General features: G+C 35.8%; 1 protein-coding gene across 1 annotated transcript; it reads left to right on the plus strand.

The window, feature by feature from the left end:
* Positions 1 to 6,985: 6,985 nt before the first annotated feature.
* Positions 6,986 to 35,601, plus strand: LOC129742859 (protein embryonic gonad-like). Its single transcript, XM_055734803.1, has 2 exons — positions 6,986 to 7,117; positions 33,909 to 35,601. Exons 1-2 carry the CDS (start codon positions 6,986 to 6,988, stop codon positions 34,896 to 34,898), a joined length of 1,122 nt encoding a protein of 373 aa, XP_055590778.1. The 3' UTR covers positions 34,899 to 35,601.
* Positions 35,602 to 72,089: the final 36,488 nt, after the last annotated feature.

The following is a 72,089-nucleotide window of genomic DNA, read 5'->3' on the forward strand; positions in this document are numbered from 1 at the left end:
GATTTTTGTAAATGGGCACCTGGAATTACAAAACTTCCGCAGCAATTTCGAACGTGTTTGTTTCAAACGCTTCAGGTGAGCATTAGTTCAAGGAGGTCGTACCAGGGGTAAGGATTGGTAAAAAAACATCATCCAAAATTGCGCAAAAAGTACTTATAGCCATATCAACGTCAGTAAAACTATGGAAGTTAGACCAATCATACTCAGAGAGAACACGGTTGATTGTATCGAAATCTGCACGACTAAAGTCACGACCAGATGTATCCAATTCCTCTACAAACGCAATGGGATTCGGGAACGAAATTTCGAATTGTAAAGGAGGATGATACATGTCTATTGGGACGACGACATCGCTGGCTTCGATTATGGAGCATCATTTCAAGGTTCTCTGAGACTAGGCGAAAATCTATCAATAACCAAAGATAAAAGGTCTGTTGACTATTTTTTGCCATATTTGTTCTCATTTCACAGTTTGAGAGTATCAGACGAAGAGAATTCTATAAGTTTGTCTACCAGCCTATAGTTGTTGCATACTTTAAGCCGCAATTTTTAATTCAAGTCATTTCTCCGCCTGGCTGGTGTCAATTCAATTTCTCAGTTTTCCAAGGCTACACACTATTAATTTTTTGGTGTAAATTTATGTCAAATTGGATGCACAAAACTGAAGCATGACATTTGACATAAAATTACATTACGAAAGACAGAAACGCTTGAAGCCATAAACTCTCAGCCTTTAATTATATGACTCATTCAACATAATATTATGTCACTAATGATGTAAATTTCTGTCCAATAGGACGCACAAATGAGAAGCATCTTTTTTGACGTAAATTTGCATCGCTACGGAAATCATATTGCGTTGTTTAATATTTTGGTAACAAAAGCATTCGGAAACATAAATTTTAAGAGAAATAAATGCTATAGCTATTATTTCTTATCAATTTATGTCTCCAAAGCTTACGCTACCAAAACATTACACAACGCAATACAATTTCTGAGCTATAAATTCAAACTAAGCCAACAAACGACTTTATGCGAAATATAAACTTAATGTCATATCAATCTCACCAGGGAATAATGTTATTTCCAAAAAAAAAATCTGTAAAGCAATATAGTAGCCATGTCATCATTAATTTTTTAATACATAACGTCTGGTTTGCATTATAAATATGTTTTATTCATTTTTGTTTTACAATTCAATGCAGGAACCGTTTACATAATAAATTGAATTTCAATTGAAACGCAAACATATAACTTACGAGACATAAATTTGCTTTGTTAATCTATTTTTGAAAAACAAATTTTATTGAATGTTGTGTGTGTGTGTGTGTGTGTGTGTGTGTGTGTGTGTGTGTGTGTGTATGTGTGAAGAAAACTGAATAAATAATAACTCACTCTGTCATCCGGTCAGCACCATGACATTACTGCACAATTAAAAGTAATTTTCGCTGTACTTCCCAAGCTTTCTATTCAGCCAAAGAGCATTAAAAATTTGGAGTTAGCCAAAGTCAATTTTGACAGCTATTGATCCACATGCTCGGTTGTTTCTTTGATCAACAGGGTTCTGAAAATATCGAAGAACAATTAAAGCTAAAAATAATGCCCATATGGGAAATAACTTACTGATACTCCCATACGAAAGCGTCTCACTGTAGGCAGTCAATACTACCACAAGCCACTTGACCTACTGACGTCAGCATCAGGTTTAGAATCCTCAACAGACCTATCATGAAAATAAAACAATCCAGAAAATAGAATCAAATTATCATGTTAAATATCTAGTTGATAAACATTCGAAATTTATAAAATGCTTATTCGTATTACTTATATTTGCAAAGTTTGCAAATTTGCTGTAATTTATGTACTGTAATATTATCACGGTGGAATGTCTAGAAAAGGGAGGTCAAGTATTCCCACTTTCAAGTTGTGACATCGAGTACTGCCCGCTTACCTTGCGGCATCGAAAGAAGGACCAAATGTCGATCGGGTCCTGTCTTTGCTTGGCGATGGATTGATGTACTTGGAACCCAGCGATAAGTGGCAGTGTTTTCCACCACCCGCTTAACACAGCCTACCACATAATGAGAACTTTTGTCCGGATCTAAAACATTTAAAAAGTCAGTTACATAAACTTATTTTCTCTAGAAAAAAAATTGTACCTTTGAAATTTAAACTTACGGTTATTGCGAAGTTCCTTCTGCCAAGAAGGAATCAATCAATATTCTGCGGAAGCACATGAAGAACAAAATTGAATAATTTCAGTGGATGTTGTTGTTGACGGTTATAGTTTTCCTCCACAGCCGGTAGATGTTTACATCCGTCGGGTGATTCCAGAGAGGGAGATGGTTGTACTGCTACATCGCAGTTCTTACTGCTCTGCCACAGCCCGCGCATAATATTTTCTCCTGCAGTTGCGTCGTCGAGTTTTTGTCCCGGAAGTTTTGCCACCTCACAGCAATCAGAACAGGAGCCGTAGCATCAGGGAACATCATTTCGTTTGGCACCAGTGATTTGTTCTGGACGTCTGGCTGCCTTTGGTATCGTGGTCGATGCAGCAATCGGCTAAGAAAATGTTGACCCAACTCGCGATCAAACAAAGAATTTATCGCCATCACAAACACTCCCGGTTAAACGGAACCGAAACATTCCAAAGCGAAAAAAAACAACGACAAAACAAAACAAACCCGTATTTTTGACGTTTCCTTTTGTGATGATCAGGTAACTGGGATGCCAGGCGCACGTAAATTACCGACACTTTTTTTTTTTTACTTGACTGAATATGAAATTTGGAATGGCTAGGGAAATTTATTGACGAAATCAAATATGTTTATGTACAAACAACCGTGCTTGAATTTGTCAACTTGGGAATGCAAGCAAACACACACACACAATCAAACCAAAGATATTTGTTTAAAAGTGTGTGAGGTTTAGATGTCAATTGATGTGAAATTAGGTCTGAATTCGATTAGATCAAGAAACAATTAGGTGTTCAAGCGTTTCTGGCTCGTGTAATTTTATGAATTTTTTGGTGTGTACTAAATCCTACTGCATTTCGTTAGCACATAAAAGCCCTTCTCTGGCTTTTCCGGAATGATATCTGGAGGATGACGTAGAAAGCTCGAAGTTCTGTGTTACATTTTCGAGATGAATTGTACCGTTTTGTTAAATTCATTCCAGGTCAATTCTATTTCTCTTCGAGGTAAGTTTTAATATTTTTTCTATTCGACCTTCTTTTAGGTGAATTGCACATTTTAATTCACCTCAATTTAGGAAAAAAAAATCACTTTGCTCGAGGTAAGCTTTACCTTTATTAGATTCCCCTTTCTTTTTGGTGAATTGTACCTTTTTTCCTGCTCGATTCAGGTGAACTTTACCATTCTGTGAGGTGAGTTTCACCTCGAAAAGGTAGAAGTAACCTTTCCGGCTTTCACGAGTGCCGAACCTTGCTAGTTAAACCTTTTTATTATTTTCCGTACTGAAGAACTATTCACATGAACGCTACGTGAAAATAAACATAGATTTTTGCACCTTGAAAATCAGGTGAAATCTACGTGAATTTCAGGCAGCGAATTGATGTCGCGTAGCAAACAGAATTCATGAAAATTTCGTATGAGTTGTAGGGGAAATCCACTTGAAGGTTGACGTATATGGAATGCGAACAAAATTCGTTCTGCTCTACTGCCCAGGGAACTGAGATAAACGGAGAATCGTCGTCAATGATCAAACAAATTTGGTAGCCAATGATTGAATTTGTGATAATGTGGCAATTTGTTAGAGAGAATAAGAAGGTTTAAGTTAAAATGAGAGAAACCGGTGCTCAGAGAAAGTGAAAATGTGCTAATTGTTGCAAATTGTTGCAATTTGTTAAGCAGTTGTGGATTTTTGATTATTACCATTCCAAATTCAAAAAGTTCTCTCTCCACTGCAATTCCTTCGGTTATTCCAGTGGATTTTTGCAATTATAATTTTTTTTTCTCTCACTATAGACCCTTTACCACGTTTGTGGCGTTCGTATCTTACAGTTATAAATGAATAAGTTAGATCCGTTTGTCTATTGTTTACAGAAAAGTTTACTTCTTCTCTAAATGTTTCTACATATTGGATTTTATTAGTTCGGATACATTTCAATATTTACCTACTGTCAAAACTATCTTGAACTCTTGTGTTGTAATATTTTCTTCATTTAAAAAAATGTTGTTGGCGTTTTCTATTTCATCGCATATTTCACAGTATGGATCATCTTCAAGTTTCATATTGTGTAACCAAAATCTACTGAAGTCGTGACCGTCAACCTAATCACAGAAAAATCTGTATAATGAAAGAATTTTGAGCAAAACTTCGTCACATAACCTGTGTCACAGATCACTGAATTTTTAAAATTTTCACAGAATTCACAGGTTTTCTAAATATTGTACAAATTTACAAAATTATACATTCTTTTATCATTTTCGACTTTATATTTCTGATTCTTATTCATGAAAATATAAATACAAGGTAATGTAAATTGATTTTTTTTTTCATTCAAAGCCATAAGTCGTTTCCAATTTTTTTACGTTTCACATGATTTCCCAATGAACTTCAGAAAAAAAAGTCACAGAAAACCAACACAGAATTTTAGATTCAAATCACCGAATACGAGATTTTTTTGTTCAGAACACAGAATTCGTTTCGGCAACCTTTTAGTTTATAAAAAGACAGGTTCGCACATTATTCGTTGTGAATCTCAGAGAATTTCTGGCATTTTTTGATTGCATACTCTGAAAACCAAGCATTGGCAGTCGATAACTTGTTTGATTGGAAATATAGTTTAGCATCTTTTGTCAATATTTAGTGATAAAATCAAAAACAAATTATAGCTTTCTAAATTTTGAAGCATCAAATTATAATTAAGAATTTCTAACGCATTTAATCCAGAATATAAAACTTATATATATGATACAAGTATAAGCTTATTGGTGAATAACTGTTTCTGGATTCTGGTATATGCTGTATGATCCCGTTTCTTTGTTTTTTTTAAATAAAAATAATCTGAATACTAAAAGGCGAATAAACATTTGATGTTGTCAATTTCAAATTTTTAATGAATATTTTTCACTTGTTTAAATTGTATGATTTGTTGATGAATTTGAAAGAATTCAGATTTAATAATTCAACAAAAATTGCTGAGAGAGGCATTGACATTATAACCCACACTGACACAAATTCGAAAAATTCACATAATTTAAAAAAGAATCAAAAATGACTAAATTAACATAAATCATACAATTGACCAAACTGACAAATTGACGTGATTGACTATAAATACAACAATGACAGAATTGACCGAATTTATTTTTTTTTATCAAACTGCCAAAAATGAATAAAAGGACCAAATTCACAAAATGCAAAATGTTTAAAAATAACCAAATCGTCAAAAAATCAAAAAAAAATTACCAAACAAGACAAAACTGAAAAAATTGACCTTACTTACCAAATTAACTAATTTGAAAAACCAACAAGTTAAACAAAATGTTTGTTATTTTCGTAAATTTAGTCATTTTTGTGATTTATGTATTTTTTTTGTAATTTATGTAATTTTGAAAATTTTGGTTTTTTGTAATTTATGTTGTTTTTGAAACTTTTGTTATCTTTGAAATTTTTGTAATTTTTGTACTTTTTGTTATTTTTGTAATTTTTGAAATTTTTGTAATTTTTGTTATTTTTTGTAATTTTTGTAATTTTTATAATTTTTGTAATTTTTTTAATTTTTGTAATTTTTGTAATTTTTGTAATTTTTGTAATTTTTTAATTTTTGGATTTTTTGTAATTTTTGTAATTTTTGTAATTTTTTGTAATTTTTGTAATTTTTGTAATTTTTGTCATTTTTGTAATTTTTGTAATTTTTGTAATTTTTGTAATTTTTGTAATTTTTGTAATTTTTGTAATTTTTGTCATTTTTGTCATTTTTGTCATTTTTGTATTTTTTGTCATTTTTGTCATTTTTGTCTTTTTTGTCATTTTTGTCATTTTTGTCATTTTTGTCATTTTTGTCATTTTTGTCATTTTTGTCATTTTTGTCATTTTTGTCATTTTTGTCGTTTTTGTCATTTTTGTCATTTTTGTCATTTTTGTCATTTTTGTCGTTTTTGTCATTTTTGTCATTTCTGTCATTTTTTTAATTTTTTTCATTTTTGTCATTTTTGTCATTTTTGTCATTTTTGTCATTTTTGTCATTTTTGTCATTTTTGTCATTTTTGTCATTTTTGTCATTTTTGTCATTTTTGTCATTTTTGTCATTTTTGTCATTTTTGTCATTTTTGTCATTTTTGTCATTTTTGTCATTTTTGTCATTTTTGTCATTTTTGTCATTTTTGTCATTTTTGTCATTTTTGTCATTTTTGTCATTTTTGTCATTTTTGTCATTTTTGTCATTTTTGTCATTTTTGTCATTTTTTTCATTTAAAGAATAACAAATTAAATCATAAAATTAGCCAAATTTACAAAATAAATACCCTCCATTGCCCTCTCCTTAATCCAGCAATGACAATCGCTCTTTCATTAAGTTGTTCAAAAAAAGAATAATACCAGATCATTTTTTTTAATCAAAAAAGTTGCAACGAAGAGCACATTGTTAGACAACGTTAAAATAGGTTTAAAAGTAATGTTTGTTGGAAAAACTTGAAGAAGATTATTCAGCATCGATAGTTTATGAATATCCATCGTTTTGCAAAGACGCGAGCGAGAGCGTTTTGTTTACATGCAAACGTTATACAAATATTGAAAAATTAAATCTTAACATATTTTAGCCTTTGATCAAATTATCTTTCTTCCCATCTGAGCTATTATTCTAACTTCTACGTTACATAACAGAACTTAATTTTTTTAAAGATGACCAGAATAAACAAATAAGAAATACCATCGTCAAACAGCAACAGTAATTCATTCGACGCGAAAATAAGTGAAGCACTTTTCACTTTCACCTTCACTGTTTCCAAATGAGTTAGCCATGTTCTGTGGGAAAGTAGCTGGACGCCCCCAATCTCGATTCGCATTATCGTCCTCCTCGAAGGCATCCCGTGGTCGTCAGGTGGCAATTAAATCTCCACCAACCAGTCGGTCACATTCACCTGAGTTTATGGTGCGTGGAGGAGTCATATCGACAAATGCTGAAGATGAGCTCCACAGGCCAAACATTTCGAATATTGGCAACCAGATCTCTTCCTTTCGGTGATGGTGATGAACCAGTTCCCAAGTTCCAAACGATCGCAAGATTACGTTTACATTCACTTGCTTTGGCTTGAAAGTTTTTCCCGGGAGCAGAGAACTGTGTAAGACTTTTTAATACAGGCGGTTGGATTTATCGGAGGTAATCTACTACTCACCTTTAATCGTATGATAATTTATTTGACCCAAGCTGCTCAACGAGTTCAGGATAAGATGACTCCCGGTGATATGCAAACGGTATAATGCGGAAGAGCATTCGAAGTAGTTGATACTTTTTTCAGCTACTCTTAAATCCATCCGAAGATTAATGGATTAAGGGGTTGAGTCAGGTTTGACAAAATGTTGTACGATCAAATCCACCCAAGAGTCCCAAAGTAGCGACCGTCTGTAACAAACATACGTTGGTCAATGGGAGGCTTCTTCTTCCAGCCCATAACCGATTCAATGACTAACATTTGTCGGCAATAAATCGCTCGCAATAGTGCAAAATGTCGTCTGAATCAACAACTTGCTGTCACAGCGCAAGAAATCGGTCTCCAAGCGGCAGCCAATCGGTAGCACAAAAAGTAAACAGATCAAATGCCTAGGAATAAGTAAACTCTCGGCATTGCTGGAGACACTCAAACAAAAAATAAGAATCTAAATCGAACTACTGTTCAAGTGCTCGATCTACTCCAAGGGACTCTGGCAGCCGGTTGATCGGTCTTTCATTCGATCGGTTCGGTAGCAAGAAAAACCTTTTAGATCAATATTTCTCCCCGTTTCTTGCCGTAAATGGATAAAAGCGGCATCATGACATAGAGCGTCGTCGTCGGCTGAAAACCTCTCGATCTGGTTCCACTGTAGAACGCTATTCCAAATACGTGCTTGTTGAAGTTAGTCTCCGAAGAGCAATGAATGATAAACTATATGTTGTGTACCGGAGCGAGCCAGACCTGCAGTTGACTTTATGGCCCCGCACTAGGCCGACCATTCTAGGGAGGAATTCGAAGGAGGACAAAAATGAGCAATCACATGAAGATCTACGAAAGAAGTTCAATCGGTATGGCTTTTTGCTGCTGTAGATCCCTGGGCAAATAAATTGCCGGTGTTGACTTGACTTCATAATTATTCAGCATTTTTATTGCCAAAAGTACCTTGACTTGTTTACATGGAACCGATTGTTTGGCGATAATCGTGCTCGGTTTCAAGCAGCGGGGTCTTTGAACTGATGAAAATGGAGGGGACTATAAGGGAAAAATTTCTTCTCGATATACATGCTTTTAAGACGGAAAACAAACCATTAAGCTCAACAAGACAGTAATTTTTCTAATAACATCTTAAATTTGTTGCCTATATTTTCTAATATTTTTTTTTTGAAACATTTTACAGGTTCCTACACATTTAAAATCTTTATATACAAATCAGCTTTCGTTTGTCTGTTGTTTTGTTTTAATGTATGCCTTCATAACCTCAGCTGTCTCAAGACCTAGATAACTGCCAATTGGCATGAGTGTTCATTGTGATCAAGAACGATGTTTTAAAATTTTTGAATGACTGATTCGAAAAGGTGTCGTCAATACTAAGGACGAATACCTCTTGTGGTGTTTATAAGTCTTAAGGGGGGGGTAGGGTCTAACATTTTCAAAAAATCGTTTTTTTATTTTTTTATTTTCTTATTGTAAACCATTTCAAGAATGTTGTGTCAAATTTTCAAGTCAATTGAAGCAAAACTGTAGAAGTTATAGGCCTTTATCTCCTCCTATCTTATACTGCAAGAAAGCAAGAGCAGAAACTTCAAACGCGTTTTTCTCGAAAGCCCATTTTTAATGTCCGTGGACATCGTCATTTGAAAACTACTTATCCGATTCTTTTCAAATTTGGAACATATTTTCTATATATAAAATACCAGACCCCAACGTTTCTCTTTTTTGATTTTTTTTATTTTGGGGAGAATTTACAGGTGAAAAATGGCGGATTTTTAAGTGAAAAATCGTAGTTTTTACTTCAAACAGCCACAAAAATTTCATAAAAAATTTTTTAAGGTAAATAAAAACGTTGGGGTCCAGAAAAACATCTATTAAAAATATTTTGCTCTGATTTTTTGACTTCAGATGATTCTGTGCTGAGATACAGTGTCCACCGCAAATCCTGTTTTCTAAAAGGCATCCTCGAAAATGCTACGTCACCGGCTCATTTTTCAATATTTTTCTACGACAAAATTACTAAATGTTCTTTTAACAATGCTTTGTATAATGCAAAAAATTTGAATACATTTGTTTGAACGATAGCTCCAGAAAAAAATCGTGAAAATGGTGTTTTTTTTATACCCTTTAGACCCCACCCCCCCCCCCCCCCCCCCCTTAAGCGCGTACACCATACCTGGATTCCATGGCTTTTTATAAACTGTTATAGAGCAAATGTAATGCATGTGTTGAGTGTTGAATAGAGTTTGGGAGGAACATGAAAATCCAGTTTTTCATGAATAAATTTGGTCCCTTTCGGCCGATTTCTTTTGAATACGGATTTTCTTAAAGCCGAAACTATGACAAATATTTCCTTCGAAGACTGCATTTCGATTACAGTTTAGATACAAAAGTTATTAAGCTTAAAAAAATAGCCATCTTTTTTAAGGGTGATATTCATCACTTTTAATGAGAGACACTGCTTCAAACAATTTAACACAGCATTAACAGCGATGAATATCACCCTGAAAAAAGTTTCCCCATTTTTGAAGTCTAATAACTTTTTTTTATCATAATTCGATTCGAAATGCAGTCTTCGGATTAAATATTTGTAATAGTTTAGGCTTTAAGAAAACCGTTTTCAAATGAAATCGGCCAAAGGGGATCATAGCTATTCATGAATAACTGGATTTTTTCATGTTCCTCCCGAACAAAATGTTCAAAAATCCCATACAAACTATAAACTCGTTGAGCGACCCCTTTCCGTGATCCGATCTGGCCCAAATTTGGCATCAGACCTTGTACTAGGCCTAGGATCAATTTAAGCCTGCAGCGCATAGCATTTCACAGGCTTGAAATTTCTCATACAAATTTGGGGCAGTCTAGTGTTGATGAAGGTATATTTTGGAAAAACGAGTCCATCGGATGTTTACTTACAGGCTAACCGGCATCCTGAGTTGCATGAAAGCGATTTGATGTTTCTGTATGTCTCACCAAAATTATTCAAAATTATTTGACTAGCCGAACTTTGCTAGTAATGTATCAAAATTCATACTCTGAAAGGACACCCATTAGAGCTGGGGTCCCTCAGGGCAGTATACTTGAGCCAATTTTATATAATATTTTTACTTCTGATCTCCCTGATGTACCAAAACGAAAAGGTAGAAGATTATTTGCTGATGATACTTTACTTTAAGCCAAAGGTCGAAATTTACGGGTGGTACGCATTAGATTGCAACAAAACTTAAATTCCTTTATGAACAACCAACTTGCAAATGTGGATAATTTCTCCTGACGCTTCCAAAACTCAACTTTTTCATTTTCCTCTAAGCCAAGCGCTGAATTTCTAAAGCCATCTGAAAATCATTCCATAACTTTTAATGGAGTATCATAAGCATGGTCTGATCACGTGAAGCAGGGCCGTAGGAAGAACCGACTCATGGGGAGGGTTTTGGAGACTGATTTTTACCTATGATTTTTAGCCCAACAATTTACGAAAATAAAAAGAAATAAAACAAATAATGTTTGAAACTTCTTAAGTTCTTTGACATTAAAAGTTTTCATATTTAATGGTAACTTTTGAAAATTGGTCTGAAGCCTAAAAGGTGAGCTAAATTCGCTTTCATTGATGGTCAAAATCTTTGAATTTGTTCAAGAGTCTGGTAGATCAAACTTAGTTTGTTTGTGAGAGTCTTCCTTGCCTTAAAAATAACATACCTATCCTATACTCAAATCAAACAAGCCCAATAATCCAAACTAATTTGCAAATTTAAAGATTTTAACGTTTGGTGAAAAAAAAAATCAAATTTTCAAATAAAAGTAAGAGATAAAAATCATTAGATTTTCATCAGATTAATGCAAACTAGAACCAAATTAATGATTTTAGTATGGAATTCATCTTGCTTTTTAGCTTGCCGTTAGTATGCTCCATAAAAAAGCATAATTTAAACGTTTTGAAAATAATAATGAAACCTAATTCTACAAAGTTTAACGCAACACTTACCGTTTCTCAAATATCTATATTAAATAAGCAGAATTTTGTATATTTTCTGAAACATAAAATCCCAAATTTTAGTGTTTTTTTTTTTTCGATTATAGTCGTTTTACCATCTTTATGGCATTCGCGACTTTATCAACGTTGCAGTTGGCGGATCGTTATTGAAAAACTTATCCGGTACAACTGTATTCGATGTTTACTCTTGGGCTCGAACTCGCGGACATCGGCTCAGGAGAATTTTTGTGTTCTTAATGTGTTAATAATGTTAAACAATACACTGTGAAAATTAAAAATTTTGTATATATTTGTTTGGGTGAAGATATTTCTTTAACAGCTAATATTTTTCGTAAAAAATCAATTCCATAATGAAAATCATGTGGATAATTTTTTTTGAAACAAAATCTGGGGTTTTCGGACGAAACAAAGAATTTAAATTCTACCTTTTATTTGTGAATTTAAATTAAATTGTGTTTTCAAACTAATAAAAAAAAATAAAATCTGGAAATCGAATTGACAAGCAATATTAACACATTTAGGACCGTGATGAAATCCATGACGAGAAACACTTAAATTCGGCAATCTTTAACTCAGAAATCCCTGATTTAAATTTTACCAATTTAGCATTTAAGTAGTGATAAAATTTAACACTTAAAAATCTGTCCATTCGAATTCAAAAAATTTGAATCTGAATTCTCAACCTGAATTCAAAAATTTAGCTCCGTCTCTGTGTCCGAATTTCCATATGATTTCTGAACAAAAAATAAAAAAATAGGTTTCCGAATCTTATTCCAAATCAGAATTTTATGAGCCAAGTTTTAGAGCCCGCATTCATAAATCTGTTATTTAAATTCTGTAGTTCAGGTTTAATCTAAATTCCCCGATCAGGAGAGCATATCAAAATAATAACTCAAACGTATCTAACCAAGATATTTACATCTGGTTGAGTTATAATTAAGTACTCTTAATTTTCCATTTCAAGTTTCTCCAATCTGAATTATATCTTATTCTGATTGATAGACTTGAACGAGGTTGAGCTCATTTCCAATGAAAGATTTTTTTCGGATTGTCCTAAAATAAAATGATTATATCATATTTTGATATACGTGCAACTTTTCATGAAACACGGACATCGAAGTCATCGGCCCAAACCGTGTATTAATGAGTTTTGCTCAACAGATCCACCAATTTTTGGGAAACCAAAAATGGAGCATGGTTTTAGCATATTTTGTGGTTTATTGACATTCCACTAGAAATTTTTCTTGAAGCACTCATATCTATAATTATAATTTTGATAGGTTTTGTTCTGTCCAATATCAAACTACACAGTAAACGAAAATTACCGAGTTCGGTAATTTTACTGAAATCCTAACATGTGTAAATCGTTAAACTGTTCGGTAATTTTTTCGGTAAAAAATAAACGAACATCGGTAAATGAAGAATCGATTTATCGATGTTCGTTTATTTTTAACCGAAAAAACTACCGAACAGTTTAACAATTTATACATGTTAGGATTTCCGTAAAAAAATTACAGAACTCGGTAATTTTCGTTTACTTTGTATGCTATGTGAATCAGATGTAATCTTGAAAGAAGCATATCTAAAATTGATATATTTTAGCTATGATCGCATAGATTTTTTGATATAATTTGAGATATTTTAACATCCTACGAGTACTGAATAATAACTCATTTAGATACTCATTCTACAAAAATTTATTTGCTGATGAATAGGGGTATGTCTTTTGGCATTAAAAATCAATCAACTCCACAGACATTACTGCTTGTGCTTATCGAAGTACCGTAAAACGGGGTAATATTGATCACTTTTTCCAAAAAAATTCGAAAATTATTTCTGTTAAGGGGAATGTGGCATGTTTCATATTTTTCAAACCAGTACTGAACTCATACGAACGTAAAACATTGTTGAAGAAACTTATTAGACTTTTTTAGGTTTTATTTGAGAATTGATGTCGTGTTGGTTTAGAGTATGATTCTTTGGGGTCACATTGATCAGTCTCTGTTTTGACGGTTTTAATGAGTATTTTTGATGTTAAAGGATACAAAACACCTTCATAATACTTACAAATGCTAGTTTATCAAAAGCTAACTCAGTTCGAAACGAACTCAAATGATATGAACAAGGCCGGATTAAAGGGGGGGCAAAAGGGGCAATTGCCCCGGGCACCCCGGCTCAGGGGGCCCCCCGAGGGAAAACAAAGTTTTAACATTACTTTAATTATACTACTACAAATCCATGGAAAGAAATCAAAACTAGGAAATCGGAATGAAAACTTGAAATACAAAAACTAAAGGGCCCACGTGAAAAAATACCTAGATTAGTTTCTGTCTTAAAAAGTTAAGAGGCCCCCTTGAGTAAGCAGTAAAGGAGCTCTCCCACATTTTGCGAGCTGAGAATATCAATAACTTCTGGAAAAAACCGAATTCGAAAAAAAATTAAGAGGAATATGAGGCAAACACATCAAATTTTCATTTTTTTATCGAAACATATCAGTTACGGTAAAACAGGTAAAATAAAAAAAAAAAAACATCTCCTCATTTTCATTACATTCAAACGTCTTGCACAAAAATAATGTTTGTTGTTACGTTAAGTTTCCAAGTTATGGTTTTCTGCACTTAAATAGCAGCTAATTTCGCTTTATGATAAACATTTCAGAATTTTACCCGGGCAGTATCCGGGTTAATACCGCGTGTTATAATAACTTTCTACCTTTCAATCATTGTTATTGAATTTTTCATTGGTTTATAAATTCTTAACCCTTTTCCTTCCCTATTTTTGAAAGTAAAATCTTAAATAAAAACTGTAGTTGCTTAAATTGGACCAATCGATAGTACAAGGTTTCTTTATTGCATTTCCATACCAATTTCTGTCTTAGACTTGAAATTTGTACTGGAACATTTTCAACTGATTTAACCAAAACTTTATCATCTACTGAAGTGAATATCCTGAATTCAGCGGATCATTTTCCAAATGATCATTCTCAAATTATCATAAACACGATTGAGTGATTTTTTTAATATGAATATTTTTATGATCTTTTCCCAGATTCAATTCATTGGGATTTTCAAGTTTTGTGTTGTTTCTTCAGTTACTGAAGTTCAGTTTCATCATTTTTCTGAATTTTAGAGTAAGGTTGCCAAAATTTTTTCAGCACATACCCGGGCCGAACAAATCCAGGCTATTTAAGCTTAAAACCTGGCAAAATTTGAACATTTGATACCAAAATGTCGACCAAAAATCCGGGCAATATCTGGGCAAAATTGATCAAATCCCAGGAAATACTCAACACAAATCTAGAAAAAAAACTTGATTTTTTTTATCAGCAATTTCTAAATCGTATTTTAAGCTTTAAAAAAACTTTTTGATACTAATTTTTTCAAACTTGCTCAAAAAATTCCGTTTGGGAACAATACAATATGATTTTCTCTGTTTGTTTTGGCAAATAATGTGAATTAATCCGGGCAAAATCCGGGCATTTTTCGATGAGATCCGGACAATCGACCAAAGTCCGGTCCGATTTTTTTTTTATTTTTAATTTTATTCATATTTTGTTTCTTAAAACTTGATTTGAAGTTATGATTTAGATTTGGGACACTGAATTTTGGTGAATATAACGTGATTTATAGTTTTGAATTCTTAAACTCTTGTGATAAGAGTTGAAAAAAAATTAAATTTAGCATTTTGCAGCTCAAATTAGAGTTTTCATTTCTGTTCAGGATCTCCCCTGACGGATTCAGCGATATCCTCAGATATTTCTCGTAGGAATTAAACACACTCATTCCAAAACATTAACTGACTTAGTGGACTGTATTTTGCGACATTACGACTTAGAACTAATTTTCAATTGCTTAACCACACAAGCTATGGCCACTTAGGCCTCTGACATGGTCCTAAGGACCGCTTACTCTGTGTCTTACTCTGATGATTGCTGGTTGGGAAAAAGAAGTCGAACCAAGGACCAACTTTGGCTCGACCCTGATAGGATCATCTTCGGCCCCGATGATACCCGATGTTTTTGGCGCGCATAATTGCCGTTAAAGCCAGCAGCATGGCGATGCTTTTACTGGGTCCTTTTGAAGCTTAGGTTGGTTCAACTCGTTCCAGAACAATTTCTAAGAAATTTCTTAACTCTTCCGCAATGTTTGCACGTGATTGATTAACAATTTTTGTTTGAAGATACCAAAAACTATTTTCTACACAGACAACATGGCTATTTGAAGATAGTATACTGAACTCATCTCCAGTTTTTCAACACGTTTAAAAGCTTTTGTATTTTCTGGGTAGCATTTAAAAAAAATCGAATTAGGGGAGAGGCGGGCTATATGCGCATATTAAGGAAAGCACTCGTTTTCTCTCATATTCCAAAAGATAGGAGTCTTAAAAGCATATACACATGAGCGGATATCTGTTTTATATACGTTAGAGCAATTTTTCTGTTAAAATCTCTTACAGTTTTTGTGAAAATAATTTTATAACAAAAGAAGTCAAAATAGCCGATTTCCGAAACTGGCGGGCTAAATGCGCATATTTATGTTTTTAGCTATATTTCATTAACAGTTGCAATATTTTGATATTATTCAATTGGAAATGGTAGAAACGGATGTTAAGCATACGTCAAGGCTGAAACTTTGGTGAAATTTTTTACATCACTAGTCTTTTGCATGAAACATAATTAAGTATGCCATAAGGCCATATTTCATGGTAATATTTTGTTCATATCGTGTTTTTATCGGATCAGTATGAAGTTCTTCTCTTTTCGCTGTAAGACCGTGATTTGAGCGTAGATTTAATGTTTAAGTGATAAAAAATAAAAAATTTATAAGACTAATCTATTTTTCTTGATACAGGCATTTAACCTGCCTTGGTATGGGCATTCAGAACCTGTCTCTTATTACAATATCTTATCATTTACAACTTTGCCAAAAGCTTCAATTTGTTGAATTTCCAATTTCCAGATGAATAAGAAAGAAAAACTATCAAAATTTTTGTTCCCAGAATCTGTACGCACGATAATTAAAGTTCAATATATTCTAACAAAACTGACAAAAATCTTGTTTGAATTATTAAATTTTTTCGACTGTATATAACAATTTAATTTATTCATGCCATGATTCAAAAGCGTACTACCCTCAAACTGCACTGATTAGATATGATGAATCTCCAGCCATATCGTCATTCGGCTGTATACGCATATTACCCAACATGCGCATTTAGGAACACTTCCCCCTATAGGGGCCCCCCGACAGCCTAATCCGGCCCTGGATATGAAATTAATCATGAAATTCTACAAAGTTGAACACAACACTTTGGTCGGCTAGAAGATACTGTATTTGTAACCCTTGGTTCAGTGAATTCTGAGATATTCAATGCGGAATTTCCGTGTTTATATATTAATTGTTGCAAATTTGCAACAACATGAAATGGTTATACCTTTGCGTTCCTCACACAAGACAGTTAGAAATAAAAAGCTGTCTCTCAATAAAGCTTGCTCTTATTAGGGGAGAGTGAGGATACTTGATCCCTGGGGATACTTGATTCCTAAGCTATATCTCGAAACTGGAATGTCCTACAAAGATCAAATATTCTAGAAAAATGTGCCAAATGGAGCAAAACAACAATTCCTTTTTCTCAAAAATTTTTAACAAAATAATTTTTTGAGTTATTGAACTTTTTTTGAAAAATTTCAAGAAATGTGACTCCTAGATCTTTTTTCATCACTTTAAAATGTTCCTTTCATGGGAAAATTATGAATAAAATATTTGTTCCAATGTATCAATCGTTCGAGCGTAAAATGAACTTCATAATGCCATATTTTCAAAGCAATGGAAAACTCTCAACTTTTTTCGGAAAAAATTTTCTTAAATGTTGATTATGGGTAAAACTGATCCCCTAGATTTGGGTACAATTGATCCCCCTTCCAAACGGCGTATTCTTCTTCTGAATTGATCGTTATGATTGCTGATTACGAAATTACTAATATTTATCCAAAAACTAATATTTATCCAACAATTGTCTGAAGAAAAGAGCAAAAATAATTAATTTTCTCTTAATTATAAAAAATAGCGCCTTTAAGTATGCAATGTTAATAGCGTTGAGACAAAGTTATAGAATTTTCTTCTTATGTCTGCTATAAATTGTGAAATGAGAACAAACATGACCAAAATAGTCAATGAACATTCTATCTTGGGGTTTTGTTTGATTTTTATATAAGGATTAGGGCTTCCTGAATAAAATATCTAGTCTCCTTCGAAAGGGGATCAAGTCTCCCCTAGCTTCAGAAAAATCGCAATTTTTTTACTCCCACGTAAATGCTTCTAGTTCATCAACGGGTTCAAGTATCGTTCTAATTTTTGGAGCATAGAAACTTGAAGTTACAAGCTGTCAGAAAATGTCAAAGACGGCGCGTTGCTAAATTTTTCCAACAAGTTATGGTGAAAATAAGAAAAGGGGATCAAGTATCCCCACTCTCCCCTATAGTTTTAGCTCAAGAACAACGTAAACCCAATGCCTGGACACTATTGGAACTGAAAATTTAAGTGGGGGTTGTACGTACCGTATGGTGGTTACTCCAGCAACCAAAAGTCCCATAAAATAAGTTCAAAAAAGCTCACTCAGCCTTATTATTATTGATATGAAGTTCGTTCTGTGCATCCCAAAGTTTAAGTTCTTATTGATACATTCAAGTTCCAAACAAGCCTTAAGGGCCTTTTATTCAGATTCCAGCGGACTTTTTATTCTGCTTCATAAAAAAATCGTAAAATGAGCTAAAATTCTCTTTCTATCTCAATTGCACCCTTGGCATCGGTTCATATAACTTTCTCTCGATTATTTACTATATTAGTTTTTTGGGACAATAATAATCTCTTCTTTCAGTCATCATTTCGGAACTTTCATAAAGGATAACAGATTTACGTTTTTAGTATCGAAAGCCTCTGGTGACTGGTGCCAATAACCTCTCTTAAATCTATAACTTTGATGAAATGTGAAATAATGTTGTTAGTCTAGATCTTTGAAATTTTCGATTTTTCTATGAACAACGTTATTCTTGACAATTCTCACATAAAACCTCTTCTTAATGTGTTTAGAAGCTATTTACTATTTTATGTTCCGAACTGATCTGACAATTGACACTGTGCCCATATTTCCGATTAACGGTAACGCATTTTCGCAGCTCCGCAGTGCCCGGGTCACTAATGCAGCCCTGGCCGGCTGAGGTCATCGAGATTTTTTCCCATATTCTCTGCATCGGCAGCATCCCAGGACAGGATCTAAATTAAGCATTTTCCACGCAACTCTGGTGCCATAGCCGCCGCTTATTTTCGATAATCTTCTGCTGGAGTCGCTTGAGCTCTTAATGGCGGCTAATAAAACGGCGAAGATGCTCACCGAGGGAACTGGTCCGTTTGGTTCTCTAGACGGCCTCGTTTGGGGTCCCCGGTGCGGCCGTGAGATCTTTAAGATTTTTGCACACTTGCCATTCGGCGGTGGCAACAACAACCGGTTGCCTTCCAAATGGCGCGCGCGAAATGGCAAAATGGATTAGTTGGTTTAAGCAGGCAAAGTGAGAGGTCAAACTAGCGAGCTTTTATTTGTGCAGTATCTGCTTGCGATTTCCGAGAGTCGCTCCATGGAATCCCCATCTCGTGGTGCAGATTGTAAATGACACCGGCTGGATTTTTGGTCCGGTTTTTTTTCCTTCCATTTAATAAGTATCTTTCGGACGTTCAATCTTGGCAGAGCTGGCCAAATAGCGGAAGAAGTATACCTTAAGCAGCCCCTCGAGCAGCACCTGATCTGGTCTTCTCTGGCCATGAGGATGGGATTTTAACCGTGCTTTGCCGCGCTTTGGAAGGTCATAGCGTGAGATCTATATCTGATGGCGGTGTGTGATTTAGAGCGGCAGGAAGTTTTTCGAAGATGCAGGTTAAGAAGATGGAAGGGTCAAATTGCGATACGTTTGGTGATTAACCCAACAGGTAGTTCAACTGAGCCGGTAGATTGCATGTTGGGTACTTTTGAAACAAAAATATAAAAATATACTATGAAGCTTGATGCAGTCAATCTTTTGAATCTGGAGGAATCAATGTTGCATTTCCACTCTTTGTAAGTTTTGTAAAAATTGGATTGTAAAAAATGGATACCAACACAATTTTCTCTAGCAGATGTAAAAAACATTGCCCTACAAGGCCAATAGCCGTTCAAATTGATGTACATCCAATCGATCTGCGAAATAGTCAATTAGAACAAAAACCTAATAGTCATAATGTCCAACCGTCAATCACTTGCCTTGATTTATATTGATTGCATAGCATAGATTCTTGGCTACGGAGCCCCATCTATGAACGTAGGCTACAAGTGTCAGTACAATTCCCAGAGCCCACCGAGTAACACTGACCTAGAACGTACTTTATAACTTCCAGTACCGACTCACAATCTGAAGCAATTCAGTCACCGTGCTGTGATCGAGAGTGACCCTTTGTAGTTAAATCTTTCAAAGATTCACTAGTGCTATGAACTATTACCCAGACAACCGGCCACCAGGGGTATTGATTGCCGAACGATCACTCGGAAGATTTATTGATCCCCGAACTCCGGAAGTAATTACGGCTTCATTGCAAATTCTAAGTACTTACATACAGGTACAGATGCGCGGCGTTCAACAAACAAAACTTTGCAGTCAATTTGTTTCGCAAAGCATATAGCGTTCAAATTAGATGGATTGTTTACCGATTTGTCAGTAAGCAGACCAATTGGACAGGTGCTTTTTGTTCTGTTTTCTGTTTTTAGTTCAATTAAATCTTAATCATATGTAGGGGAGATAATTGCATAACGAGGATCCGGGGAATAGTAAGCACCATTCTCTTCTACAGAATTATATATTTTCTTAAATCAATCTTGATGAGAAATAGTTTCGTTCTTCCTATTGTATTTATTTTTCTGCTAAATAGAAATCTTAACAACACTTTACCGAATTATTAAAAAAAAAACCAACGTGGTTGTCAACTGACCAATAGGGTAAGTGAGCCCTATTTTGACATGGTCCATTTCTTGGTATGCCAACATATGTTTTCATGTTTTTCAAGTTCAAATTGAGCTAAAAAATTTTTAAATATATTTTCATTGCGAAAAGAATATTTTTTTTAAATCTGTGCATACCGATTTTTTTGATTTTTTGTACTTTATTAAAGTAGTTAATTTTTTTCGATCTGCATCCGAGGCAATTATGTTGAAAATCACCGTATGAAAATAAGATGAACTCACTTTCTAGTGCAACTGTTAAATTCACATGCGATTTCAAACGCGGACATTCATTTGAAAAATTCGCAATAAATACTCATGCCTACAGTTAAACTAGGCAAAAAATCAAAAAATACTAGAAAGACGAAAGAATGATTATTTATTCAGGTTTTGAATAAAAATTTAAAACTAATTTTGTTCCTTTTCTTGGCATGCAACTTCAATCGAAATACACTACCAGTGTTTGAAGATGGGAAAAATACATGTTCATTAAAGAGGTATTTTTGGGCTGATGTTTTTCCTACACCCACAATTCAGCCTCTGTGCCAATGACGGCATCATTGGTACAAGGCATCATTGGTACAAGAAGATAACGCGACCGGGGCTGATTCGATTTGCTCCCACTGGCATTAATCTCCCAAGTTAACCGAATTGCGTATGTCTGAAAGAAACAAAATAGAAACGATTTCTCGTTCCTCCCTATCGCATCACAAGACGAAGAAGGATAGAAATAAATACCGGCCAACACCAGGCAGCCAGCGAACCGAGCACTGTGCATGTGTAGCAAAAGCAACAACAAAAATATTCCTTCAATTCAATCCGCCGCCAGCTGTGCGTGTGTAGGGGAACTCGGGGTAAGACGCCCACGTTAAGAAGATTCTTTCATTACTCGTAAATGAAGAATGCAATCCAGTAAATTCGACAATAGGTTTGAAAAGGGATCTCCGATCAATAAGTGTTTATTAATTCAAGGGCCTCCGAAAGTGTTAGCCAGGTAAAAACACTTCTTATCTACTTCACAGATGAAAAAATGTATTGCTACACGCAGTGCTGCCAGATATACTGACGTTCTTGTGAATAGTTAATTAAATCTATATTAAATTAAGGAATTTTAAATATATTGGTTTATATTCAAGTTATGTTTTCCAATTCAACATATAAATGTCCTTTAAATTGTTGTGATGAAAATTGCATATAAATTTAATCAAATATGAAACATGCTTCAAGATAAACGGACATGGCGCGTTTTGCCCTGTCTAGACATGCTTATTAAAAATCGTTAAAAATAATAGAAAAAAAAATTGAATACGGAAATTTTTCGTTGTGTGATGATTTTCAAGACCAATGTTCACCATTGGAACAGATGCCAGGTAAATGTTTTGCTGATAGATGTGCTGCTGAAAAGTGTAAATAGAACAAACTGGCATTTTCAGAAATGTTGAACAATGTTTGTTTAGTGAAATACTGATGGTGGCGCATCTTGTCCCGACTGCGCATTTTATACCCAGTTCCCCTATGTAGTAAAAGCAACAAAAAAAACATTGCTTCAATTCAATCCACCGGCAAACAACCACCGGCTAAGCTGTGCGTGTGTTGCAAAAGCAACAACAAAAATATTTCTTCCACCGGCTTTGGCTTTGGCAGCTGTGTATATGTAGCGTGTGTATGTAATAGCAGGCAGTAAGCAAAGCACAGTTCTCATTCAATGGGTTTCCCGTTCCTTCACTCCCGTTCCCTTTTCCGTTTAAATCGCAAGACAAAGGAATGCCTTGAAAGGAGGCCAAACGCCGGGAAGCCACCGTTGAGCGTTCTTTTTTGCGAATGATCGGTGGCAGAAAGCCTATGACAAATATCCCTCGTCCAGCATGAAACTCGAATAGTACACTGGTTTAAATGTCGGACTGGTAATGCGATATAGTTGATGATTTGAGTTCGATTCTCCCTACAGCGCTGTGGTTTTAATTTTTATTTTCTCGTTTCTGGGATGAATTATCCAATAGGAAGGAAATCCCATAAAATGTTTTTCTTGTTTCGCTTGAATGTAGTGGTCATGCATCATTTTGCTTGGGAGCCGAGTCCTTATGCCAGTTACGGTTTTTCAAACATACCGTCTTCGGCATAGTGCACATTTCAGCGCATTATCGGCACAGAGATTTGCTAAATAGGCATTGGATTTTTGCAACCTCTTCTATGGGTGTATAAATTCATTTAAAAATACGCACAAATGTTTTCATACTAATTTGGTTGTATGATAAGACCGTTTCTATCAACTTAAGCTTCGAAATAAGTTGAAGAACATAAGTGATTCGACTTACTAAAGGTCATATCCAAGCATTGAAAATGCAAAAATCGATATTTGGGAACCATGAATCGAAGGTATGCGTTCGAACAGTATTTGCATTGCAGTCTGCCGAGCAAATGCCACGTGATCTCCTACAGTACACAGTGGTTTGAAATCAGAAAAACTAAGTGAAATTAAGCAATTCACAAGACTTAAGATGCTTTTTATCAAAAACTGTTAGATCGATAGCAATTTATGTCTTTAGTATAGAAAAAACATAATCAATTGAGTTTTGGAATCGTTTTTTGTTTTGCTTGGGAACCATATACTCAGTTTTAATTTTTTGGATTGATGTTCTAATTTTTTTCTTGGAAACAGAAGTTGGAAGTTCAGAAAAATATCGATTTCTTTCCAATTATTCCTTAAAATATTAGATGTGAGTCGAATTAAAAAAATGTTTTAGCAAGGTTTACATTCTAACATCTATTTGGCGTGTCAAACCACTGCGCAACGTCCCGGGCATTCGAGATAGCTCTTGCTAGAAGCTCACAATCTCAGCTGACAAATTCAAAAGGGCAAAATTTTAAAAAAACCATTCAAGGATTTTTTCAATTTCTTACTTTATGCAGCCAAACTCTACAATATGAAGATAGTTGTTGGTAGTGAAAATAACCCTAGATATGTGTCGCAATCGCAAGTCTCCTAGAGTATTTTACTATCAACTTATGGTCTTTAAAAACTCAAAGGGAATAATTTAAACGATGATTTATAAATGGCAACACATCATAATGCACAGAACCATAGAAATGTCGTAAATGAATCTGTCGTTAGACTTAGCATTCCAAATTCAGTTAGCATTCACTGGACAACTGGACAAATTCAGTTAGCATTCAAGTCAGGAAATTTTCAAAAAAAAAAAAACTGAGAAAATCTAAGTAATTTTTCCAATACTTGGACAAATCTAATAGATGAGAAAAGTTAAAAAAAGATATTTCAATTCAACGTTACAATACCACTTTCACAACAACCACGTTCAGGTCGATTTTTTTTCCAATAATTCGTTAATTTGACACGGTTCAAACCTTTCAGTATTACTCCCGTTCAAGTCGTATTTGATTTTTATTTTGATGTAATTGTCTCAAAAAACTTCGCAAAAATGATGAACTGTGAAATCTCTTTAAAAATCTTCGAGGATTCGAGGATTCAATCGGGGGGCCAGATACGGATATTTCACCTCAATATTCTGGCAGCTGGACCACACCATCTTCTTTTTTAAACTCTACGTTGAAAACCTGGGCTAGTCCAGATAAGTCCATGTCATCTGAAATACTTTTCCTAGATTGATTGGCTTTATTCAGATTTTATCAGTTCTTCATAAGTAACTTACTGTATACATAATGGAGATATTTTCTGAAGTGTTCAGTTTGAAAAGTTTGCTTACAAAATATGTTAGTTTAGATTTCATCAAAGGGGTTCATAAAAAAAAGTTCAAACTACTCGCGAACATAATTTGTTTTTGAATCGGTCCCCCTGATTAAGGTTTGGTTGTCATTCATAAATATTCTGAAACAACCTGAGGTGTTTATAATCATCACTTTGTTTAAATGAGTAAAAAGTTGAAAGTTTTAAAAATTTAAACAAAAAAATTGAGGAAATTCTGGACTTCCGACTTTTTGAAATTGAAGCTTATTTTGTGCTTCCCTTCCAACCAAATTTCATCAATGTTTTCAAAAGCCTTTTTGTTGTATAAGTGAAGCACGGTGTTACATCGTCGCATAGAACTTTACGCTCAGCTGACGTCATTCTGTCAGTGGCCTTATATTCAGAATAGCCAACGATTCTGATAACTGTCAATTGAGCATTGCTGGTGGTTAAGAATCGGATAAGCGAAACGGCAAACTATTGGTACAGCGGCCAAGTAATTGGAGCACCACAGTGAGTACGTTGCATGAATTTTTCTCACATTAATGAAAGTTCCATAGAGAAAACATATTTTTGTTGAACTCTAAGCAAGTTAGCAAGTAAATTCTTCAAAAGATGTTCTATGGTGCACTCAACAGGAAGGTTGGAATGTTGAAAAAAAGGGTAAACCATGCCTTAGGTGCCAAGGTCTGGTACATTTACTATAACTAGCTTTTGAAAGTTATTTAAGAATACTTCGGTATGTTATGTATGTTGGTTATCCACCATAGGTGCACGGATTTACCGCAGTTTCTGCCTAAGTATGTGCTCACATGCATTCTTAGATTATTAGGTTCGACAAATCTTCAATGCGAAGCGTACACCTTACCCGGACCCCATGGCTTCGTATGAACTGTTATGGATGAATGTATTGTGTTAATGTAAGTATATTTTGGAAGAACGAGTCAATCAGGTGGGCTAGTTTACTTACAGGTGTTCCGGTATCCGTGTATATACCTGGCCAACTTGCAACTGATTGACCATTCATATTAAATATATAGTCAGTTATAGGGGAAACACATCTTACCTGTCGGCAACTTATGGGATTCGAACCCAAACGTTTTTCTTGCCGATACCGGAAATCGAACCCAGTACGCCTGGCATACCAAATCCAGACTCGCGCTAGTCCATCCGCTAGACCAAATCGGCGCTAGCTTTTGAAAGTTATTTAAGAAAACTTCTAGATCAAAAACACAATTCGCAAAAACCGGTTTACAGTTTTCGCTACATCTGCAAAACTTCTAGACCGATGTTCATAACAAACACCACTTTGAAATCGTTTTAATAGCTTCTTCGTTGTTATCATGTTTGAAGCATCGTTAAATTTAACATAAATTCAAGAAGTGTGCGATTATGATGATTATTTTTATTTTTTTTTTTGTTTTTGATAGGAGTTTAACCCATTTAGGTCATTCTTCCTCGAAAATTATTTTTATCTAAAACTCGATTTACTGTAAAAATTACTTTTTGAGCTCTCTGCAGTTGGATTTGCAATAAACAAGCTGGTTTTCTCCACCATTTCAGTTTATTTTCATTTTCCACTATTAAAAAGATGCCCTGATGTGATATAAAGCCAAAAAAGTCACATTTGTATTCACTAAATTCTTCCAAAGCACTGTAACTTAGACTCATTGACAAATACTGTGCTGTTTTGAAGCAGGCACTAAGAAGGCATCTTAAAATGGTTAATTTTGAAGAAGAAATTTCGAAAAAGTATGTAAATGCATAAATGAAGCTTCAGACGTTGCGCAACTTTTTTTTTTTGGGTATAGTTGGGCCTAACGTACGATTGTACTTATGTATATGATAATGAACACAAATAAAGTAAAAATACCAAAAGAACATAAATGGTTTAAAAATTATTGTTTGGAAAGAATCGGTCAACTAGGTAATTTTTTACAGCGTTCTTACTGTGATGCAATCAACTGTGGGACACCCTTTAATTCCCCTTTGTATTTTCCAAAATGTTTTATGGAATTCTCAAAGCTCAAGAACAAACCAACAAATTCATGTTCAGCAAATTCCATATTGTCATATTACGGTTTGTTCCTGCCAATAGCTTTCTTGAGGCCATCGGTCTTTATCGCTCTTCATCAGTCGTCCGTCTCTGATGAAGTGGTCAATAAACGAGATATTCTATTGACAGCAAATCCTTTCCAGTGGCTCTTGTTCCTCTTTTCGTTTCCTAACCCTACGGGGGCTTGTTGTTTATGACCCCCCAAGGTTTTCCAGCTAGGGAATGATAAATCTTTTGGTCAACCTATTCAACGCAGCCAGAGAAACCGATATCGGCAAATAGATTTATAATTTTTTCGCGCAGATACATCGGCCACTGGCTGGGTATCATTTGTAGATGCTGCTGCTTGAACGACATCAACGACAAAAGGCGGTGGATTTTCCGCTTCTATTTCCAGTAGCAGCCAGTCACCGTTGATTTTGTTTGACCAAAGTGCAATCCTCCTGAGCGGGGAATATCTACTCGCGGGGTACAATCGCGAATCGTGATTTTTATTGGCGAAGGTTGACCACCACATATTTCCTTTAGTTAGCAGGGCAAGGGAAATCAATTTGATCCGATCGCTATCGTCGTCGTCATGGTCATCGTCGAAGTCATCGGCAAGCTATCATGATTCCTGGCCACCCTCAATCGTCCGTCCCCAAGGAAGGTTGGCGGCAGCAACGATACATTTGTAAAGTTGTGAATCAAAATGGTGCGCGATAAAATGGTGCAGATAAGATTGACGCTTCTTTTCGAACACATTGCGATGGATTTGTTGAAAATTGCTTGTAATGATCACTTCATTTGAGCTTTTGAGCCGCAGATTCAACGTTGGTGGTAAGCCGTGGAATTTGTAAGATTTTTTTCCTCAGAACTATGAAGTTTGTTTGATTGATCCATATTTACGACAATTTGATGTAATTTAAGAATTTGCCTTGAAAAGGATTTTCTTATCGGCAAAAGATTTGCCAAAGATCATACGAATATTTCAACCGTGTCATAAAACTATATGTAAGTTATCTCCCGTTACTGCATATTTACAATTAATTAGATCGATCTTCGTTCTTATCCAACTTCATACAATATTTTCGCGTAGTTAATTTAGAATGGTACAACTGATAATGCGTGAATTCTGAAACCATTTGATCGGCAGAATTATTATATAAGATATCTGTTCAGTCCGACGAGCGGACTGAAAGTTGGAATGAGAGCGCGAGAGTACCACACTGAGAGAGCCAGATGGTTGCTCTCGCTGAAGGCGTCGAGAAGGTTCTACGCGGTTCCATCTGGCGCAAGCACGTGCTTTTGTGCTTGCTCTTCAGCCTATTTAAGGGCGCATTCTTCAATGCGCCTCGAGTCAGTCGTTATCATACCACCAAACCGTCAAGATGGGACGGTAGTGTAAATAGTGTAAATTGTTTTAGTGATAAGTCAGAGAAATAAAATAGAAAGTAAATCAGGATAAGTGCCTTCTTCTTCGCTGCTTCGCTCCAAAGCCTTGCTCCCGGGTCTAGCTGCCACAATCGGCTATTTTCAGAGCCCCATCCAGAAAGAGTTTTGGATCTCGGTCAACCAGGCGATCGAGATCCCTTCGAGCCTTGGCCGCCAGGCAGCGTCATGAGGACCTGCCTCCACTGATGGGACAACCATGCGTGGTTGTCTCTCAAGGTCCAATCCCACGAGGGGAGCGGACCATCAGTGGTAGTTTTCCCGAGCGCTCACATTGTCCCGGCCTTGGCCCCCAGGCAGACAGTCTGCGGACCTGCCTCCACTGTTTGGCAAGCACCAGGGGTTGTCAAAGCCCAATCCCAGAAGGGGAAAGGGCAAGCAGTGGTAGTTTTGCCAAGTGCCCTCCCGAGTACAGTCCAATGGCTTTTCATGGCCTCAACAATATCCATAAAAATTAAAAATATATATGTATTCTTTCATTACTTCTTGTCATTAATTCACTCATGATATTGGTCAGCTTTTTACACTTTTTTTATTCGTCTAATAAAAATTAGATTGAAATGCAACCTTTTTCTTTAATTTATTTTTTGTTTTCTGTCGCATAAAACAAAACATAATTCTATAGTTTTAATAGAAAAACTACCGAAACTTGCATGAGCTAGTTGCAACTTTGTTTCATTTCGAGCATTCAGTATCTGTCAAGGCCAGATTAGGGGGGGGGGGGGGGATGCAATTGCTCCGGCCCCTTCGGATCAGGGGGATCCCAAGAAGAGGTTGAGGGGAAAAATTTAACTAATCAGGATTGAAAGTAAAAAAATTATCAAATCTGGAATCTGTTCTAGAAAATATTTTTTTTTCACTTCAAAAAGATTAGTTCTTAAATTAATTCCTGTAAATTCTGATTTATTTGAAACTTGGAATTTTTTAACCTATTTAATTTAATCCGGTATTTTTATCATTAAACAGAATGAGAGATTGTTCAAAACTTTGTTTTGAAATAATGTTTTTATATAAAAAATATTCTTCTTTTTTTCTTTTTTCCAAATATTTCTTATTAATGTTCTGTTTACTAAATATTTAATTCTAGTTTTGATATTGTGGCCTACTTTGTTCTTTAAATTTTGTCGAAAATTATATTTCATCGAAAAAATTTAAAATTCAAATCAATCTTACAAACCTTCAATGTGGTTTTGAACTCCAATTCTGAATTTTGTTTAAGAAAACTGATATCAATCCATATGCCTTTTAAAATTTTATCCAAAAATAACTTTAAATTTTTAATTTGAAATGTATTTCGAAGCAGAATTGAATCAGTTCTGACTTTGACTTAAATTTTATTGTGAGGCTGCCATTAGAATTGATTTCTCGAGTGTGAAAAAGCGATAAGCAGTTTTACTATGAATCTTTTATTTTACTTTCATAACCTGTTTTTGCAGAATTTGCATTGTTATTCATATTTCTTTTAATGTGTTTTTTTTTAAACAAAAACAACCACATACAGGATCTTAATAGAACTTTATGTTTCTCGAAGAGATTCTTTTTAATTAAATCTAAGCATATATATACATCTTTCGAAAATTTGATGGCTTCCATCTTACAATTTCTTAAACCACCAACCCACAGAAAGTGTACTCAATATGTATGCCGTGGCTGAGTTTCGATTTCATGCCCGTTGGCTAAGAAGACTTGAAGGCTATCCTCTGCGCCACGGGCTGCGACATGTTTACGTTTGTTCTGTTATTCTACAAATAAAGTTTCAATGATCATCTTCATTTTGATTGTTTCAATATGTTCTTGAAATTATCCAAATGTACATTTGATTCTTTTGTTTAAATATCCGTTTCGTATGGATTTTATATTCCTCGATCCCAGTTCGCAAAAATGAAGAGGGTAAGGGGCCACTGCAGTTGTTTAAAAATGTCGAGAATGAATAAGTCAAAAGGAACCTAATTTGGTATGGGATTATATTTTGATACGAGTTATGTTGTATGGGACACTTCCCTTCTTCTATTGAGTGGGAACGAAAGAGGCGACAATAGAGCCCCATACATTTGTTGCATATCTATAGAATTAGTCATATGAAAGAAACCAACTTTGTAGGGGAACCTCCAGTGGGATGAAGAATAACTCGATAACATTTTAAGCAAATGGGACAAAATTATTTATAGCAATATATATGGAAGAATGAATGACTCCTATCTTCTATCCTGTGGAGAGGAAAAAAATGAAAACGGAACATCCATACTTTTTTTTAATAACTCGAGAAATAATTGAGCAAATTTTTAAAAGAAGGGATTAACGTACGAGAAATGTTTTCTTGACAAACAGAAGGAATTTCATAAACTTTTTCCAATGACTTGGAAATTTCTCAAGCAAAAAAATCAAATTTGGCATGGGAGTGGAATTTATTGCAAGAAAATCATTTGTTTTGTACCAATTAATAAATAAATTATTACAGAGTCTTAATTTTGAAGAATAAATAATGATTGAAACACTAATTTTAGGTAAGGTTTTGAGAACAGAAAAGAGTATTTCTCATTTTTTCGTAGAAGTTCAAGTCTGAATATTAAATTTTTAATTAAATAAAACCCATTTTGTGAGTTCTGATTCCCTAATTATCATAACCAAAATTGTATTCCTATTTCGATATTTCGTATTCTGTATCCAGTTCAGGATTCTGGATTGAACCAGGATTTGAACCAGGATTTAAAAGCTTCTTTTAAATTTTGGTTCAAATTTGGTTCTGCATTTCACATCAAATTTACTCATGTTTTTCGAGATCATATGCATTTTCAATATTTTGATAGTAGTTTTCCAAACATGAAAAAAGTGAAATTTTGTTTTAAATTCAAATTCCAAGTTCTTAAATTGGATTCTTACACAACATTCAAACATTGAAAGCATTGAAATGGCAATTCAAAATTGAAAACTCAGTATCATATTATATCAATTCATTTCATATTTCTCGGGTGAGCTTTCATTACGTCGTATGAAATATCTTATCATCATTCACAGAAAACTGCTGCAAAAGTTCTCAAAGCAACATTAAAATTTGTATCTTGTATCTAATTGTATTCGAATCTTTTCCAGATCAGAATTTTATGAGCCTAGTTTTAAAGTCCTCATTCATGAGCCTTTAGTTTTTATTCTGTAGTTCAGGGTCAATCGCCGCCGCCCGTGGCTTAGAGGATAGCCTTCAAGTCTTCTAAGCCAGGGGGTATGAGATTGAATCCCGGTCACGGCATACATAGTACACTTTCGGTGGGTTGGTGGTTTTGGCATATTTTTAAGATGCTAGCCATAATATCCTCAAAAGATGTACGCTTAGAGTTAAGAAAAAAGGAATCTCTTCGAGGAAACATCATGTTTCATTGAGATCCTGTATGTGTTTGTGTTCGTTTGAAAAAAAAAGAAATTGAATAAATCCGGGCAAAATCCGGGCAAAATCCGGGCATTTTAAGTTGAAATGCAGGCATCCAGAATGGGCCGGACTGTTCAAATTTTTTTGTAAAATTTCCGGGCAATCTGGCAACATTATCTTAAAAGCATAATAAATCCACTGAAATTTGCATTGTATGATGAACAGTGTTTGTTCGTTCATGTATCCACTTTAGCATGTAATAAAAAGTTGGTTCTCATTTTCACCGGAACCAAATAAGTATTTTAGAGTGAGTGAATTAAGCAGACGATTTGAGGGTTTATTTTTGAAATGGCCATTGGCCTACCAGATTGCGATTCCGGATAAAAAAGACCCAGACAACCAGAAGTCGTATTTTATTTTACAGATAATATCGTATAGAATGTTATTTAAACTCATTTTCGTTTATCTGCACCTACAATGTGCGGCAAATGCATATCCTTTATCGTATTTAGATGCATTGCATGATTTTATTACAACAAGAAGAGAGACTCGTATTTATGTACATATGAACTCGACCTTTGTGTACGACAATTCGCAAAAAATCTGTGAAACGACCGATTTACCCTAGGTAACCAGAAGACGTATTTTATTTTACAGATTGTATCGCATACAATGTAATTTAAGCTTTTTGTAGATCTGCACCTACAATGTGCGGCCCATGCATATTCTTTATCGTATTTGAATGCATTGCATGATTTTATTACGACAATACAATCTTAATCAAGAAATTGGGTGCTAATGTACCTATATGGACTCAAAAATAATACGTATATACTGGTTTTGCTGCATTATATACGATATGTTTACACGTATATTTGCACGCATATTTGTGTTGCAAATTCGAAATACCCACCAGATGGTTGTCTGGGACGATGATCAGCCATGGTTGACAGATTTTATCGTGCTATGCATAAAATTATTCAAAATTAAGATTTTTTTCAACATGAAATACGATTTATACTATCATAACAACCAGGTGTTATATATTAGCAGAAAGAAAATAAGCTCGAAACTTGGCTTGCCACTTGGAGATATATGCTATAAAATCGTATATAACTGCATTGATTCGTAATAATGTGCATGCAATCGTATACCTATTCAAATTAATGCGCATGTCTGATTTTCGTAAAACGTATTTGCTGGCAATCGTTAAAGAATACAAATAAGCTCAATAAAATCGTTTATGATAATACGACATCGATGATTAGACTCGTATTAAAGGAAGCTTCAAAATGCTGATCTATTTTTAGATCATCGATGACGTGTTCTACGATTCAAAACATTTTAGTTATAGAAATATACGATTTGCTTTCGGTTTAATGCCTTTGAAGCAAATCCTCTTGAATTTATATATTCCAGATAGCATCGAGGAACCATCATGAGCTGCAGATCGTATCGTCAGGGGATCAAGTCCAGGTACTAACAATAACTTCATGAACGTTGAAAAAAATCAGCAATCAGGCAAATAATAAATTTTTACGATATAAACTTGAATTTGAAAGCAAAAAAAGCATTTCTTTGAAATATTCTTATTTTTAATATTTTTGGGGATGTTTAAACAAATTGGTTTGAAGTACAAAAAAATAATAATCTTATTTTTATTCAACTGGCGGAAAATGAAAGCCCTGCACTCAAATCGCAAAAGACGACCAAAGAAGTCGTCCAACTTTCCATATTGTTACGAAAAATGTCGTATATTACAACCTCAATCATCTATATGATGATGTAAATTGTCATAGTATATTCCAAAAAGAATCAGGGTAGTCGTAAATGATGCGCAGGACAAGTCGTGCAAATCGTAATTTAATACAATCCAAATCAAAATATGTTTGCTAATGTACCTGTATGGCCTCCAAAATAATACGTATATACTGGTTTTGCTACATTATATACGATATGTTTACACGTATATTTGCACGTATATTTGCGTTGCAAATTCGAAATACCCACCAAATGGTTGTCTGGGGAACAGGACTACCGAGCGAAAAAATAGTTACAATCAAACAATGAATCAATGGACGAATTGAATTACATAAACTTGGTAAATGATCAAAAACGGCTGTTCAAAAATATAAAACCTTCTTTAAATATGGAATTTTAAATCACTCTAAACTACAACATTTTCGACTGAAGTGTTTGCAGTTTACGAAGATGGAAGTTTTCTTAAGAATTCAATTTTTCAAGAAATTTTATTTCTTCATATTCTTTTACTTTCTATGAACTTTTTTAGCTAAAGAAACATATATGTAGGTGGATGCTCATAGAAATTAGATTTTTAAGAGTTTCCAAAATGTCCCGCTTTTTTCGTCGATGTCCCACTTTTTTGAGTGAAATGTACGTCTCGATGGTCGAGTGGTTAGCGTGGTGAGACGGTAATCGCTGGTCCACTGATGGCATGGGTTCGATTCCCATCTCGGTACTGGGTATTAAATGTTAATCTTAAGTAGTCCATGTCATTTATTCAGTCTGTAAGCCTAAATCGGCTAAGACGGTGAGTGTCTTTAAAAAAAAAAAAGAAATGTCCCGCTTTTTTCTGAAAGTATCTGGTAAACCTAGTTTATCAGCTTTTTTGAATCAAACATATTTTTTGTTAGGCTTTACTTAAACTTACTTATGTTCCAACTTTAATAAATATCACTCAAATATTTCTCCAGTTGTGTCGTAGTCGATTTTGTATACAATTATCTTATTTTTAAAAGATCATCTTTCGTATTGAGCCGTATTAAAATTTCATGAATATGAATGTTGATTGTATGTGTGATTGATAGATCTAAAATATTTTGAATGCTTATCATTTTGTCAATAATTTTTAAAATTGTTTCATTTGAAGTAGCCAATCGCACAGCAGTTGTAAAAACATTGATTTGATGTTTTTTTCCTCTGTTTTGTAATTTCAGTCGTTCTTCGGCCGCACCTACAACAACCTGTCATCGATTTCGGAGTGCAAAAACAACGGAGAATGTGTAATCAACAAGAAGAACCGCACCGCCTGCAAAGCCTGTCGATTGCGCAAATGTCTGGTAGTGGGAATGTCCAAAAGTGGATCTCGATACGGTCGTCGCTCGAATTGGTTCAAGATACACTGTTTGCTGCAGGAACAACAGGCCCACAAAAATAGCAGTAATAATAATAACAACAGTTTAACGAGTAATAATAACAACAGTGGAAGTGAAACCGGAAGTAGCAACAACAACGGAAGCAGTAACGGTAACAGTGGGAACAGCACTTCACCAGCCTTGCTGCCAAATGGGTTCCTGCCTACGAATTTCCTCTCGAATCTGTGTAACAATAATAACAACACATTGAACAACAACAACCTGAAGGTGAAACGGGAACTGAAGAGGCCAAGCTCAGCAAGCGATTCTGGAGCATCCTCTGCAGATCTCGATGAAAGCTCGGTACTAAAAGATGCCTTCCTGAGTCACAGTCGGAATCTGTCCCCGAAGGTCGAAATACCGGAAATCACTTTGACCAAAATCAGCCCTAAAGTTAGTCGAACTTCCTCGAGTTCCTCATCCTCGACGATTACGAATGCCACCGAAAGTTTCCGACCGCTACTAGATCGGATATCGCCATTTCTTCCCCACGCACCATTCCGACCGGAAGCATCACCCTTCTTTCCGATTCCTTTCGCGCTTCCTCCAGTGACATTGGGACTTGTGCCACCCAGCAGCAAACATCCGGACAACCATCAACACGAGCAACACGAACCGATCGACCTGTCTATGAAGTCGAAGTCATCCTCCTGCTCCGGATCACCGCTGGGATCCAGCTCACCCTTGCTGGAGCCAACGGAACCCACCGATCTACTTCCGATGGCTGCAAGCCCACCTCGGCCGGTTCCATTGGATCTCACTTTTGGTAGGGCGAAAGCTCTATCCGGGTGAATTTTATTAAAATCCTAAAGAGTTGGTTTTAAAATAGTGTTACAATGTAGCAAACACTCGTGAAAATTGTGTTCGGAAAATTGATTGAACGATAATGATATACCAAAAGTGCCAAAACGATCTTTGATAATGTTATTGTATTCTTCGATAAATAAGCAGAACTCCTCGCATTGTAAAAAAAAACAAAAACTGAAAGAAAAGAAAAATCGGCACAGCTGGCGAAAGAATTTAAATTAATACAAGAAATAAGTCTTACAGTTTTAAATTCTATTTTTGATAAAATTTTATAAACTCTGTTTGAGACTTGAAAAAAGAGTGCTAACCACTACAATGCTTGAGCTTTAAGTATTGTGAATCAAGTAACTATTTGCCAGTACAGTACAGGGGATAGTTGAAGCCAGTTTAAATGGTAAATTAATAAAGCAACAATAAAAGACGAGAATTGAATGATTTGAACAAAACTAAAGTTTCGCTGTATCACTGGAATCAATGAAAAAATTCTAAAAAAATTCTATAGTTTGAAAAAATTGCCAGTCTAAAAGTGAAAAAAAAATACAATAAAACCAGTTCAACTTAAATAGACAGTTACATTTGAGCCACGAATAAATTTATTGTTATTATGTTTTTCAAAACATGAAACAATTTGAGGAGAACCTAAGATATGTCTGAAATATATTTTTTCAGAAACAAAATCACTAAAGTTACAAACCATCTAAAAGTAGAAACTTCTCCATTTGTCGAAATATTTTGATTAACTTTATGTATTGAATATTTTTAAAATTCAAAATGCCTCTATTGAAAACATTTTCCACTGTTTTAATTAATTTTAACTAACAAAGCACCTTAACTATCAAAAGCTGTTCGGATCAATTTGACCCGAAGTGCAGATTCAAAGCATCTTAATCATCATTCCATGTACTAAGTTACTGAGAAAAACTAAAATTAGAGCTCAGAAAATCGGGTCATTGAAATATGAAATACAGCGATACAAAACCAGTAAGTGAGGGTTTTTTTTTTTCAAAGTACGATTTTTTCCTTTACCGGACAATTCGGGATTGAGATCAATTTTTTCATCGAACTTCCAAAAATTTTTACTCCGGATAAATGTATTCTTGATAATTACAAATATTGAAGAAACACTTAATTACTGCAAAGCTGTCAGAAAAAATAAGCAATTTAAGAATAAACATTTGTATGTAACTTTCTATATTCGAAACCTACTACATATAACCTGGTACGGCAAATCTACTCCATTTTGTGAAACTGAGAATCTAGAATAAGTACCCTATACAATGAATCAAATATCATAAAAATTGGTCAACATTTGCGGCCACGGAAACGACAACAAATAACATAACTAATTTCTTCGAAACGGATGTTTTACGAATAGCCTACGAGAGGCTATTGATTTTAGAAAATAAAATAGCATTTTAAACTGTGATTTTTATTTCATAAAATCTCTGATTGATGTTAAAAAATATGAAAATCATTTGTTTTGCAGAGTCAAAGTTATAAATTTTCAAATGAATCTCGACAGAAAATTTTGTTTACATTTGAACCACTTTGAACATTTTGACTGTTTGTGATGATGCAGATTGTGAACTTGAGTGTAAACACGAAGGCCAAATTCGATTAATTTGCATATTTTTACAAAATTCAATTAAGTACCAACAACAAAGTTCCCAGAATTTGTTGAACACGTATCCGAGCTATTGTATCTAAAAACCTGACATTATCCGGGAATTTTATTTTAAAATGTCGTCCAAAATCCGGGTAATATCCGGGCAAAGTTGGTCAAAACCTAGGAATTACTTATCAAATATCAAGAAAAAAAAATAACTTGAAATTATTATTATATCCTAATTTATCAGCAGATATTTAATTGTTTTCAAGGTCTTAAAAAAACCTTTCATGATAATTTTTATGAAAACTTCTCAAAAAACTTCGATTTGGACGCATTAATAAAAAAAAATTTAACAAAACAATTTATTTTTCAAAAATTGATTTGAGAGTGGAAATGAGGATAAACCCGACCCAAATCCGAAATTCTCAATGAAATCTGAAATCCGGGCCGGACCAGATATTTCCCAAATTTTTTATCTTATATTTATATAGTTAACAATGACGGCACAAATTAAAATCAATAACCGTTTTCATCTTAAAACGCCGATATTTTCAGTTTGTTATAATCTTTTAGAATTTCAATGAGTTTGTTGAAAGGCTGGCAATATCAATATCGTATCAAAATTACAATTTTTTTTCTTGGCTCAGTAAAAATCAGTTTAATTAACTGCATACTTGATACAAACCAAACGTGTGGCCATCCCTAGCTTTAAAATGAACTCATTTGAGAGTTTGTGGACGTTTCAGAATAAAAAAGGTAGGCAAAACAATGTCCAGAATTTAAAAAAAAAAACTTTGTTAATGTTTTTAGGTCTGGCTCGACCCCCCATCTCCAAAAAAGTATAGAAAACATAATCAGTAAATCATCAATGCCAATAAAAGCCATTCTATCTTATGATTTTTTACGTTTTTATCTATTTCAACAAATAAACCATAAAGTGGGTTTTTTATTTCATTCTCGAAAAGTATGCAATTCAGTTAACTGATTGCTTAAATTAAAAAAAATTAAAATTAAATTTTAATTCTCAAATGATCTTGAAAATATCAGCTTTAAAACTAATTCAACGAACTGAAATTTTATGAGAGTTTTAGACATTGAAAATGTCGGCCTTTTAAAATAAAAACAGTGGGTGGGTTTTTTCATTTTTGCCGGTCCCATTTTTTGCCAAAATTTGAAATAGTATTTTATGCCTTTGTGGTACTTAATATCAAAATACCACAAATTTATTTATATCACACATTTTATCTTTAAAAAAAGACTTGTATCAATTGCAACAATAAAAAAAAACTTGTAGAGACTTAACAATTTTGTTTCTTAAAAATACAAGGGATAACTTTAACTCAGATTAATGAAAATTTGATGCGCTTTCCATTCTTTTCATGAACATCGTTGTTAATTAAAATTATTCTTTTGAAAACATGAAATCTTTGATCCAGGATAAATAAACCAAATTTAAGACCCATGATTAAATTCACAAAGAATTAAGCATCTGTAAGGACATCTTCTATTGTAGGTTAAATAAAAGTTTTTTAATTTTGAATTTATAACGAGGTTTTTGTGAAACTAAGAAAATAGTTCAGAAAAAAATCCAAACCCATATTCGAGAATAATAACGGAAAAAGAAAATCTATCAAAAATCAGATTTTCAGACCGAAATAATTCTATGGGAATCTATTTAAGATCTCAATTCTTCTCTGGAGTTTATAAACTGGATCCATACTTCAAATATGTTATCATTGATATATTTCTTAAATTTGATTTAAAGAAAATAAATTTGAATTTTTGGCCTGTTATTTGAACCTTGAAATCCCGAATTAATAACAATCTATATATATAAAAATGAATTTCTGTCTGTCTGTCTGTCTGTCTGTCTGTCTGTCTGTCTGTCTGTCTGTCTGTTCCCTATAGACTCAAAAACTACTGAACCGATTTGCATGAAACTTGGCATATGAGGGTATGGGAGACCAGGGAAGGTTTCTATAATAGTTTGGGACCCCTCCCTATTCCTGGAAGGGGGGAGGGGGTCTTTCATTTAAAAGTTATAAGTCTTCGTAACTCGAGAACTGATTAAGCAAATCATACCAAACTTGGCATGGGTGGGTACTTGGGGACGAGGAATGTTTCTAAAAATATTTGGTACCCCTCCCTTTTTCCAGTGGGGAGATAGAAAGGGGGGAGGGGGCCTACCTTACAATTTTTTACATAATTAGAGAACTAATCAAGCTAATGAAACCAAATTTGGCATGGGAGGGTAGTGAAATACGAGAAATAGTTCTATAATTATTTCAGACCCCTCCCTTTTTCTATTGGAGATACAGGAAAGAGGGAGGGGGCCTTTAACCCCTTATTTATTGCATAACATGAAAACTATTCAAGCAAATTAAACCTTATTTGGCTTGGAAGGATATTCGGGTACGATAAGTAGTTCTATGAATATTTGGTACCCCTTTCTCCTACCAGTGAGGAGAAAGAAGGGGGGGAGGAAGGGGGATCCTTTACAATTTTAAGCATAACTGGAAAAATAAACGAGCGAATGGAACAAAATTTGGCGTGGGAAGGTATTTCATTACGAGAAATGATTCAATGATGTTTTGAGAACCCTCCCTTCTTCAAGTCGGAAAATCTTAAGGGAGGAGTGTGCTCACATACAATTTTTTACATCACTCGGGAACTTACCCAGAAAATGGAACGAAATTTGGCTCAGGATGGTATTTGGGCACCAGGAATGTTTCTGTGAATATTTGGTACTACTGCCTACTTCCAGTTGCGTGATAGGAAGGAGAGAGGGGGGCTCCTTTACAATTTTTCGTATAACTCAAGAACCAATCGAGCAAATGGAAGCCATTTTGGCTTGGAAAAGTATTTGGATACGTTACACAGTTATTTGCTTATTTGAGACTTTTTTCTCCTGCAATTGGGGATACAGTTAGGGAAGACGGGAGGTCACATACCATTATTTTGCATAAACCAAGAACTTATATAACAAATGGAATCAAATATGACATGGGATCAATCATACAATCGAGCAAATGGAACAGAATTGGGCATGGGAGTGTATTTGAATATACGGAATGTGTGATCTTGACTTCCTCCTACCAGGTAGGGGGTAGGTAGGAAGAGGGGCTCCGATACAAATTTTATAGCATAACTTAACAACTAATAACGTAAACGAAATAAAATTTGCAGGAAAGGGTATTCAAGCACAAGAAATGTTTTTACGGTGGTTCAGCATCCCTTCCTCCATTCAGTGGAACGATAAAAAGTGGGAAGAAGGTCACTCATACAATTTTTTTTTTAATATTTTTATAACTTATCGAGAAAATGGAACAAAAAATTATGAAGGGAGAGATATAAAGTGAGGAGAGGGTCAACCATTTTTTGAATAACTCAAAAAATTATCCGATCGTATTTGTATACAAGAAGTGTTTTTCTGATGTTAAGAGACCTGCCTTCCTTCCATTACCTAGGAAAAAGAAATGGGGGAGAAGGTCTCTCAGGAAAAATAAGTGTCCCGTGACATTATTTTGTTACAAAAAATGTTTCTAGAATAGTTTGATACCCTCTACACATTTAAAAAGGGACAGCGGAGATTCCATATATAAAAATTTTGTTGACATAAGTTATAAACTTATGAGGCAAAGAAATCCAGAGTCATAGAAAGGAATAAAACACTGAGTAAAAAAAGTCAATTAAGATTTCAAAAATTAAAAAAATTTCATTTCATTTTGAAAAAACATTCAATGATTTTGAAATTGAATTAAGAATGTTGTGCAAATGAATGAAAGTTATATAACTAGGTACCACAAATTTTAATAATTTTTGGAAGGTGTAGCAAAGCACACCGGGTCAGCTAGTACCAAAAAAAAAACAATAAATGAGGAAGTGGATTTCTTATATCATTTTCTTACACATAAATATTATTATAAAAAAATTACTGGTAAAATTAATCAAAACTTCCGAAACAAAGCACAATGAATGTTTTAAACTAATGATATTTTTGGAAAGTCATTGATAAATTTTTCAAAATGATATCTCTTCTTCTGAACAAGAAATTCGCTCCACAATAAATTCTAAGCAGTCAAATTTTTAAATTTGAAATTTATATTTCCAAAGCACAAATTAATAAAACAAAATTGTATTGTGAAATAAATGTTAGATCAGGTAAAAAATTATCCTTCATTTATTGTTAGAATAATAATAATTATTATACTTAAATATTCATCCTAATTCATAATTCTTTTCTACGTTTTCAATCGACGGGTTGATTAAAAAATCCGCTGAAGTGATTTGAATTAAAAAAAAATGTATTACGATTTGAAATGTGAATTTATGACTAGGAGAAAATTTTTGTTTTACAGAACACCAAAAATTCGGATTGGAAAAACATAGACACACTTTTTGAAAATCTTCCTAAAAATTTAAATAGTTTGACTTTTAAATTCGATAATTTTTTTTTAAAATAGAAAAAAAACAGTAAACTTATTTGAAAATTAAAATTATTTTTGAAAATAAGTTTGGAGCTTTTTACCATTTCAGGAAGATTTTTTTTTCAATAAACAAGTCTTACCATTACATAAACTTATTTAAAAAATTGGATTGATGACTCCAGGGAGAAGTATTATATTTTAATGATTGATTTGGTAGATTGAAGTGACCTGAACTCGAATCTTTCATCAAATTTGGAATATCACATTCAGTTTAATGATAATTACATATGATATTTATTTTAAAACATGTAAAATTAAATTAAATCAATCCATTGATAACCGATTAGCTATCAAATCATTTAAGAAAAAAACATGATTCTGATTTTGTTTATTATATTTCTTTAAAGGAATAATATTTTGATGCTTGATCTATAAAAATCAAACTCAACAGTTTTATAAAATGTGGAAAAAATTGATTTAGTACTAGTAATTTGACATTACCGCAAAAAGTTAAAAAAAAACTTGATTTCATTTAACAAATTAGTTGAATCCTGTAAAACGATTAGATTTATGCTTAAGAAAATATCTAAAATTAAATTTGGTTTTAAATCTATTAAAAAATTTGTTAAATGAGGAAAAGTAAAAAAATAAAAAACATCTATTACATTTTTCGCAAAAATTTCTTGAAGTCTGAGGAAAGTTGATAAATGAGGCCCTCAGGATCAGAGAGATGCAAGTGCCAAAATCATCAGTTTTGAGTTTAATATACCTAAAGATTCTTCATGTTTCCATGTACATCTGGTGCAAAAATCTGATGTTTTATAATTTTTTAAAAAACTTTTTTGATTAAATTAAAACTGCTCGAATTCGAAAAACATATGAAAAACCTTCTCAACTTTTAAGCGCGTTTTCTCGAAACTATCATTTAGGTACTTGCACCCCTCTGATCCCAAGCGCCTCAATTGATTTAAAATTTTTATTTTGAAATTTGTATGTCATGTGTAGAGTTTAATTCAAAAAGTTTATTGAATTGAAAACATAAATTTATAATAAGAAATTAGATTCAATCCGTGAACGTCATAAAGTGTTGTAAAATGAAATGTCTCATGCCTGGAGTTACTGAAGACTAAATTCCGCAGAAGGTGAACCAATATTTGGCTTGCTTGTTAACAATTATTTTTAAACGCCTTTTAAAATTCAGTAATTTTTGATTCCCCCTCCCCTTACGTAACACATCCATCTCAGAATTTCTGTCCAAAATCTCCAAACGTAGTAAGTTGTCACGAATTTATATACCTTATTCTCATCACATTAAAAAGGCTCATTTTGAATTCTTATTACAAAGCCTAAAGGTGTTTTCAGTTTTGCACCTTCAATTTGAGTCTCATCGTATAAAAATAAACAGCCAAAGATATCACAATTAAAAATAATGAGCTGAGATCTATCAGTATTTTTACTATCGAATCAGTTGACAGGTTTTGATCTGAAGGGCTTAATATATCTCATCAAATGTCCATGTGCCTCCTTATATTTGAACAAAAAATTTCAAAAATACCAGAAATGTTTGCAGATTTTTTTTCAGTGATACAGCTGAACTCAAAGATTACTTTTGAATCATTCTCACAAATATTCTCGTACATGAACTAGAGTAGTTATGAAAGGTGCCAGATAAAAATGTACAAATCAGCTTAAAACAAAAGCCCATCTCTTGTGAATAAGATGCCAGTTTCAATAGCTAGATAGAGGAAATAAAAAAAAACTTTAAAACACAATCAACTCAATCAACAGACTTCAAATCAGAATTGTAAAATGACTTTTGTATTTTAATGCTTTATATAAGTTAATAGTGAAATTTCATTCATCCATGTGACGCGACGTTTCCTTCTCTTATTTATTTAATTTCCGTACCATGCACTCAAAACACTACGTCGTACTCAAAACGAGGAAAAGAAATATACATAACCCCTCGTCCCCTCGTCCCAGTTTTAGTTAATTTTTATTTTGTGTGTAGATCCCTAGCCGATAAGTTGAATGTGTAAATATTTCGTTTTCTTTCTGTTTTGTGTTGCCTCGATCCATTGTCATTCATATTTATATGTAACAGGATTAGTACTTTTTGATGAGAATAAATGTGTTGTTTCAGTTTTATGCATTTTGTTTCGGATTTTATAGAAAAGAAAGAAATCACCCCGTATCGCTGAAGGAATTTGAAGAGCCCGCACAACATCCGTTCGCAATCTCATCCATATTCAAAGCCAATTGATCTTGATTTTATAATCCACAGTCGAATTGGCGGGCGAACCAAATAAAGCAATCATCTTCGATATGGTCATCAACAGCGGTGGCTTCATCCAATCCAGAGTCCGTTTTAAGCTTAAAGAAATTGCAATATTTTGAGCCGCCATCAACGACTTCAATCCGACTTCTGTCCCCAAAAAAGGAAAATTATAAGTTAAGCAAACGGTTTTCTTCCTCTCTGCAAACTGCAAATTGGGTGCGTTTGAGATAATCTCAAAACGATTTAAAGTTGTCTTCCTTCTTTTCTTTTTTTTTTCAATGACTGGAATTGCAATTCTTTTTGAAAAAACCTTTTTTTGGAAAATTACTCTTATGCCTAGAATTTTGATGATTTATTTTTGAAATTTTCAAATATGTAGAATCCTAAAATGTGATCATCAGTTCAATACTTGAGAAAAAAAAACAAATCCCATTTATTTTCAAGGGTCCCATAAATAACGATATGCTATCAATGTCATTGAAGTAATAATATTTATATTTAAGCAAGTCACTTCACTCTCCAGCTAAAGGGCTGTCTGAGGATGAAAGAAAATCGGAATAATTGCCATCGAATCCATTTATTTTCATCCCATACAAATGGACCATGAATGTCGTATCTAGGAAATCACATCGAACGTTTGCAAGCTGCGTTCTTTATTTCGAACCCGTAGAAATCAACCGATGCATCAATAAAAGATCTGATTCATATTCATAAACTGGAGGAGGCTTTTTCAGATCGAACCGTTCCTTTGGTCTAGGTTGTAAATAACTGTAGACGACGCATGGGCTTGCAAAACCGCTCCCGGGTAAAAACTGTTAGCCAGGGAAAATCGTATTATGCCATTCTAATTTTTCATCTGCGCCCGCCAGATATCGCCAGACAGTCGTTGACTGCAGCAAGTGACATATGTTACTTCCCACATGTTGGTGCAATTGACTTTTTTTCTGAATAATTCAAGCACACTATCTGTTTGACACATTGCAGATTTGTCCCTTCTTAATGATTTAAAAACGATGATTTGATTTCACACCAAAAATAATTCTGAGAATGAAGTAGAACCAAGAGTTTTCGAAATTCCATTTTAAATAATAGTTTGTTCAATCGAAATGCAATTAAATTTCTTTCCACCCATATCTCACAGTGTTTCATGCATAAACATAGTATGTAGATTAGACTGATACGATTGGGTCTAAAAAACTTCGTTTGGTTCAATACACGCATGACTTTTTGCAGAATTTTAAGTATCGTTTAGGAATAATAATACTGGTAATACCAAAACAAAAAACCGGTAGATATTACACGTTATTTTTCCAATACCGTATACCGGCTATACTTCCTCCCAAAATGGAGTTTTTCAATATTTTGAAAAAACCATAATTTAGAAACGTTAAACGGGGCAAGATTTATCACTTATTTTTTTAAATATTTCTCGATTATTTTTTCTGATTAGGCATGTTTTACATTTTTAAAACCAGTACTGGACTCCTTTTTTTAATAGTATTCCGTCTCACGACATAACTTGACGAACATAATTCCTAAAATTCACTCGGTCCATGGCAACCGTTCTCCAATTTCTCGGGCACCCCACGTTCGCCAGATCATGCTCCACTTGGTCTAACCACCTCGCTAGTTGCGCTTCCGCTCGTCTTGTTCCTACCGAATTCATAGCGAACACCTGTTTTGCAGGACAGTCGTCCGGCATTCTCGCAACATGTCCCGCCCAGCGTATCCGGCCAGCTTTCACCACTTTCTGGATACTGGGTTCGCCGTAGAGTCACGCGAGCTCGTGGTTCATCCTTCGCCTCCACACTCCGTTCTCCTGTACGCCGCCAAAGATGGTTCTTAACACTCGTCGCTCGAATTTTCCGAGTGTACGCAGGTCCTCCTCGAGCAATATCCATGTCTCGTGCCCGTAGAGAACAACCGGTCTAATGAGCGTCATATACAGGTTACACTTCGTGCGAGGCCTAAGTCTTCTCGACCGCAGTTGCTTGTGGAGTCCATAGTAGGCACGACTTCCGCTGATAATTCGCCTCCGGATCTCACGGCTGCTGTCATTGTCTGCGGTTACCAGTGAGCCGAGATAGACAAAGTCTTCGACTATCTCCAGCTCCTCTCCGTCGATCGTGACCTTGTTATTAGGACAAGCGGGTTCGGCAGGTCTCGGATCCGCAGGCCAGCATGTGTTTCGTCTTGGACGTATTAAACATCAACCCAATAATCCTTCCTGCTTCACGTTTCAGTTTGTGGTAGATGTCTTCCACCGCCGCAGATGATCTGCCGACTATATCAATGTCATCGGCAAAGCAGATAAGTTGACTGGATCTGTTGAAAATCGTGCCCCGCATTTCGCCCACCGTTCGTCGAATAACACCTTCTAGCGCCACGTTGAACATCATGCAGGATAGACCATCACCATTCGAATGAACTCGACAATTCATCCGAAATCCGCAAACAGCACTGCGTTCCATCAATCGTCGCCTTGATCAGTCTGATCAGCTTCCCGGAAAAGCCGTTCTCGTCTATGATTTTCCATAGCTCGTTACGGTCGATCGTGTCGCATGCGGTTTTGAAGTCGATGAATAGATGGTGCGTAGGGACTTGTCGTTCCCGGTGGCGGAGTAGAATTCGGGACAACACTTTGTAGGCGGCATTGAGGACAGTGATCGCTCGGTAGTTCTCACAGTCCATTTTGTTGCCCTTTTTGTAGATGGGGCATATTACCCCCTCTTTCCACTCCTCCGGCTGTTCTATGTCCCAGATCCGAACTATCAACCGGTGTAGGCAATCGGCCAACTTGTCCGGGCCCATTTTGATGAGTTCAGCTGCGATGCCATCCTTCCCAGACGACTTGTTTCTATTCAGCTGGCGAATGGCTTCCTTAACTTCACTCATCGTTGGGAGTGGCTCCTCTACGTCGTTGGCTACGCCAGCGATGTACCTTCCCCCACCGTCTTGATCTCCTGCATGTGCGCCGTTCAGGTGTTCATCGAAGTGCTGCTTCCACCTTTTGATCACCTCACGATTGTCCGTCAGGATGCCCCCGTCCTTATCCCGGCACATTTCGGCTTGCGGCACGAAGCTTTTGCGGGATGCGTTGATTTTCTGATAGAACTTTCGTGTTTCTTGGGAACGATGCAGCTGCTCCAGCTCCTCGAGCTCCTCCTCCTCCAGGCGGCGCTTTTTCTCCTGGAAAATTCGGACTCGCTGCCTCTTCCGCTGTCGGTAATTTTCCACATTTCGACGGGTGCCTCTTTGCACTACTGCCACCCGCGCGGCATTCTCTTCGTCTATCACCATCCTACACTTCTCGTCGAACCAGTCGAGTCGTTCCGTCGAGTTCGCTCCACATAACCGATGACGTTCTCCGCAGCACTGTTGATGGCTGTCTTGATGGTATCCCAACAGTTCTCGAGAGAGGCTTCGTCAAGCTCGCACTCTGCCGGCAGCGCTGCTTCGACTGATTGCGCGTAGTCTGCCGCGACCTCAGGTTGCTTAACCGAGGCGGACGCCGGTTTCGTTTGTTGTTCACTACGGAGAGTTTTGGGCGCATCTTCACCATCACCAGATAGTGGTATGACTCGATGTTGGCGCCTCGACAGGATTTGACAGGTTCAGGATCAGGATTGGTATGGTGATCTCCAGGTGTACTTGTGTGGGAGGCGGTGCTAGAAAAAGGTACTACGTACGGCCATTCGTTTGAAGGCGGCGAAATCAATAAGACGAAAATCAATAATGACGATCTTGATATCATGTTTTGGGCAACGGTCGTATTCACGTTCCAGCTGCGCGTAAAATTCGTCTTTGTCGTCACCGGTACTTCCGAGGTGAGGGCTGTGCACGTTGATGATGCTGATGTTGAAGAACCGGCCCTTGATTCTCAACCGGCACATTCGTGAGTTGATCGGCCACCACCCGATCACGCGCTTTTGCATCTTTCCCATCACTATAAAAGCTGTTCCAAGCTCGTGTGTGTTGCCGCAGCTCTGGTAGATGGCACGACCATCTGGGTACGTTCGTACCGTGGAGCCCTTCCAGCATACCTCCTGCAGCGCTACGATGTCGAATTTGCGGCTCTTCAATTCGTTGTAGAGCACGTGGGTACTGCCCACAAAATTTAGAGATCGGCAGTTCCATGTTCCAAGTTTCCAATCGCTAGTCCCTTTTCGTCGCGTGGGTCTTTGCAGATTTCCATCCGAAATTTGTTGTTCGTTGTTCGTTGCTTATGTTTTTTGTTGTCACGGGCTCGCAAGGCCCGCAGCTTACCCCACTATCTTGCAGGAGGACCGTCGTGATGTTGCTGTTTTGGGTCCCGAACACCACCAGGACGTTGTTGCACTCCGCACGCCACTCCTGACATGGAGAACAGACGCGTTCGAAGCCTTCTAACTCAGTTTGCATGCGACCAAAGCATCCACCGGGGTTGGGTACCCGATCTCCGCTAAGGTTGCTCGCACCCTAGCTAGTACCACGGAGAGGTAGAGAATCGGAGTTGCAGACAAAAGGTGATATGACCACTACCCGTAGGTTGTGTGTATGGGGTCTCGAGTTGCACATTGTCTACCGATCACTAGCCACGATACATCGTATGTGCTATAATTCAACAAATTTTGTTGGTCACACAAAATTCTTAACAATACGGAATTAGATTTTTTTTTTAAATTACACGACATGGACACGATATGGTCATTGAATTTGAATTCAATCAATACTACGATATACTGAACGTGATAAGTTCTTTTAAAACTATAAACTGTCAAGAACAGGACCAGACAAATGTAAACCAAATGTAAAGTCAAGACATGCACCAATGTATTTTGTTTAGGCAGTTTTCTCGCAAGTAAGTTTATCGATTTTGTTGTTTCCCGGAAATCTTAGAGAAGCAGAGATGCTTTTCTAGAAGCGGCTCCACGTTACTCAACTATGGATCCGGTACTTCGGCAAAGAAATTAGAAATGTGAATGAGACTCCAAAAAAAATTGTGGGATGAAAAAAATTGACGCTACACAGTTGAAAATAATCTTATACCTACTTGCATGTTTTAACCTGCAAAAAATTGGAACAAGTTATTTCTACTAAATTTACATGACTTTAAACGTAATGTTAACTCCCGAAAAGCAAAAAATGCCATTGTGAATTTACATGACCATAACGATGAAACCGTTCCGGCTCATTATTCCTTTTTAGTTTTTGATCATTATTTCATCAACTTCTAACTATCAGCCTTATATAAAAGCATGACTATCATTAAAAAGATATTCATAATGTTTATGTATACTCGAAATCCACGATTCCCTCCCGATTTGATTTTTTTTGCGCATCAAATCAAACTGGCTGCTTACTAGTCGGCCATTCGGTGTTTGTTTGTGAAACGATCCTGCTATAGGGTGTATCTGAATTTTCGTTTTAGTTTCGTTTAAAAGTTTTGGATGGATGATGTTGAAAACAATTTTTCATTACTTTTCAAAATAGGTAGCACTTAGTTTATCTTGAATGTTTTTCTTGTAATTTCATACTTGTTATTTGATCGTTGTTCATTGAAATGTTCTTTGCAAAATGATGGCATGTGAGGTAATGAATCTTGTTCTTATGTTTTTTTTAACAGAAAGCAATCAAAAAAAAATTTTTTTTTTTGGGTAACAGTTTTAAAATGATTTAACTTTTTTTTTAATATTTTTAAATATTGGCAAAAAAAGACACACCCTGTGCGCGACTGCAACGTGTTTGATTCCAAACATTGTTTCATGCAAAAGTCATTCAAAATCACAACAAATTTACCCTAATAAGGAAACGCATGGTTTTTTTTTCAGGGCTGCGTTATGGTATACAACACATCTGACTGAATTATACATGAAATCAAATTTTACATGAAATGTAAAGCTCAGTTTTTTTTTGTGTAGATAAAATAAGTTATAATAATTATAATAAGATTTTATTTCTACTAAGAGAAGAGAAAATGCCATTATTGGTACATATTAGCTAATTTAAAATTTAAACTATTTCCAATTGAAAAGTTTTCTTCCTGTGTTCAGTGATTTCATAATTTACATCGTTTTACTCAACACGTTGTTAAATTTTACTGGCGTATAATTTCCAACTAGCACTGAAAATTCCGTCATATATTATGCTTCTTTTTATAAACATCACATGTGATGTGATTTGAGAGATTTTTGGGTACTATCCCCAAAATTTCTCTGAGTCAGATGACGAAAATCTCGAACAAAAACCGGGTCCGGTGGATAAAACTTTGGATCAGATAGTAATGCGTGCTCACGCCAGTAGGAAAACTGCCTCACTTCAGGATGTACTAAAACGCGGAAGTTTCGAGCAAATTGATGTTGAAGATTCTGAATTACGTAATCAAAATTTCAAGCTTAAAGCTGATTTTCTAATTGCTTAAACTAACATGAAGCACTATTAGGTATTGATTGATAATTTTAAGCTCAACTGGATAATATGGCTTCTATCTAGAAACAGCGCCATCTGTTGTATTGTTCAAAAGTTACAAATCGAGCAATAGATAGCACTGTTTCTTGATAGAAATTATTTTATCCAGTTAAATTTTCTTGAAATAATTTTTAAATTGGTACAAAAATCGTTAGCAATCTCGGTTTCATAGAAGAAACAAAAATTATGTATATTTTTCAGTCCAAAATATTCAATTTTTCCATACAAACCTTGAAGTTCAAATTTACTCATGTAAACGTTACTTGATAATTTTGCAATAAATCATGGATGAGTTTTGAGCTAAAACGAAACTTTTGAGACCCCAGCGTTTGAGAAATTAAAAAATGACCTGAAATCGACTCAGTCTAGTGTGGCATGCCTTGTGATATGACATAATAAACACAGCCGTCGCCTGGTCTCCATGATCCGCAAGCATGATCACCCAGTACTGATTTGGTAGGATTTGGCACTACCCAAAAGACAAGTTGGTTTGGTACAAATCCAATGAAGTCCAGATCGTTTATAAAGAGGTGAATCCACTAAATTGTCCTGAAGCAAGGCCGATTGAAACTTTTTGGGCCCATACCAAATCGTTTATGAGAAAACATGTAAAGCCTGAAGATTCTATCGAAATCTTTGCAAAATACTGGAAAAAGTGGCCAAAATCATCGCAAATCAGATTCGTGCTGAAGCTTATAAGCAATCTTCGATAAAAAAAAATTGATCTCTGACCTACGATTGACTGGAATCTAATTTTTTATTGATTCAATGTAAAAGTTGACTTTAAATATCATAAAATTGGAAGAAATTTTTTTTTCTTTAAATTATGATGAAACTGCTCACTATAAAACTTGTTTAGACATTATGGGACTCCCTATAGTAGGGCTTAAATTATAGTAGCATCTATTAAATTCTTTACTTCTCCAATAACTCATATGCTGTTGGAACATGTTCCTGTTATTTTTAATTGAGGTCTCACTTCTTCACCGTTTGTCCAATATGTAACGTAAAACAATACTCAAAATTTAACAAGAGAGTACCTAAAGTACATTGTCGGTTCTGGATTTTTTTTATGTACGTCACAATTCAATTATTCGATTACGTAGGCACATTTAATTGAACGACCTAATAAATAACCAGTGATGTCATTGATTACAAATACACAGTAAAGAAACCAAATGAGCGATACATTGAAATCGTATGTTTTTGATTAGCATAAGATAACAGAGATAATTAAAACCATGAGTAATGAGAGGTAATAATCGTACGACAAGAGTTGATTTGATAAAAGTAATATAAGGCCAGATAACCCGGCTTGTTTTCCTTAGCTAAATACATTTTTTCACATGTTATTGTCCGTCGTCTACTTCAAAGCGTTTCTCGTTGCTAACATTTTAATTAATATTCAACACTTTTGTAGCTACTGCAGCCGACTACTCTAAGACGATGCGCCAGTGCGTGATCAACCCATATTAGGCGATAAACGATCTGCGATCTGATATCAGATGGTATAACTCTTTTTGGCGGCATCGATCCTTCGGCCAAGAACACCCTAGAGAGACGAGCTGTCCTCTGGTGCATCCATTTTTTCCACTCTCCCCGCTTTCATGAAACTTAAGCTTTCTGTCAATGAAACCGCCCCACCGTCCTAGAATGGACCCAACGAAATCATTCTTAGCCTGGGCCTATCAATTGCGCGCGGCATGTCGTCTTGTAAAAGGGCCCAGTTAATTAATTCCAATTGCCTTAAAATTGATGAAGTGCAATCACGCGGGTGATGTAGTAATTATCACCCGGCTTTGGAGCTCAGCAGCACTTTCTGATGAATTGAAGGCTCTGCACTGACCGGAGCAAACGGAATGGGATACACGAGCGGACGACAAAGTTGACAAATCACCCGGTGAAAACAGAAATTATGTGAGAATTTTTTCAACTCGTTGACATTTTCACACAAAGTTGATCCAGTTGCTTCACAGCTTCTTGAATCAACCTATTTCAAGTATCCGAGAGATGAGACAGAACATTCCAGCTCCCGAGATCAATTTGACAAAACGATCGTGACGATATAATTTTGTCTTTCGAAAGCGCGTATTCTCAAAGAGCCGCCAAGATAGTTATGGTATGAGGAACTAGAGCCATAAAGCTCTCGTTTGGATTCGCACTTTGGAAGCCTTAAATTGCTGGTGCTCAATCGTGGCACACCAAGGAGAAAGGTACCGGCCACTTCGTGAATCTCCAGGTCGCGTGGTTTCAGATGAAAAATGTTACACGAAAAAGCATGGGACGACACTTGCCGCCTCTCTACTGTCACTTCCTCGGTTACAAATCTGGATGGCGGCGGCATCGGTCTCTTTCTTCAGTGACACTTAAAATGGTCAAACGTGCAGCAAATTCCAGGGCCCTTGCTTTTTTCAACCGGGGCCGAAATAGATAAACTTTATTACCCGCATACGACGGCTTTACTCATCTCTACCTTCTAGTCTTGGACCAACCATGTTTGGGCCTTTTCGGCATACATCCTAGTCCTACGCTGGGCTGCGATTTGGTTCACTCACCGGGAAGAAGCTACTCCACTTAAAATATCTTAATCTTCCCATGGTTCCCAGAGTCTGTGGAATGGAGAAAAAGAGAGACCGCTCGCTGCAAAGATGCGATACAAGCGAGTCTCTGTTTAGGTTAAAGACTGGAATGCGAGGTTTCGGAATGGAATGGTTCATTTGCTCGTGAGATACTTTATTTCATAGAACAAAACAAAACAAAAAATCTGATAATTTATTTGAATTGGAAGAATGAAGTCTAAATGAATGAATTTGATTTTTGGCGAATGATATAGTGTGAAACTAAGTAATATTTGTGGTGAGAATTATTCATGCCAAAAGCTAAAAGTCAGCCACAGGGGGATAAGAATCCCCTGGGACAGAATGAGTTTTTTTTTTTAAATATGAGCTTATAAGGTATATAGTATGTTGATACTTTACTCAAAGTACTCTTCTATTTCATTAACCTACACACATGTATGCCATTAAATGTTTTAAATTAAAGTGCATTAGAGTGTTTTCCTTGACCTTCGTAAACAAAAATCACAATTACAATTACAAAAATAATTTTCCGACATTAAAGCAATCTTCTTTTACTTTTTTCTGAAATATTTAAAAAAACCAACTTGGCTCTCAAGTATCTAAAAAATTAAAATTTTCAAGGAAAATAAGGCAGGGCACCATTGATCGGGGCATGATGAGCATTGACTGCCGTAGAATCAAGCAGAGAATTCAACTCGATGAAGTCAACTAAGTTACAGCTTGACAGATTTCATCTGATGAGTTGACCTAGAGGTTTGGTGTCGGAGAGGTAACTCAGAGGACTCGAGTCATTATTTTTGATTGATTTTGATTGTTGCATAATACGGCTAGTATCATCATCTGTCAAACAAAGCACCACAATCATCATAAAGTATGAATGAGCGTAAATTGTTTGTATTCTACAAATATGATACATTATTTTGTTATTGCTTTGTTTGATGATCTACGACCTACCGCTTAGTGCATAATCTATCGATCATGATTCGTAGATGAAAAAAAAATTGTCATCACCAGGAATCCAGAAATGGCCAGGGCTCGAAGCCTTCGGATTACCTCTCCAACACCTAACTTATAAGCAGTGATTTCAACTTTCCAGATTTTGTCTGGATCTTCTAGATTTTTCTGGATCATCCAGACTTATTGGACTTTCGTCAGACAATGTTTTAGGTTTCCAGACTTCCAGACCTAGGACTTTTCTTCCAGACATTTCCAGACTTTTGAGTTTAAACACGATTTTTTTTTATAAAGCTTTAAAAATTCAAAATTTTTGTCGTAAAATGATAGAAAATGGTTCGATGAGATATTGAGAAGTGAAGAATTCTACGGAGATGGACGATACTTTCACAATGATGTCCGGCATTAACAATGCATAGAATGTTTTATTAGATTGTCAAGTAAGAAGCATCTGCACTACTGCGTTGGGGCGTCCAAAAAAAGGGTCATCACTCATCACCTCAAATATTCGCCATCAAGACTTTTCCAGACTTTGCTAAAATACAGTTAGCACCTCTGCTTATAAACGAAATTGTCAGATGAACAAGTTGAGCTCTAGCTTTTTGATTCAGTTGACTTCATCGAGTTGCATTCGCTCTTAGATTCTACGGCAAAACACCCCGATCTGGGAAGCAAATCGAGCAGATCTGATAATGATAACTGGTTTATCACTTATTCAACACTCAGCTATAAATATGAGAATGCGATGACTCCTCATTCCTTTCCAATGCCAATCAAGATAACTCGTCCAAAACTTTTTTCTCTCGGTCAATTTTGTTCTGAGAATATTTTCCAACAAAACTGGAAGCCATCGGAAGAACAAACGCACAGAGAGTGCTTTTTCTAGCTAATTACGTCCATTCTGACTTTCCGCGCCCTTAACTTCACGCAAAATAGTGAGAAACTTTCTCTCATCCGAGAGCTAGAACTTATCCTTAACGTTACAAGAGACAATAAATTTGAATCGGAATGTACAACTTATCGAGAGCAAAATGAAGTTGATAAGCTTATAGTGCTCTTACGGATTGAAATCTTTCTCACGGATGTTTTGATTGGCAAATTCTATCGGAGGAAAATGAATTTTGGATTCCCTGGCCCCGATTAATGGTGCTTATTTTGCCCCAAGATGGTTCACCTTATGCCACTACAGTGTCTGACTTTGCGCTTCCAGCGAAAATTTTTAAAAAGCATTCTTCAACATTTTTATCTGCTTTTTTACGTTTCAGCCAGTTTGGAAATAGATTTTTTTAGTATTTGAACACGAAACAAAGATGTAACTCACATTTTAGAACTGTTTTCTGTGGTTAAGTACACGTCCTTCTTAAGGAGCTAAATGAGCAAAAATATTCGGAATTTAAAAACAAAAACAAACTTATTATATTGTTGTCCGGAACTCGAAACTTTTAAGGAGCCAAACTTTTTTTTTTTAAACTGTTTTCTTAGCTTAATACTTTTTTTTTGAAGAAAAAATTAGCTAGAAAGGAAAATATGAAAATAAAAAAGATTATAGACGAAGATCGGAAGCTTTTAAAAAAAGGTTGATTTCATACATGTAGTCCAAATCTAGCACAGCTAGTACATCTCTCACTGGAACGTAAGTTGGGTTTCCTCGGGCTCGAAGGGAGTCTATCAAATGCGTTCTGGCGACAAGATGGACCTCACACGACCAACAATATGATATTGAGTTTATAAGGTTGAAAATGAATCAGTTTGGAATGGAATCAATAATTGATAATCGATAAAATAAAAAATCTGAATAAAAAGTCGGAATTGATTTGAAACTTGATTAAAAAAAGGAATAATATTTTGATGATGAAAGTAATGAATGTTCTCAAAAAATTAAATTTTACAATACTTTAAAAAATTTATAAAAAAATTGTAATGAAATAAACGATATTATTTTTTAAATAAAAGTGATTTATAATCACGTCATGGATACTAGGCTTAAGATTTTTTTTGTTATTCGTGAACACCTGTCACATGGCCACGAACTTGTCGATGTGTGAAATAAGAATTCGTTGAATGTATTTTGAAGTTTAAATGGCTGGTTTCAAATTCTTAACTTGTTTATTTACACTTCCTTATAAAAATTCATTATAATGGCGAGGTAGGGTTTTTGTTGTCAAGATTTGAGTTTCAATACAAAAGATTGATTGAATTCCAAAACGAAATGAACAATGAAATATTAGTTTTAATTCGCGAATGTCAATTAATGTCGTAAAATAAAATGTTTAGTCCTGGAAGATTAGAGCCATTTTTTAATGTCTGAGTACATTTAGTTTCAAAAACCATTTAGAATCAAGTTATTTCCCATCACTACGGAAAATTAGTTACAGAAAACAGAAAACGTACTTGAAAATCAAAATCCCCGGTTGAACCTCTAAAATACAACATTGAAAATTCTTTACATTTGTAAGAGAACCCAGGAAAAAAAATTATGAAAGGAAAATACGTACGTCTCGGTGGTTGAGTGGTTAGCGTAGTAAGACGGTAATCACTGGTCCACTGATGGCATGGGTTCGATTCCCATCTCGGTACTGGGTGTTAAATGTTAGTCTTAAGCTGTCCGCGTCAATTTATTCAGTCTGTAAAGCCTAAATCGGCTAAGACGGTGTATGTCTTTTATATAAAAAAAAAAAAAAAAAAAAAAAAAAAAAAAAAAAAAAAAAAAAAAAAAAAAAACAACAAACTCCCTGTACCGTAAAACGGGGTAGCATTTATCACTTTTTTCCGTTCAAAAACCTACATGTTGAGTTTCAAATTGGGAAAAACTTGGTTTGTTTTTGAAAATTTAAAAAACAAGTGATAAAGTTACATGTTAAATGTTGAAATTTTTATTTTTTTCGAAGGCTCACAAACGAACACCCTTCCAGATGAAAGCAAAGCATTAGGAAGCAGCAAGTTGATTTATTTGACAGTTCATCTTTTTTCCTTAGTAAATGTATAGTTTTGGGAAGTTTTTGTTATATTTTGAGAAAAGTTTTTGATATTTAAAAAATAGGGAAGTTTTACGGAAAAATCAAAGAAAAATATTGCGAGGGCCTAAGGAATTGAAAGAAGGCAACATTAATTTTTTTTAATATTTTAAGAGGAGAAATCACCGTGAATTTGTTTTATGAAATGAATTTGCGGCTTTATCGGTGAGGGTTAAAGAGTTGAAATGAAAGACGGATAGAAGATCAGAAGAAAATTCTAAGGTGGTGAAAAGAGCGAAGAGCATTTGAAATAGAAGCTTGACCACATGCTAAATTCTTTGTTCAAAATAGAGACTGATCGAAGTTACCCCGAAACATTAAATTCTAAACAAAGACGAAATCGATTTTGAAATCAAATTTAAAATGGTCTCATAAATTTCTGCAACCATGTTTTACGTTCATTGGAGTCCAGTACACACGAAGTGAACACAGGAGTGAACAAAACATGAACACGGCGCCCGCCTCGGTTAAATATCGCGCGACTGAAGCAACCTGAGGTCGCGGCAGACTACGCGCAATCAGTCTAAGCAGCGCTGCCGGCAGAGGGCGAGCTTGACGAAGCCCTTCTCGAGGACTGTTGGGATACCATCAAGACAGCCATCAACAGTGCGGAGAACGGCATCGGTAATGTGAAGCGAACTCGACGGAACGACTGGTTCGACGAGGAGTGTAGGAGGGTGATGAACGAAAAGAATGCCGCGCGGGCGGCAGTAGTGCAAAGAGGCACCCGTCGAAATGTGGAAAATTACCGACAGCGGAAGAGGCAGCGAGTCCAAATTTTCCAGGAGAAAAAGCGCCGCCTGGAGGAAGAGGAGCGCGAGAAGCTGGAGCAGCTGCATCGTTCCCAAGAAACACGAAAGTTCTATCAGAAACTCAACGCATCCCGCAAAAGCTTCGTGCCGCAACCCGAAATGTGCCGGGATAAGTGATCAAAAGGTGGAAGCAGCACATCGATGAACACCTGAACGGCGCACATGCTGGAGATCAAGACGGTGGGGGAAGGTACATCGCCGGCGTAGCCAACGACGTAGAGGAGCCACTCCCAACGAAGAGTGAAGTTAAGGAAGCCATTCGCCAGCTGAATAGACACAAGTCGGCTGGGAAGGATGGCATCGCAGCTGAACTCATCAAAATGGGCCCGGACAAGTTGGCCGATTGCCTACACCGGTTGATAGTTTGGATCTGGGACATAGAACAGCTATCGAAGGAGTGGAAGGAGGGGGTTATATGCCCCATCTACAAGAAGGGCGACAAATTGGACTGTGAGAACTACCGAGCGATCACTGTCCTCAATGCCGCCTACAAAGTGTTGTCCCGAATTCTACTCCACCGCCTAACGCCACAAGCAAACAGATTCGTGGAAAGTCATCAGGCCGGCTTCATGGAGGGACGGTCAACGACGGACCAGATATTCACATTACGGCAAATCCTCCAAAAATGCCGGGAACACCAAGTCCCTACGCACCATCTTTTCATCGACTTCAAAACCGCATACGGCACGATCGACCGTAATGAGCTATGGAAAATCATGGACGAGAACGGCTTTTCCGGGAAGCTGATCAGACTGATCAAGGCGACGATTGATGGAACGCAGTGCTGTTTGCGGATTTCGGATGAATTGTCGAGTTCATTCGAATCGCGTAGGGGGCTTCGACAAGGTGATGGTCTATCCTGCATGATGTTCAACGTGGCGCCAGAAGGTGTTATTCGACGAACGGTGGGCGAAATGCGGGGCACGATTATCAACAGATCCAGTCAACTTATCTGCTTTGCCGATGAAATTGATATAGTCGGCAGATCATCTGCGGCGGTGGAGGAGATCTACCGCAAACTGAAACGCGAAGCAGGAAGGATTGGGTTGATGATAAAAACGTCCAAGACGAAGTACATGCTAGCCTGCGGATCCGAGACCGACCGAACCCGCTTGTCCAGTAATAACAAGGTCACGATCGACGGCGACGAGCTGGAGATAGTCGAAGACTTTGTCTATCTCGGCTCACTGGTGACTGCAGACAATGACACCAGCGGTGAGATCCGGAGGCGAATTATCAGCGGAAGTCGTGCCTACTATGGACCCCACAAGCAACTGCGGTCGATAAGACTTAGCCCTCGCACGAAGTGTAACCTGTATATAACGCTCATTAGACCGGTTGTTCTCTACGGACACGAGACATGGATATTGCTCGAGGAGAACCTGCGTACACTCGGAGTATTCGAGCGACGAGTGTTAAGAACCATCTTTGGCGGCGTATTTCCTCACAGTTTTTCAAAATCCATAGAAAATTACTTTTTCGAAAACAGTCAGAACTCGGGAAATTAATGTATTTAAAAAATAATAAAAAATGCCCAATGATACACTTAGACTGTTGAAATCCTTTCCATTTATTTTTTCTTTTTATCTTTTATTATAAAGAAGATAGAGATCATAGAAAAAAAGTGCTCCATGATACCCCACTCTCCACTATTAAAATTTTCAAAACATGGTCCCATATCTAGACATGACTTATAGCTCAGTTGACAAAGCCACATGAGCCAATGTCTATGAATGAGATCAAGCGCATAATTTGACATGGAACATAGTTGTACCGGGTAACTTTTTCAATTACCGGACGCTAACAGTATAGTTGATGTAAAATAAAACCATCTGTTTGTCAAAATCGACAAAATCCAACAAATCAATTTTTCATTTTTTCTTCAAATATCATCAGACACGACGTTTCTCGTCATCATGCATTAACATGAAAATTAAGTTTTTCTCAAATTCCGGTATTCCTCAAATGATGAAAATCAAAACTGTGAGTGTTTTGAGGCACTACAGAATCAAGTTCGATTGAGCTAAAAAATTTCACTACTTTGTTTTTGAGTCAATCAAAAAAAAAGTTATGATCAGTTTTTAAGATTAAACTTTATTATTTTCGCACATTTAATGCACATCAGTGATGTCCCTTGCATAATTAATTATCAGTTTTTACTGCAGAAGATCATTCAAACGTTTCCACTAACACATGAAAACAGCATTGTTTTTTCTTGATGCAAACTCAATTTTTCACGCCTGTCCAGAATAAAATATCTCAAAATTCAAAACAATCTTAAAACTCGTTGCACGACATAGCTCAATTTTTGCATGAGACCATCGTGTAAACCTATAATAAAATTATATTTGCTGTGCACAAAATTTAGGATGTAAGTTCAACTCTCTCCATTATAAACTCTTATATCTATCTCTAAGAATGCTTTAAAACGCTGAAGAGGCAATATCCATGATGAAATGTTACATTCTAATAAAAAAAAACTGCTAATTTATCCGACATCTGTCCTGTTTATGGTTCGACAAAAAAATAAGCTGATACATTTTATTCAATTTACAATCAGCAAAGTACCTACTAGATGTTGACACTTTTACGACCGTGAGTAGGCAAACATGTCCTCCGAGAGCTCCCTATCGATGTAGGTATAGTGCCCCATTACAGTTTTATATTCGATGCTCGGATTTTCGTTTTTTTTTCTTCGTTTCAGCCGGTCGGTCATCTCAAGAATATAAAAAATGTATGGCAGCCAACATTGTCGCAGTTTTCAATTAAGCTCCAAGTTGCGCACCCACCCAAGTCATTCGGTTTGTCTAAAGAAGCGCGTTACTTTGCTATCCGTCTGTCTGTTGCGCTGGAACTCCCGGGTAGAGATTGACTTTTAATCGCATTTTTATCGCCGGAGTTCTAGATGAGTCGGTCTTTGATCGAGGCGATATGGGCCCTGGAATGGGTTCATAAAATTCACTCGTTCACTTTCTTCAGGCTTCTTGGGGCGAATGCAGCTATAACTTACCTTTGAGGTGGGTCGAGGTCTTACGAGGCATTCCTGAACATTTGCGGATCTTGCGCTAATGGGAATTAGTGGTCAACCACAGATAGATATAATTGTTGCGAAAACATAATGCACAATAAAGGCTCGTCTTCTCTGTTTTGTCGCGATGCGATCAAGGTGGTTGGTCTTTTCTGTAGGAAAAAGAGTTGCCTGCATACGGAACATTTTATTGGTCTAGAGAAAAAATTTGAATTAGGAACTTGAATCTTCTTTACTTATTTGCCATACAATTTCAACTCAGCATTTTGCAGTATTTTACTAGGCCATTTTAAAGCTTCAAATTCTGTTGAGCTCTAACTTCATGCAAAGGCAAACATGTTCAACGAAAAGTTATGCATTCATTTATCTAATTTTGCCATCGATTGGGTTTATTCACCAGCTTTGAATAGGCCCGTCTGAGCTCAAACGAGTTTCCATGTCCGCACTCGATTGACCAACTCCATAAACATTTCTCCTCGCGCAGCTCCAAAAGAGCAAAACCATTTCGCTTTCGCTCTAACGGTAGGACTTTTTCTGCATATGTGTGTGACACCGTACAGAAGCTGCCGATTCCGCATAATAAGGCGATTATTAATTTGGAGTAATTTGTCTTCTTCGATTGAAGTCTGACTAATTTGGTCACCGACGGCTTGTACGGCCAGTTTTGCCCAGAAGCAATTTTGCGCTTTTTATCCTATTTTTTCGCCTGGTTTGGTCACGTGTGTGACGTTGTGGTGAACAATGGGATCTTTATCGGTGTTCTAAAGTAAAATTGAAAAAAATTAATACTTTTCTTTCAATATCAAGTATGTTTTTCGATATTTCGTTCTGAAAAAAAAATAAAATATTTTAAAAAAATTTAACTTGTTGCAACTTTGTCCATCACTGTGCCAATTCATCCCAGTGAACACTGCTGGTAGGTGACTACGGAATCCACTTTTTGCCACTTTTGTAATTTGCCCTGCAGCAATTCAACGTCATGCCATAATAATCGAAACCCGGCAACTTGTACACCTAAATAGTTGCATTACGGTAGATATCGGTTAGCCGTGGTTTGTTGATACCAATAAACTGACCGGGTGCTGAAATGCGTTTCATAGTTTGGTTGTTCTGAGCAAAAAAAAGCAAAGTAAAAAGTATGTTTCGATTACTTTGCTTGGATTTATCTTATTTTTTCGAATCTTGTGCATGACGATTTAGGATTTTATCAAATTTTCTTCAAAATTATCAAAACACCAACTTTGGGCCTATGGAACTCTCCAGACCGCACTTCAACACAAAAAAAAGGTTTGAGACTTGGTTCTACTGACAGATGATTAACAAGCATTGAAGACAATCTTATATATAGGTCGTACTCGAATCTACGTTTAACCCGATTTTCTTTCCCGAAGGAAATCGAATCCGACCGATTAACTAGTCAGAAAATTTTATCCACGAAAACTATTTTATACTTATCCTGAACATGTGAAAAGATACAAAATTTTATTTAAATGTACACTGTTCAAAATTCTAAAGGAAAGAGATGCATGGGCACTAAAATTTGAACTTTCAACTTTTATAAAGTTACTAGCAGATCCAGTAAACTTCGTCTTACCATGTTAAACTTCGCGTCTATTTCCATTTTTTTTTCGCTGTTTGACTTAAAAAAAGCATCAAATTTTGAGTTGTTAATCGTCTCGCTTTCTTGAACATGTCCAAGTTTTTTAACATATTCATCTTTTCCGTTTGCTCGAATTGTCCCGCTTAATTATATCGGAATCAAATCTAGGAATTTTAACTCAATTCTACGGGTCTTTTCATAAGTTATTAAAAAATTCTCTCCAATTAATTTTACCTGCATCTTCCATGAATCCTTTTCATTTACATTTCTTTGATTCGGATGCTTTGAATATTTTCAAATGGTGTCAGGTATCAGCTACCCGTTGCAAATTCGATTTTTTCAGCACTCAACGTTACCATCAAACTTGGCAAGCCTCATGCTAAAAAAAATCCACTCTTCATAACTTGATCCATAAATAACATATGTTGATTATATCTATGTTTCATTTATTGTATACCATTTAATTGATTTACTCCGCTTTGCTCGAGTTCACTTTAAGGATTAAATCGAAATCAAAATTTTCTCATTTATTGTATATTCATTGCATAAGAAACTTTATGGAAGAAGAATCTTAAATATCGGGAAAATTTTGGAGTGTTTGCCCAATATTCTGTCTGGCGCAGCACTTTAAGCTCCCAGGTAGCTTTGGATGGTATATTTTTTAAAACTGAAGAAATAAAAACATTAGAGAAGATTTTTTACAAACCATTTTCAAGCACTTTCCTCACCTCACCTTTGGAAGCAGTGGTTATTTATATCCATATTTTCATCAAAATCATGTCAAAAAAAAGTTCGCCCTTTTTTTATTTGTTGGAGCAAAAAATGCAAATTAAATCAAGAAGATTTGATTTATTGGGTTAATTTTCAAAGGAATTAAATTTAGTTTTGAAAGGAGAAAATATAGGTTCAAATTTTTTGTTATTCAATCGAATTAAAGAATTTTTATTTTCTTTTTTATCCTTATAGACATACCTGCCAATTTAAACCATTGTTTTCTGATTTAAAATTTTCCTAAACAGTGTTGAAGATGATTTGCGATTCTATTTAAGATTATGTGATATTTTCAAGATTCAATAACATTTAATTGGAATGCAGGTTAAAACAAATTAAATACATAAAAAAGAACTAATCTTTCAAGGCTACGATGATTTCATGAGTTCTTTTTTCTGGAAATTTTCATGAAAATTTACCTCGAAATTTACCTCGACATTTAAAAATTTTAAATATCCGCTTCAGATTAAACACTGGGGATACCCTGTCTGACTATTTTAGAGAAAAATTGTATGTATGTATGTATGTTGGTAATCCACCATGGGTGCACGGATTCACCGCAGTTTCTGCCAAAGTATGGGTTCACATGCATTCCTTAGATTATTAGGTTCGACAAATCTCCAATGCAGCGCGCCACCATACCCGGACCCCATGGCTTCGTATGAACTGTTATGTGGTAAATGTATTGCGTGTGTTGATGTAGGTATATTTTGGAAGAACGAATCAATCAGGTGGGCTAGTTTACTTACAGGTATTCCGGCATCCGTGTATATACCTGGCCAGCTGGCAACTGATTGAACATTCCAATTATATAGTCAGTTATATGATGAAACACATCTTACCTGTCGGCCCGCTTATGGGATTCGAACCCAAAAGTTTTTTTTTCTTGCCGATACCGGGAATCGAACCTAGTACGCCTGGCGTACCAATACCAGACTCGCGCCAGCCTATCCACTAGACCACATCGGCGCTGACTATTTTAGGGAAAAATTGGTATATGTTAAATGGCTAAAAGGCGCGTTACCACTTGTTCACCGTGTGAGATGACAGAAGTTAATATTATTTTCAACACTTTTGGGTCGTAACTTATCAAAAAAAATTATTCTTCTGGAATATCAATCACAAAAAAAATTTCAACAAAAAATCGGATCTTAAGTCTCTTCTCTGTAGTCAAAATATGTTGGACAAAAACACACATTTTTGTTAAGTACGTACTTGAATTCTGTGTAAACAAACAGGGAACCAGTAAACAGTTTTTTGGTGAACGATTTAAAAAAAAGTTCAGTTTATTTAGTCAGATTGTTTATTAGGGTCCAACCATTTATAAATTAAGAAATCATGTATACATTTTTTGTAAATGTTGAACGTTTGCACTTTTTTGCATTCGGCCTTTAAATGAACATCAATCCTATATAATCCATTTTTAAGGGCAGGCTCTTGTTCAGTTCATGTGTCTGTTCATTTGCAATGAACTTTGTCGTTGTTCTATAAATTAAAAGGCGCTTGATACAACTTCTGTGAAGCACTTTTGTACATGTTCGAAAAATATTTCTAGCGTATTGGATTATAAACCTAATCTTTCCATTTTTCTTTTTTCAAATGTCCGCAAAGAGTCATACTATTATTTCATACGCATCAGCACTAAATTCATATTATTCAGACAACAATTACTTCTTTAAATAACACGAATTAAAGTTTAATTTTTTCAAAACGTTTAAATGGTTTTGGATCGTCAAAATATCAATCTGGATCAAATGTAGGCGTCATTCATTAATATGTGCTGTACAAATGATCTAGGAATCACGAAGAAAAAAAACACATCTAGGCTTCATATGGCCACCACATGCATTGAAATAATGCTTGGTTGAGAAATGCGCGCCCAAATATTTCCACTAAACAGTATGTTTTGCCATAGTTACTAACCTCCTACGACGTTAGCTTGCGACGTCTCGACCATGGAGACGAAAAACAAACCGCTCGGCGCCCAAAAAAAAGAAAATCACGAAAAAAATTGAAGGCCATGACTTTAATTTGATTCAATTTTGATTTAAATTTAATGATTACGGACCATTGATGCGACTTTTTGTTGTTTTTATTCGATTTAAACCGATTCGCATGCCCACAGAATATTCTAAAAATAATATCATTTGAATCGGTTGGGTCATTCCGGAGGAGTAGTACTACAAACACCGTTACAAGAGAATTTTATATATAATAGAAGAAAGATACACTGATAATATATTTTCGTTCATATTTCCTTAAACCGGTAGATGAACTAACTATAATCTTTTTACAAAATTTGACACCTCTCAAATATTTGGGACTTGAGATACACTAACTCCACAAAAAATCAAACTTTTTCGACTTTTACCGTTCAAACTTTTATTACTCAGAAATAGCGCAACGCCCATTGATATTAGTTATATTGTTTGGTAAAATATAAAACAATCATGTTTAAAATTGCGTGATAGTTCTAAGTTCTAACGATTGAATTATAGAAAACGCCCTGTACAATATTTCAGGCTTGGGAAGACCCCTGATATGATACAGGATTTGTCTTTGTATCGTGTGACTACAGTGTCCATTTCCCGGCCACCACAGTTCCCGGGAATCGGGAAATGTGGTGGCCTGTTTCCAGAGAATTCCCGAGATCCCGGGAAGCATTCAAAAACATGTAAAATATATGCACATCGATTCAAATTTACATAGCTTATCGAACTTTTCGTGAATACAAGCCCATAATTTGTTCAAAATGTACTCTTCATAATGTTTTTTAAATCTTATTTTTAATTTAATAAATCAAACTGTTTTAAACAATGATTAAATAAAACAGTCTAACGAACTATAAAATAACCTGAATAAGTCAAATGAAGAATTCTAGGGATGAATCATCCAACAGGATGAAAATCCCAGAAAAAAAGAAAAATTCATTCATGCTATTAGGGGTTGATAAAAAAAATGATTTTATTTGTTTGATTATCCCAACGATTTTCGATTTTCTGAACACTTTACTTATGCTCTTCATATGAAAAAAAAAGATGAATTCTTCTTTTTTAAGTTTTGAAATTCAGCTGATTTTCGAAGCCAAATAGAAACAAGTGCATGAATGTAACTTTCGAAAAAACACAATCTGTCGATCTGTTACGTAATTTTTCATATATTTTTCGAATTTTTGTGGGTTTTCATTCAATGAATACTCATAATCTTTTGAAATTTATCTATTTGAATAAAGCAAAATGCACCAAATAGCTACAAAATTTCTACTATCAGAAGAACCGGCATATTTTCAGTGAGTTTTGTATATTTTTTTTTATTATTTTCAATTTACATAGTTTTCCGTCTCACGACATCCTTCGCCTCCACACTCCGTTCTCCTGTACGCCGCCAAAGATGGTTCTTAACACTCGTCGCTCGAATTTTCCGAGTGTACGCAGGTCCTCCTCGTGCTATGTCCATGTTTCGTGCCCGTAGAGACAAACCGGTCTAATGAGCGTCATATACAGGTTACACTTCGTGCGAGGGCTAAGTCGTCTCGACCGCAGTTGCTTGTGGAGTCCAAAGTAGGCACGACTTCCGCTGATAATTCGTCTCCGGATCTCGCGGCTGGTGTCATTGTCTGCGGTCACCAGTGAGCCGAGATAGACAAAGTCTTCGACTTTTTCCAGCTCGTCGCCGTCGATCGTGACCTTATTGTTACTGGACAAGCGGATTCGGTCGGTCTCGGATCCGCAGGCCAGCATGTACTTCGTCTTGGACGTATCAATTATCAACCTAATCCTTCCTGCTTTGCGTTTCAGTTTGCGGTAGATCTCCCCCACCGCCGCAGATGATCTGCCGAGTATATCAATGTCATCGGCAAAGTAGATAAGCTGACTGAATCTGTTGAAAATCGTGCCCCGCATTTCGCCCACTACTCGTCGACTAACACCTTCTAGCGCCACGTTGAACATCATGCACGAAAGACCATCACCTTGTCGAAGCCCCCTGCGCGATTCGAATGAACTCGACAATTCACCCGAAATCCGCACACAGCACTGCGTTCCATCCATCGTCGCCTTGATCAGTCTGATCAGCTTCCCGGAAAAGCCGTTCTCGTCCATGATTTTCTATAGCTCGTTACGGTCGATCGTGTCGTATGCGGCTTTGAAGTCGATGAATAGATGGTGAGAAGGGACTTGGTGTTCACGGCATTTTTGGAGGATTTGCCGTAATGTTAATATCTGGTCAGTCGTAGACCGTCCCTCCGCAAAGCCGGCCTGATGACTTCCCACGAATCTGTTTGCTTGTGGCGTCAGGCGGCGGAGTAGATTTCGGGACAACACTTTGTAGGCTGCATTGAGGACAGTGATCGCTCGGTAGTTCTCACAGTCCAATTTGTCGCCCTTCTTGTAGGTGGGGCATATAACCCTCTCCTTCCACTCCTCCGCTAGCTGTTTTATGTCCCAGATCTAGACTATCAACCGATGTAGGCAATCTGCCAACTTGTCCGGGTCCATTTTGATGAGCTCAGCTTCGAAGCCATCCACATTTCTACGGGTGCCTCTTTGAACTACTGCCGCTCGCGCGGCATTCTCTTCGACCATCACCCTCCTACACTCCTCGTCGAACCAGTCGTTCCGTCGAGTTCGCTCCACATAACCGATGACGTTCTCCGCAGCACTGTTGATGGCTGTCTTGATGGTATCCCAAAAGTCCTCGAGAGGGGCTTCGTCAAGCTCGCCCTCTGCCGGCAGCGCTGCTTCGACCGATTGCGCGTAGTCTGCCGCGACCTCAGGTTGCTTCAGTCGTGCGATGTTTAACCGATTCGGGTGCCGGTTTCGTGTGTTGTTCACTACGCCAAGTTTGGAGCGCATCTTCACCATCACCAGATAATGGTCTGACTCGATGTTGTCGCCTCGACATGATCTAACGTCGATGATGTCCGAGAAGTGCCGGCTGTCAATCAAAACGTGTTCGATCTGTGATTGCGTTTGGTACGGTGATCTGCAGGTGTACTTGTGTGGGAGGCGGGGCTAAAAAAGGTGCGTACGGCCATTCGTTTTTAGGCGGCGAAATCAATAAGTCGGAGGCCGTTTTCGTTGGTCAGCACGTTGGTCGCACTGAACCTTCCAATTGTCGGTTTAAAATCCTCCTCCTGGCCGCATTAAAATCCCCGATGACGATCTTGATATCATGTTTGGGCAACGGTCGTATTCACGCTCCAGCTGCGCGTAAAATTCGTCTTTGTCGTCACCGGTACTTCTGAGGTGAGGGCTGTGCACGTTGATGATGTTGATGTTGGAGAACCGGCCCTTGATTATCAACCGGCACATTCGTGATTTGATCGGCCACCACCCGATCACGCGCTTTTGCATCTTTCCCATCACTATAAAAGCTGCTCCAAGCTCGTGTGTGTTTCCGCAGCTCTGGTAGATGGCACGACCATCTGGATACGTTCGTACCGTGAAGCCCTTCCAACATACCTCCTGCAGCGCTATGATGTCGAATTTGCAGCTCTTCAATTCGTTGGAGAGCACGTGGGTACTGCCCACAAAATTTAGAGATCGGCAGTTCCATGTTCCAAGTTTCCAATCGCTAGTCCCTTTTCGTCGCGTGGGTCTTTGCCGATTTCCATCCGAAATTTGTTGTTCGTTGTTCGTTGCTTATGTTTTTTGTAGTCACAGGCTCACAAGGCCCGCAGCTATCCCCACTATCTCGCAGGAGGAGCGTCGTGATGTTGCTGTTTTGGGTCTCGAATAGGATTGGTCGATCTTGAATCGATCTTTGCGAGATCGATCTTTTGAACTCAATTTTTCGATTTTTTGAATCGATTCTTTAGCCTTGGAATAATCGATTAAATCGGTTTATTTTCGATCCGAACTTTCGATCTTTTGAACTTTTTTTTTCTTATTCCGGAAATTTTGAGATTTAGTTTAAAGCAGAATTTTGATACCTGCAGCATCCTAAACATTGCTTTTCTTAATAAGTGCTTCCATTCCAATACAATCGAGACCGACTTAATAGATGGCGGTTTTTACCTCTACACTCTTGGGGAAAAGTAGAAATTTTATCAAATGCTCATGTTATCGAAAATTCAAAGAACGGCCACTTGAAAGCTTGCTCAGCTTTAAATCAAGCTTCCATAATCTATAGCATTTTACTCAGCTTAAAATTTTTATTCTTATCGAAATTTTCGAGTTTAATAGTATAAACTCGATAGAAGGCAGCATTTGAATGAGACCACGATAAAAAGTAATTTATATCTACATTTGAATTATTACATTCCTCAAACTAATATTTTTAAGAGTTCTGATCACCGCTGGTTGTTGTTTACTTTTTGGGTTGATACTTCTCTGTGAATTTCAAATAAAATAAAGTAGCAACCCAAAAGATTAATAAATTAAAATTTTAAATGTTTCTTCGACTCTTAAATATACTTGATAAATTTGGATGCTTGAAGAATCGAACTTGAGCCTTCCAGATGACAGCTGGACACGTTATCTTTGTACCATGACCTGTGGCTAAATAAATAGTAGGAAAAACAGCAACGTAATTAAAACCCCGTATCCTTTTCAAAATTTGCATTACACCAAGTGAACTAACTTAAAACTTTTGAATTGTTTAAATCAATCAAGTTACAATATTTCAACTTATTCCTTTCTAATGCGCTTAAAATTTTATTGAAACTATATCGTATGGAGAAATGCATATATTTATTCTGTTTTTGATAGGTCATACACTCAGCCAAAGTCATGAAAAGTTAAATACTCTGATGTTGAATTTAAAAACATATTTTTTATCGCTCGTACATTTGATATTCCAATGTATGAGCTTTCCTATCGTTTTCACTATTTACTTTAGCATAAAGCAGCCCTTAGGCAGCACTTATAAAAAAAAATGATAGATCGATCTTTTAGAGATCGATCCTTTGACTTCGATTTTTTAGGTGGATCGATCCTGGAACCATTCAGCTGAATCGATCTTGAAAATCGATCTTTTCCAGAAGATCGAACAATCCTAGTCCCGAACACCACCAGGACGTTGTTGCACTCCGCACGCCGCCCCTGACATGGAGAACAGACGCGTACGAAGCCTCCTAACTCAGTCTGCATGCGACCAAAGCATCCACCGGGGTTGGGTAGGGCTAGGTGGGGTAATTATGAACAAAATTTCTTCATTTGGCACACTCACAGCCACCATATGTTTATTTCTTATCATAAAGTCTGAAAACCTGCCAATATTGAATGTTTCCGTGCTCTTCATCATTCTGTAGAGCAACTTTTTTTTCTTGGTCGCAACCCACGTCCTTGAGACGTCTGTTCATAATTACCCCGTCTGTTCATATTTACCCCCCTGTCTAGGGGGTAATTATGAACACGGATTTCGGACTTGGTATAAAATTTTTGAAAAGTGACAGTATTTATACGTTACATTTACCCATAGTAAGCAGTGTATGGTGATTTTTTTCTTAAAAAATTATGTTCATAATTACCCCAAAACCTGTTCATAATTACCCCGAACGCTGTTCATATTTACCCCGAGACTTGTCCAATATGATTTATATGGTGTCAGAAAATCTCAATTCTACACCAATTAATGAAAATAATTAGAAGTAATAAGAAAATTGATTGTTTTATAAAAACTCAATTCAATTCATGTATAAAACTTATAAGTTAAAGAAATGTAATCAAAATTTAGAGGTAAAACAACGCAAAAATAGCTATTTAGTGTTCTTTTGTATTGATTTTTTCTATCTTTTATTTCGGTAGTTAAATTTTTTGTTGCATCTTTTACGTTTTGGTTGGTTTTTTTTTATTTCTTATTTTTATGTCATTGCAGATCATTTTTATTTGATAGGACCTCTCCATACGTGTGAAATTTTAGGCGAGTTAGGCTACTCGATAGTTTTTACATCCGTTTCAAATGTCCTACGCAGCAAACATCAAGTTTTCACCTAAAGGTCGTAGGTTATGCTTTTCACGTACGTGCGAGATATCATGAAATTAAAGCCTATACATATACAGAAAATTCTAATTTTTTTGAAAGATGGTTGTTTCACAAAAACACTCATTAAAATCTTCTTGGATCAGTGAACAGTCATATTTTGCAAGGCTTGTCAATTCTATATGATCGACTGTTTTTAAAAATATTTAAACTAATTAATTTTTTTATCACATGTACGAAATTTCACATTAGTAGCTCTATTTTCTCAAAACAAAATTATTACTGCAGAAGTTTTCATCACCAATCTGAAAGAGAAAATCTTCAAACAAAAGATTTTCATTTTGTTCTAAATTTTAGAAAAGTAACTAAGTATAAAAATAAGAATGCAAGAAAATAGATTTTGGATCTTTGTTATCCGAATGCAACTCATAAACAATTATTCTTTGCTGTAATTCTAATGCACTCAATAGCAGCACGTTGTCCAAACATACAAGAAAGTTTATCTTTTTTATCTTTGTTTTGTGGACTCATTCATCTAAATTTATCGTGGTTTTTCATATATTTTACTGTTGACCACAGAGATTTAAAGTTCATAATAATGTTAAATTTCACACGGTAATATTTAAAAGCTCGAGCAGCAAACCTTTTGTTAAAAAATGGAGAATTTTATTTTTAGTAAAATAAAAAAATTTTCCAAGTCTAGTTTATAACCTTGTTATTTTTCAATACAAAAAAAACTTGTTTTGGAAGGACTTAAAACCTTTATTCGGTGTTAGAAAACTAATCCTGGGATACAGGTTTTCGGTTTCGGTATTACTATCCGTACGCTCCACTCACTAAACCTGAGAAAACATTTGACTGCATTTTTTCTATCAAAAAAAGGCAAGTTCTTATCACTATTTTTTTAAACAAAATTAAGACTCGTTTAAATGCTGATTTAGTTTTTTTTTCAAAATTTCTGTTTTATAAACTTTTTTCACTCTTGAAGTTTTATTAAGTTTTGATAAAATTGTGTGCAAAACATTTTTTCATAGACTGAAAAGAACTGGCATAGCTTTTTTTTCTAAATCCGAATCTCGTTTTTGGAAGAAAAAAAAATAATTTCTCAAAAATTCAAAACTTAACACATTGCGGACTTAATTTAATTATGAAATTTATTAAATTTGGTCCAGTATGTTCCTGGGATATAGAATGCCGAGTGTTGATTTTTCCTGGCTAAGATTTCTTCACGGTCCTGTGTTAAGATCTTACAGAAGGGGGGGGGGGGGGGGTCTTTTTGTGAGAAATTTCTTACAAGGGGAGGAGAGGGAAGGGGGTCTGGAAATGCTTGGGTAATAAATGAATGGCCCCCTAAGTTGATGAATAAAACATTTGACCATCAAAAAGCTAAAGAAATGTCAGGAAATGTGTGTTCATAATTACCCCGTAGGACGAAAACTATGGGGTAAATATGAACACTCATCTGTGCACCAGTGCGAATAAAATTTTTCAAAAATTTTTCAAAATCAAGACAAAGCATCATAAACTGGATGTAAAACAGGTGATAACAACATTCCAACTGGATTTCCTAAGATCAGATATTCAAAACATTGAACATTGTCGAAAACGATTTCCGTTTCTCGAGGTAATGGTTTTTTAAAACCTCTGAAATGATCTCATAAGGATTTGAAAATAGATCGGAAACAGCTTATAGCTATCTATTTTTTGTTAAACTACCACTTTTGGAACTTTTTG

This window comes from Uranotaenia lowii, chromosome 2, assembly GCF_029784155.1.
Source record: "Uranotaenia lowii strain MFRU-FL chromosome 2, ASM2978415v1, whole genome shotgun sequence".
NCBI lineage: Eukaryota > Metazoa > Arthropoda > Insecta > Diptera > Culicidae > Uranotaenia > Uranotaenia lowii.

Coding starts and splice junctions, on each gene's coding strand:
- LOC129742859 (XM_055734803.1), top strand. CDS start 6,986: ATGTTCTGTGGGAAAGTAGCTGGACGCCCCCAATCTCGATTCGCATTA. Junction 7,118..33,908: donor CACATTCACCTGAGTTTATG/GTGCGTGGAGGA, acceptor TTGTAATTTCAG/TCGTTCTTCGGCCGCACCTA.